Raw genomic sequence first — 72,089 nt, 5'->3', positions numbered from 1 at the left:
GTATAATGTATAATGCACTGTAGAGAGTACAACATAGTCCTGTGCAGTATAATGTAACATAAGTATAATGTATAATGCACTGTAGAGAATACACCATAGTCCTGTTCAGTGTAATGTAACATAAGTATAATGTATAATGCACTGTAGAGAATACACCATAGTCCTGTGCAGTATAATGTAACATAAGTATAATGTATAATGCACTGTAGAGAATACACCATAGTCCTGTGCAGTATAATGTAACATAAGTATAATGTATAATGCACTGTAGAGAGTACACCATAGTCCTGTGCAGTATAATGTAACATAAGTATAATGTATAAAGCACTGTAGAGAGTACAACATAGTCCTGTGCAGTATAATGTAACATAAGTATAATGTATAATGCACTGTAGAGAGTACACCATAGTCCTGTGCAGTATAATGTAACATAAGTATAATGTATAAAGCACTGTAGAGAGTACAACATAGTCCTCTGCAGTATAATGTAACATACGTATAATGTATAATGCACTGTAGAGAGTACAACATAGTCCTGTGCAGTATAATGTAACATAAGTATAAAGTATAATGCACTGTAGAGAGTACAACATAGGCCTGTGCAGTATAATGTAACATATGTATAATGTATAATGCACTGTAGAGAATACACCATAGTCCTGTGCAGTATAATGTAACATATGTATAATGTATAAAGCACTGTAGAGAGTACAACATAGTCCTGTGCAGTATAATGTAACATAAGTATAATGTATAATGCACTGTAGAGAGTACACCATAGTCCTGTGCAGTATAATGTAACATAAGTATAATGTATAAAGCACTGTAGAGAGTACAACATAGTCCTGTGCAGTATAATGTAACATATGTATAATGTATAATGCACTGTAGAGAATACACCATAGTCCTGTGCAGTATAATGTAACATAAGTATAATGTATAATGCACTGTAGAGAATACACCATAGTCCTGTGCAGTATAATGTAACATATGTATAATGTATAATGCACTGTAGAGAGTACACCATAGTCCTGTGCAGTATAATGTAACATATGTATAATGTATAATGCACTGTAGAGAGTACAACATAGTCCTGTGCAGTATAATGTAACATAAGTATAATGTATAATGCACTGTAGAGAACACCATAGGCCTGTGCAGTATAATGTAACATAAGTATAATGTATAATGCACTGTAGAGAGTACACCATAGTCCTGTGCAGTATAATGTAACATAAGTATAATGTATAATGCACTGTAGAGAGTACACCATAGTCCTGTGCAGTATAATGTAACATAAGTATAATGTATAATGCACTGTAAAGAATACACCATAGGCCTGTGCAGTATAATGTAACATAAGTATAATGTATAATGCACTGTAGAGAGTACACCATAGTCCTGTGCAGTATAATGTAACATAAGTATAATGTATAATGCACTGTAGAGAATACACCATAGTCCTGTGCAGTATAATGTAACATAAGTATAATGTATAAAGCACTGTAGAGAGTACAACATAGTCCTGTGCAGTATAATGTAACATAAGTATAAAGTATAATGCACTGTAGAGAGTACAACATAGGCCTGTGCAGTATAATGTAACATACGTATAATGTATAATGCACTGTAGAGAGTACAACATAGTCCTGTGCAGTATAATGTAACATAAGTATAATGTATAATGCACTGTAGAGAATACACCATAGTCCTGTTCAGTGTAATGTAACATAAGTATAATGTATAATGCACTGTAGAGAATACACCATAGTCCTGTGCAGTATAATGTAACATAAGTATAATGTATAATGCACTGTAGAGAGTACAACATAGTCCTGTGCAGTATAATGTAACATAAGTATAATGTATAATGCACTGTAGAGAGTACAACATAGGCCTGTGCAGTATAATGTAACATATGTATAATGTATAATGCACTGTAGAGAGTACACCATAGTCCTGTGCAGTATAATGTAACATAAGTATAATGTATAATGCACTGTAGAGAGTACACCATAGTCCTATGCAGTATAATGTAACATAAGTATAATGTATAATGCACTGTAGAGAGTACAACATAGTCCTGTGCAGTATAATGTAACATAAGTATAATGTATAATGCACTGTAGAGAATACACCATAGTCCCGTTCAGTGTAATGTAACATAAGTATAATGTATAATGCACTATAGAGAATACACCATAGTCCTGTGCAGTATAATGTAACATAAGTATAATGTATAAAGCACTGTAGAGAGTACAACATAGTCCTGTGCAGTATAATGTAACATAAGTATAATTTATAATGCACTGTAGAGAGTACAACATAGTCCTGTGCAGTATAATGTAACATATGTATAATGTATAATGCACTGTAGAGAATACACCATAGTCCTGTGCAGTATAATGTAACATATGTATAATGTATAAAGCACTGTAGAGAGTACAACATAGTCCTGTGCAGTATAATGTAACATAAGTATAATGTATAATGCACTGTAGAGAGTACAACATAGGCCTGTGAAGTTTAAGATAACATATGTATAATATAAGTTCACATTCTGGAACCTGTTCCCTGGAGCAGGAGGTGGGCCCCCATGCATTTGGGGCCCTCCGGGGGTTTCCCCTGTACCCCTATGGGGCCAGTCCAACCCTGATCTGTGGCGTAACTACTGCCCCCGCAGCCCTCGTGGTGGCTTGGGGGCGCAGGGCTGTGGGGGCGCCGCCACTGACTTAGCGCAGATTGACATGCAGACGAGCGTCCGCATGTCAATCTGCTGTCTCCTTTCCCTCCTTCCCTCCGCTGCTGTGATGGAGGGACACGGAGGGCACAGCGCGCGCCTCTCCTGTGTCCCTCCTGGGTCTCCGGCGGGTCTAATAAATTAAGTACCATTCGTGAGCTCTGATTGGCTCACGAACCGGCACTTCCTTTAACAGACCCGCCGGAGACGCAGGAGGAACACAGGAGAGGCGCGCGCTGTGTCCTCCGTGTCCCTCCATCACAAAATAGCGGGGGGAGCGCGCAGGAAGGGGGGGGGGGAATTTAACTGGCACTGGGGGAGCATATTCGGCACAGGGGGAGGGGGAGCACTTCGGGGGCATATGTGGCACTTCGGGGGCATATGTGGCACTGGGGGGGTATATGTGTACCTGGCACATGGGGGGGCTATATTTGACACTGGGGGCATGTGAGTACCTGGCACTGTAGGGGAATATCTGGCACTGGGGGCATATGTGGCACTGGGAGCACAGCCCTAGCAACAAGCACTACCCCCTAGCAACGAGCATCACACCCAGTGCATGAAACCCCTGGCAACGAGCATGACACCCAGTGCATGAAACCCCTGGCAACGAGCATGACACCCTGAGCATGAAAACCCCTGGCACCGTGCATGGAACCAAGAGCATGAAACCCCTGGCAACGAGCATGACACCCAGTGCATGAAACCCCTGGCAACGAGCAGGTAATTTAAAAGTAATTAGAAGCCTTACTGTAGGACTTAATGTGTAATGGGCATTACGGTGTGTGGCATAATGTATCACGGACATTGCGGTGTGTGTCATAATGTGTCACAGGCATTACGGTGTGTGGCATACTATATCACGGGCATTGTGGTATAATGTCTCAGGGGCATTGCAGTGTGTGGCATAGGGTATAACGGGCATTGCGGTATGTGTCACAGGCATTACGGTGTATGGTATACTATATCACGGGCATTGTGATATGTGATATAATGTCTCAGGGTCATTGCAGTGTGAGGCATAATCTATCACGGACATTGCGGTGTGTGTCATAATGTGTCAGGCATTACGGTGTGTTGTATACTATATCACGGGAATTGTGGTATGTGGTATAATGTCTCAGGGTCATTGCGGTGTGTGTCATAATGTGTCACAGACATTGTATGTGCTATAATGTATCAGGGACATTGCAGTGTGTAGCATAATGTATAACGGGCATTGCGATTCCTGTCATAATGTGTCACAGGCATTACGGTGTGTGGCATAATGTGTCGGGGGCATTATGGTGTGTGCATATTGTGTCATGTGCATTATTGTGTGTGGCATAATGTCTAAGGGCCATTGCAGTATGTGGCATAATGTTAATGTATACTGGGCATTACTATAAGGAGGAAAAAATAAGATTTTACTTACCGGTAAATCTATTTCTCGTAGTCCGTAGTGGATGCTGGGGACTCCGTAAGGACCATGGGGAATAGAAGGGGTCCGCAGGAGACATGGGCACTTTAAGAAAGAATTTAGACTCTGGTGTGCTCTGGCTCCTCCCTCTATGTCCCTCCTCCAGACCTCAGTTAGACAAACTGTGCTCGGAAGAGCTGACAGTACAAGGAAAGGATTTTGGAAATCCAGGGCAAGACTCATACCAGCCACACCAATCACACCGTATAACTTGTGATAAACTTACCCAGTCAACAGTATGAACAACAACAGAGCATCAGTTCAACCCTGATGCAACAATAACATAGCCCTTATTGCAGCAATAACTATATACAAGTATTGCAGAAGAAGTCCGCACTTGGGACGGGCGCCCAGCATCCACTACGGACTACGAGAAATAGATTTACCGGTAAGTAAAATCTTATTTTCTCTAACGTCCTAGTGGATGCTGGGGACTCTGTAAGGACCATGGGGATTATACCAAAGCTCCCAAACGGGCGGGAGAGTGCGGATGACTCTGCAGTACCGAATGAGCAAACACAAGGTCCTCCTCAGCCAGGGTATCAAACTTGTAGAACTTTGCAAAAGTGTTTGAACCTGACCAAGTAGCCGCTCGGCACAGCTGTAATGCCGAGACCCCTCGGGCAGCCGCCCAAGAAGAGCCCACTTTCCTAGTGGAATGGGCCTTAACTGATTTTGGCAGTGGCAATCCAGCCACAGAATGAGCCTGCTGAATCGTTTTACAATAGTTTGCTTTGAAGCAGGAGCACCAAGCTTGTTGGAAGCATACAGGATAAACAAAGATTCGACTTAAGAGGCATATGGAAGGCTGAGGATTGTGTGGAGAAGGGTTCTCGGACCTGGTCTCCACAGCTATAGCTGGTAATTCTGATATTTTGCCTTATATTCCTGCACAGCCTAGGAAAGCACGACATTATCAAATGCAGCCTTTCGATCACAAAGAAACAAGAAAGTCCGAGGTGCGTCCTTTCTTGCCAGAGGCAGGGGCAGAGGAAAGAAGCTGCACAACATAGCTAGTTCCCAGGAACAGAAGTCCTCCCCGGCCTCTACAAAATCCACCGCATGTCGCTGGGGCTCCACAGGCGGAGCTAGGCCCGGTGGGGCACGTCTTTGTAGGTTCAGCCACAAGTGGGTTCACTCCCTGTTGGATCCCTGGGCAATAGATATTGTGTCTCAGGGATACAAGCTGGACTTTGAGGAGATGCCCCCTCACCGACGGCCCTGCCGGCTTCCCCCCACGAGAAGGAAATAGTGTTAACTGCAATTCACAAAGTGTATCTTCAACAGGTGGTGGTCAAGGTTCCCCTCCTTCAACAAGGAGGGGGTTATTATTCGACCATGTTGTAGTCCCGAAACCGGACGGTTCGATCAGACCCATATTGAATTTAAAATCCCTGAACATATACCTGAAAAGGTTCAAGTTCAATATGGAATCGCTAAGAGCGGTCATCGCAAGCCTGAAAGGGGGAGATTTTATGGTGTCTCTGGACATAAAGGATGCATACCTTCATGTCCCCATTTATCCACCTCATCAGGCGTACCTCAGATTTGCGGTACAGGATTGTCATTACCAATTTCAGACGTTGCCGTTTGGTCTCTCCACGGCCCCGAGAATCTTCACCAAGGTAGTGGCGGAAATGATGGTGCTCCTGCGGAAGCAAGGTGTCACAATTATCCCGTACTTGGACGATCTCCTCATAAAAGCGAGATCAAGAGAGCAGTTGCTGAACAGCGTATCACTTTCTCTGGAAGTGTAACGGCAACACAGCTGGATTCTATATATTCCAAAGTCGCAGTTGGTTCCTACGGCTCATCTGCCTTTCCTAGGCATGATTCTGGACACAGACCAGAAAATGGTTTATCTCCCGATAGAGAGAGCTCAGGAGCTCATGACACTGGTCAGGAATCTATTAAAACCAAAACAGGTGTCAGTGCATCACTGCACTCGAGTCCTGGGAAGGATGGTGGCATCATACAAGGCCATTCCCTTCGGCAGGTTCCATGCGAGGACCTTCCAATGGGACTTACTGGACAAGTGGTCCGGATCACATCTTCAGATGCATTGGTTAATCACCCTGTCCCCCAGGGCCAGGGTGTCACTCCTGTGGTGGCTGCAGAGTTCTCACCTTCTAGAGGGACGCAGATTCGGAATTCAGGACTGGGTCCTGGTGACCACGGACGCTAGCCTCCGAGGGTGGGGAGCAGTCACACAGGGAAGAAAATTCCAAGGTCTGTGGTCAAGTCAAGAGACTTGCCTTCACATCAACATCCTGGAACTAAGGGCCGTATACAACGTCCTACGTCAAGCGGAGCACTTGCTTCGCGACCAACTGGTTCTGATTCAGTCAGACAACATCACCGCAGTGGCTCAGGTGAACCGCCAAGGCGGCACAAGGAGCAGAGTGGCGATGGCAGAAGCCACCAGAATTCTAGCTGGGCGGAGAATCACGTAAGCGCTCTGTCAGCAGTGTTCATCCCGGGAGTGGACAACTGGGAAGCAGACTTCCTCAGCAGACACGACCTCCACCCGGGAGAGTGGGGACTTCATCAGGAAGTCTTCACACAGATCACATATCGGTGGGAACTGCCACAGGTGGACATGATGGCATCCCGCCTCAACAAAAAACTACAGAGATATTGCGCCAGGTCAAGAGACCCTCAGGCAATAGCGGTAGACGCCCTGGTGACACCGTGGGTGTTCCAGTCGCTCTATGTATTTCCTCCTCTTCCTCTCATTCCCAAAGTGCTGAGGATAATAAGAAAAGGAGGAGTGAGAACAATCCTCATTGTTCCAGATTGGCCACGAAGGACCTGGTATCCAGATCTGCAAGAAATGCTCACAGAGGACCCATGGCCTCTTCCTCTAAGACAGGACCTGTTGCAACAGGGGCCCTGTCTGTTCCAAGTCTTACCGCGGCTGCGTTTGACGGCATGGCGGTTGAACGCCGGATCCTAGCAGAAAAGGGCATTCCGGACGAGGTCATTCCTACGCTGATAAAGGCTAGGAAGGACGTGACAGCTAAACATTATCACCGTATATGGCGAAAATATGTTTCTTGGTGTGAGGCCAGAAATGCTCCTACAGAGGAATTCCAGCTGGGCCGTTTCCTTCACTAGTTGTGTTCCCTAATGCACACTGAGTGAGTAATAATACTACATAATAAATCAGATAATACGGAGATCTTAGTTGCGTATATCTGCAGATATAGGGTTAAGCCCCCAGGCCGATCGACAAGGCTTCTCCGTCACTGGGGGTCCCTAATACTAGGTATGGGTCCGGGGTGCAGGACCCCATCATGCCGGCACAGGTCGGCTACCCCAGGTCAGCACACAGGTGAAAGTTAATAAGGGTTAATAAGAAGCACAGAAGTGCTATATACAGTAAGTGAAGTGTGATTAAAATACAAAAATATATACAAAGTGATAGGGAAAATCATGAGTGTTAATAAAGTGTTAGGGTGTGCCGACCTGAAGCCACCCAGCCATACCGACACAGGGGCCATGGATGGGTCAGCATTAGGAGGGATTGCTGACTCCAGAGTGCCATTGGGGAAGCCAGGGGTGTCTCCAGGTAAGCTGGCTCTCAGATGCTGTAGGAGCCATTATCATGTGGCCTTACACTGGGCATTTAGACCCAGACATATATGTAATTATTTACGGGGTGGGTGTGGGGTGCGGTGGCCCCTGTGTCGGTATGGCTGGGTGGCTTCAGGTCGGCACACCCTAACACTTTATTAACACTCATGATTTTCCCTATCACTTTGTATATATTTTTGTATTTTAATCACACTTCACTTATATAGCATTTCTGTGCTTCTTATTAACCCTTATTAACTTTCACCTGTGTGCTGACCTGGGGTAGCCGACCTGTGCCGGCATGATGGGGTCCTGCACCCCGGACCCCTACCTAGTATTAGGGACCCCCAGTGACAGAGAAGCCTTGTCGATCAGCCTGGGGGCTTAACCCTATATCTGCAGATATACGCAACTAAGATCTCGTATTATCTGATTATTATGTAGTATTATTACTCACTCAGTGAGCATTAGGGAACACAAATTGTTTTTTCCTACACAGAATTACCCCTCCCTTTTAGCACCTGACTGATATTACATCTGATTGAGCAGCTTTCCAATATTTGTGCACCGTTTCCTTCACTTCCTACAGTCAGGAGTTAATTTGGGCCTAAAATTGGGCTCCATTAAGGTCCAGATTTCGGCCCTATCCATTTTCTTTCAAAAAGAGTTGGCTTCTCTACCAGAAGTTCAGACGTTTGTAAAGGGAGTGCTGCATATTCAGCCTCGTGCCTCCAGTGGCACCTTGGGATCTTAACGTGGTGTTAAGTTTACTGAAAACACTGGTTTGAACCACTTAAAACGGTGGAGTTAAAATATCTCACGTGGAAGGTGGTCATGCTATTAGCCTTGGCTTCGGCTAGGCGTGTGTCAGATTTAGCGGCTTTGTCACATAAAAGCCCCTATCTGGTTTTCCATATAGATAGAACAGAATTGCGGACCCGTCCACAATTTCTGCCAAAAGTGGTGTCATCTTTTCATATGAACCAACCTATTGTGGTGCCTGTGGCTACTCGTGACTTGGAGGATTCCGAGTTACTGGATGTGGTCAGGGCTTTGAAGGTTTATGTAGCCAGAACGGCTAGAGTCAGGAAAACGGAGTCGCTGTTTATCCTGTATGCTTCTAACAAGCTTGGTGCTCCTGCTTCAAAGCAAACTATTGCTCGCTGGATCTGTAACACGATTCAGCAGGCTCATTCTGCGGCTGGATTGCCGCTGCCTAAATCAGTTGAAGCCCATTACACACGGAAGGTGGGCTCTCCTTGGGCGGCTGCCCGAGGGGTCTCGGCATTACAACTATGCCGAGTTGCTACTTGGTCAGGTTCAAACACTTTTGCGAAGTTCTACAAGTTTGATACCCTGGCTGATGAGGACCTATTGTTTGCTCAATCGGTGCTGCAGAGTCATCCACACTCTCCCGCCCGTTTGGGAGCTTTGGTATAATCCCCATAGTCCTTACGGAGTCCCCAGCATCCACTAGGACGTTAGAGAAAATAAGATTTTACTTACCGGTAAATCTATTTCTCGTAGTCCGTAGTGGATGCTGGGCGCCCGTCCCAAGTGCGGACTTCTTCTGCAATACTTGTATATAGTTATTGCTGCAATAAGGGCTATGTTATTGTTGCATCAGGGTTGAACTGATGCTCTGTTGTTGTTCATACTGTTGACTGGGTAAGTTTATCACAAGTTATACGGTGTGATTGGTGTGGCTGGTATGAGTCTTGCCCTGGATTTCCAAAATCCTTTCCTTGTACTGTCAGCTCTTCCGGGCACAGTTTCTCTAACTGAGGTCTGGAGGAGGGACATAGAGGGAGGAGCCAGAGCACACCAGAATCTAAATTCTTTCTTAAAGTGCCCATGTCTCCTGCGGAGCCCGTCTATTCCCCATGTTCCTTACGGAGTCCCCAGCATCCACTACGGACTACGAGAAATAGATTTACCGGTAAGTAAAATCTTATTATCTATATATATACATATATATATATATATATATATATATATACATACTAGGGTCTCAATCTCTGCTGATAAGGTACCTGTCCACGCTGCTACAGCGCTATAAACCCATGCCGACACAATCGCCGGTCTGAGTAGTGTACCAGAATGTGCACGCTATCTGCAGGATCCCTGAGAATAGCTGTTACGTCAGGGCTACCTTTTGGGCAAACGTGACACCCTAGGGGAAGATTCCCATCATATCCTGGCCCTAGTGGGGAAAGGATACTGCCTGAGAATTCTTTGTGGGAAACTGCAGTCTCTTGTCTGGAGATTCCCGCTCTTTTTCATCATGAGAGGGAAATTTACCTCAGCTTTCTTCCCCTTAAACATGTGTACCCTCGTGTCAGGGACAGATGAGTCATCAGTGATATGCAAATCATCTTTTATTACAATAATCATATATTGAATACTTTCCTGCCATTTTGGCTGTAACTTTGCATTATCGTAGTCGACACTGGAGTCAGACTCCGTGTCGATATCAGTGTCTATTATTTTGGATAGTGAGCATTGAGAGACTCTGAAGGTCTCTGCGACATAGGGACAGACATGGGTAGATTCCCTGTCTGTTCTCTAATCTTTTGTGCAATAAATTCACCTTAGCACTTAATTTCACATATCCAATCAGGTGTCGGCGTTGTCGACGGAGACACCCCTCACACACACATTTGCTCCATCTCCTCCTTAGGGGAGCCTTTTACCTCAGACATGTCGACACACACGTACCGACACACCACACACTCAGGGAATGCTCATCTGAAGACAATTCCCCCACAAGGCCCTTTGGAGAGACAGAGAGAGAGTATGCCAGCACACACCCCAGCGCTATTAACCCAGGAATAACACAGTAACTTAATGTTAACCCAGTAGCTGCTGTTTATATTGATTTTTGCGCCTAATTATGTGCCCCCCCTCTCTTTTTACCCTCTTCTACCGTGTATCTGCAGGGGAGAGGCTGGGGAGCTTCCTCTCAGCGGTGCTGTGGAGAAAAAACATGGCGCTGGTGAGTGCTGAGGAAGAAGCCCCGCCCCCTCGACGGCGGGCTTCTGTCCCGCTTAAATATACATTTTCTTGGCGGGGGCTCATACATATATATGTGGTAGCCGGGCAGCGGCAGGTCCTTCAGTGATTTTAAAAAGCATTCCACTCCAGGCCGTCTCATCACATAAGCAAGCAGTTTATTCACAGTTCAGACAGGGTTATCACGACAGTAACATTTAACTTCTTTTTCTTCTCTCCAGCACAATATTCATTTGGGTTACATCAGGTTACATCTCCTTTCATTTGCTTCACGGGCAATAACAGCATTACAGTACAGTACATACCAGCGCAGTCTCTGGGAATCAGTAGTGCGGCTTCCGCAAACTGAGATTCATTTCAGTGTGCTCTCCCCCATTCGCTAGGGGCTCTATCTAAACGGGATCTCTCATGGACACGTTACTGGGGGCCTTCCGCCACACGTGATTTCCTATCACTCACCCAGCTCGTCCTGTCCCGCAGACTCACACCTCCCATCCTGCTTCTGGGGTACCCCTGAAGGTGAAGATCCCCTTTATTTCTTCCACTGATTGTTCATGCTGTAACTTCTCTCACACTGCAAATCTGGATATCTCTTGCTCTTCCTAGCAGCACCTACATGCTGTTCCATAATGCCAGGGACTGTGGAGTTATAGATACTTGTTCCACAGTCCCCAGACTGCGTTTCTCCTGGACACTAGCCTGTGCCCTCCATCTCAGTCCTCAGCTCACCCTGATCTGTCTTGTGCTTTGTTCCTTTTTCTAAAATCCCCCTGCCCTTCCTGTCCTAACCCCCTAGATGTGGCAGGGTCTGCCAGAACTGGTTTTGGGGCCATAAAACTCCCCCACTCACTGATAAGAATTAAATGGCTTTTGGAACTTTCCCATATCTCTTGTCTCCTAACATTCCAGTATGCCACATACACCCCTGCTAAAATCTTGCGTGTCCCCATGCAATGTACCTATGAGCTTGCAAAAAGTCTAGCAAGGAACAGTCTCTTACTGTATACTCTACAGCAAGGTCAAAACATAACACACAATAAACAAGCATAATTACAGTATATATCACACACAATATAACAATCACATGAGCAGAAAACATGGCATCCAAACACACAATATAACAATTACATGAGCAGAAAAATATGGCATGCAAACACAAAATATAACAATCACATGAGCAGAAAAACATGGCATGCAAAACATCACATGAAACACAAATCACATATACTGCTGCCTTTTTCCTCTGAATTACAGTCCTGGGTCACAGATGATCATGAATGTTCTAACATCTTCTAGCAATTGTGCCAAACACTTAGAACCTGCCCATGCCGGCCCTTTCTTCCCCAGTTCGCTGGGTCAAAAGAGGTAGGTGGCTTTCATGGGCCCCTCCCAATAAAGTTTTCCCCAAATTGTCAAATAAATCTTCGGTACCGATCCTGTTCGCGGACGCCAAGTTGTGGTAGCCGGGCAGCGGCAGGTCCATCAGTCATTTTTAAAAGCACTGTCACGCCAGGGCGTCTCATCACATAAGCAAGCAGTTTATTCACAGTTCAGACAGGGTTATCACGACAGTAACATTTAACTTCTTTTTCTTCTCTCCAGCACAATATTCATTTGGGTTACATCAGGTTACATCTCCTTTCATTTGTTTCACGGGCAATAACAGCATTACAGTACAGTACATACCAGCGCAGTCTCTGGGAATCAATAGTGCGGCTTCCGCAAACTGAGATTCATTTCAGTGTGCTCTCCCCCATTCGCTAGGGGCTCTATCTAAACGGGATCTCTCATGGACACGTTACTGGGGGCCTTCCGCCAAACGTGATTTCCTATCACTCACCCAGCTCGTCCTCTCCCGCAGACTCACACCTCCTATCTTGCTTCTGGGGTAGCCCTGAAGGGGAAGATCCCCTTTATTTCTTCCACTGATTGTTCATGCTGTAACTTCTCTCACACTGCAAATCTGGATATCTCTTGCTCTTCCTAGCAGCACCTACATGCTGTTCCATAATGCCATGGACTGTGGAGTTAAAGATGCTTGTTCCACAGTCCCCAGACTGCGTTTCTCCTGGACACTAGCCTTTGCCCTCCATCTCAGTCCTCAGCTCACCCTGATCAGTCTTATGCTTTGTTCCTTTTTCTAAAATCCCCCTGCACTTCCTGTCCTAACCCTCTAGATGTGGCAGGGTCTGTCAGAACTGGTTTTGGGGCCATAAAACTCCCCCACTCACTGATAAGAATTAAATGGCTTTTGGAACTTTCCCATATCTCTTGTCTCCTCAGTGCCCAACTGTATATATGTGTACTTTTTCCAAAAGAGGTCCATATGCTGCCCAGGGCGCCCCCCCTGCGCCCTGCACCCTTACAGTGACCGGAGTATGTGAGGTGTGTGTGGGAGCAATGGCGCACAGCTGCAGTGCTGTGCGCTACCTCAGTGAAGACTGGAGTCTTCTGCCGCCGATTTCGAAGTCTTCTTGCTTCTCATGCTCACCCAGCTTCTGTCTTCCGGCTCTGCGAGGGGGACAGCGGCGCGGCTCTGGGATCGGACGACGAGGGTGAGATCCTGTGTACGATCCCTCTGGAGCTAATGATGTCCAGTAGCCTAAGAAGCAGGACCTAGCTTCAGAGAGTAGGGCTGCTTCTCTCCCCTCTGTCCCACGATGTAGGGAGATTGTTGCCAGCAGAGCTCCCTGAAAATAAAAAACCTAACAAAATACTTTCTTACAGCAAGCTCAGGAGAGCTCACTGAACAGCACCCAGCTCATCCGGGCACAGATTCAAACTGGAGGAGGGACATAGAAGGAGGAGCCAGAGCACACCAGAATCTAAATTCGTTCTTAAAGTGCCCATGTCTCCTGCGGAGCCCGTCTATTCCCCATGGTCCTTACGGAGTCCCCAGCATCCACTAGGACGTTAGAGAAATGTCTATTAATGGGTATTCAACAGAATGATCAGACGTGCCCTGGATCTTCTCCAAAGCAATGCCGCTCTCCAGCTGTTCCACAACTACAAGTGTAAGCATGTTCTGCACTAGCATTTGGGCATGCTAGGACTTGTAGTTCCATAGGATCAACAAACTGCTAAAGCATGGTATTTACTATCATCAGAAAGCAATCCCAGCAATTAGAGATAGGGAAGATGAAACATTTACCTGATCCTGTCCAGGACATCTGTTAAAGCTGGACAGCATGGTGCTGACTGACCGGTATAACCTGTGACTGACTGACCGGTATAACCTGTGACTGACTAACCAGTATACCCTACCCCTGACTGACCGGTATACCCTACCCTTGACTGACCGGTATATCCTACTCCTGACTGACCGGTATACCCTACTCCTGACTGACCGGTATACCCTACCCCTGACTGACCGGTATACCCTACCCCTGACTGACCGGTATACCCTACCCCTGACTGACCGGTATACCCTACGCCTGACTGACAGGTATATCCTACCCCTGACTGACCGGTATACCCTACCCCTGACTGACCGGTATACCCTACCCCTGACTGACCGGTATACCCTACCCCTGACTGACCGGTATACCCTACTCCTGACTGACCGGTATACCCTACTCCTGACTGACCGGTATACCCTACTCCTGACTGACCGGTATACCCTACTCCTGACTTAGCGGTATATCCTACTCCTGACTTAGCGGTATAGCCTACTCCTGACTGACCGGTATAACCTATGGCTGACTGACCGGTATATCCCACCCCTGACTGACCGGTATATCCTACGACTGACTGACCGAACCTACTCCTGACTGACCGGTATACCCTACTCCTGACTGACTGGTATATCCTACACCTGACTGATTGACAGGTATAACCTACTCCTGACTGACCGGTATAACCTACTCCTGACTGACCGGTATATAACCTACTCCTGAGTGACCGGTATATAACCTACTCCTGACTGACCGGTATATAACCTACTCCTGACTGACCGGTACATAACCTACTCCTGACTGACCGGTATATAACTTACTCTTGACTGACCGGTATATAACATACTCCTGACTGACCGGTATATCTTACTCCTGACTGACGGGTATACCCTACTCCTGACTGACCGGTATACCCTACCCCTGACTGACCGGTATACACTACCCCTGACTGACCGGTATACCCTACGTCTGACTGACAGGTATATCCTACCCCTGACTGACCGGTATACCCTACCCCTGACTGACCGGTATACCCTACCCCTGACTGACCGGTATACCCTACTCCTGACTGACCGGTATACCCTACTCCTGACTGACCGGTATACCCTACTTCTGACTTAGCGGTATAGCCTACTCCTGACTTAGCGGTATAGCCTACTCCTGACTGACCGGTATAACCTATGGCTGACTGACCGATATATCCCACCCCTGACTGTCCGGTATATCCTACGACTGACTGACCGAACCTACTCCTGACTGACCGGTATACCCTACTCCTGACACCGGTAAATCCTACTCCTGACTGACTGGTATATCCTACACCTCACTGACAGGTATAACCTACTCCTGACTGACCGGTATAACCTACTCCTGACTGACCGGTATATAACCTACTCCTGAGTGACCGGTATATAACCTACTCCTGACTGACCGGTATATAACCTACTCCTGACTGACCGGTATATAACTTACTCCTGACTGACCGGTATATCCTACTCCTGACTGACCGGTATAACCTACTCCAGACTGCCTCACTGAGCGGTATAACCTACTCCTGACTGACCGGTATATAACCTACTCCTGAATGACTGGAGGAAACACTGGACTGCTGTGTATGTGACTAACATAAACATGGCTGACAGGACACACAGGGGCTGCCCCGGAGATTAGGGAGAGATTTATCTCCAGCTCACCCTATATAACATCATTAAAGTATAATATATGTAGCATAGCTACAAGCCTGGACATGTAATGACCGAATTCTAGAGGCAGCACTTAAAGTTATTATGTAAAATACAGGCTTACAATGTCTGCACAAGCGGCGCCATTTTGTTGGAGCTCAGGTATAGTGTACGCAGGGAGGAGAGAGGCGGGGCTAATGGCCCCAGTGACGCCCTCCTACAGCAGATACGTATAACAGCCGCGGCCACATATCCTACTCCTGTTTGACTGGTATATCTTACTCCTGACTGACCGGTATACCCTACTCCTGACTGACCGGTATACCCCACTCCTGACTTACTGGTACAGCCTACTCCTGACTGACTGGTATAACCTATGGCTGACTGACCGGTATATCCCACCCCTGACTGGTATATCTTACTCCTGACTGACCGGTATACCCTACTCCTGACTGACCGGTATACCCTACTCCTGACTGACCGGTAAATCCTACTCCTGACTGACTGGTATATCCTACACCTGACTGACCGGTATATAACCTACTCCTGACTGACCGGTATATAACCTACTCCTGAGTGACCGGTATATAACCTACTCCTGAGTGACCTCTATATATCCTACTCCTGACTGACCGGTATATCCTACCCCTGACTGACCGGTATATACTACCCCTGACTGACCGGTATAACCTACTCCTGACTGACCGGTGTATAACCTACTCCTGAGTGACCGGTATATAACCTACTCCTGACTGACCGGTATATCCTACCCCTGACTGACCGGTATATAACCTACTCCTGAGTGACCGGTATATAACCTACTCCTGAGTGACCGGTATATAACCTACTCCTGAGTGACCGGTATAACCTACTCCTGAGTGACCGGTATATAACCTACTCCTGAGTGACCTGTATATAACCTATATAACCGACTCCTGAATGACTGGAGGAAACACTGGACTGCTGTGTAGGTGACTAACATAAACATGGCTGACAGGACACACAGGGGCTGCTCCGGAGATTAGGGAGAGATTTATCTCCAGCTCACCCTATATAACATCATTATTGTATAATACATGTAGCATAGCTACAAGCCTGGACATGTAATGACTGGATTCTAGAGGCAGCAGAGTGTATATAAAATACAGGCTTACAATGTCTGCACATGCGGCTTCATTTTGTTGGAGCTCAGGTACAGTGTACGCAGGGAGGAGGGAGGCGGGGCTAATGGCCCCAGTGACACCCTCCTACAGCAGAAACGTATAACAGCCGCGCCCACAGGTGACGTCACGCTTTGGCGCGGAATTCGTTTGCTGCGGGTTCGCGCTCATTTTCCAGCTCCTGATACACAGAGACACAGACCCCGGCCCGGCTCATCACCATGCACGTCATCAAGCGAGGTGAGACCCCCTAATACCCCCCCAATATTTCCCCCAATACCCCCCAATATCCCCCCCCCTGACCCGGCTCATCACCATGCACGTAATCAAGCGAGGTGAGACCCCCTAATACCCCCCAATATCCCCCCCTGACCCAGCTTGTCACCATGCACGTCATCAAGCGAGTTGAGACCCCCTAATACTCCCCAATATCCCCCCCCCCTGACCCAGCTCATCACCATGCACGTCATCAAGCGAGGTGATACTCCCCAATATCCCCCCCTGACCCGGCTCATCACCATGCACGTCATCAAGCGAGGTGAAACCCCCTAATACCCCCAATATCCCCCCCCCTGACCCGGTTCATCACCATGCACGTCATCAAGCGAGGTGAAACCCCCTAATACCCCCAATATCCCCCCCCCCTGACCCGGTTCATCACCATGCACGTCATCAAGTGAGGTGAGACCCCCTAATACCCCCAATATCCCCCCCTGACCCGGCTCATCACCATGCACGTCATCAAGCAAGGTGAGACCCCCTAATACCCCCAATATCCCCCCCTGACCCGGCTCATCACCATGCACGTCATCAAGCGAGGTGAGACCCCCAATATCCCCCCCCTGACCCAGCTCATCACCATGCACGTCATCAAGCGAGGTGAGACCCCCTAATACCCCCAATATCCCCCCCTGACCCGGCTCATCACCTTGCACGTCATCAAGTGAGGTGAGACCCCCTAATACCCCCAATATCCCCCCCTGACCCGGCTCATCACCATGCACGTCATCAAGCGAGGTGAGACCCCCTAATACCCCCCAATAACCCCCCCTGACCCAGCTCATCACCATGCACGTCATCAAGCGAGGTGAGACCCCCTAATACCCCCCAATATCCCCCCCCCTGACCCGGCTCATCACCATGCACGTCATCAAGTGAGGTGAGACCCCCTAATACCCCCCAATATCCCCCCCTGACCCAGCTCATCACCATGCACGTTATCAAGCGAGGTGAGACCCCCCAATATCCTCCCCCTGACCCAGCTCATCACCATGCACGTCATCAAGCGAGGTGAGACCCCCTAATACCCCCCAATAACCCCCCCTGACCCAGCTCATCACCATGCACGTCATCAAGCGAGGTGAGACCCCCTAATACCCCCCCTGACCCGGCTCATCACCATGCACGTCATCAAGCGAGGTGAGACCCCCTAATACCCCCCAATATCCCCCCCTGACCCAGCTCATCACCATGCACGTCATCAAGCGAGGTGAGACCCCCTAATACCCCCCCTGACCAGGCTCATCACCATGCACGTCATCAAGTGAGGTGAGACCCCCTAACACCCCCCAATATCCCCCCCCTGACCCAGCTCATCACCATGCACGTCATCAAGCGAGGTGAGACCCCCTAATACCCCCCAATATCCCCCCCTGACCCGGCTCATCACCATGCACGTCATCAAGCGAGGTGAGACCCCCCAATATCCCCCCCTGACCCAGCTCATAACCATGCACGTTATCAAGCGAGGTGAGACCCCCTAACACCCCCTAATATCCCCCCCCTGACCCAGCTCATCACCATGCACGTCATCAAGCGAGGTGAGACCCCCTAATACCGCCAATATCCTCCCCCCTGACCCAGCACATCACCATGCACGTCATCAAGCGAGGTGACACCCCCTAATACCCCCCAATATCCCCCCACCTGACCCAGCTCATCACCATGCACGTCATCAAGCGATGTGAGACCCCCTAATACCCCCCAATATCCCCCCCCTGACCCGGCTCATCACCATGCACGTCATCAAGCGCGGTGAGACCCCCTAATACCCCCCAATATCCCCCCCTGACCCGGCTCATCACCATGCACGTCATCAAGCGAGGTGAGACCCCCTAATGCCCCCCAATATCCCCCCCCTGACCCAGCTCATCACCATGCACGTCATCAAGCGAGGTGAGACCCCCTAATACCCCCCAATATCACCCCCTGACCCGGCTCATCACCATGCACGTCATCAAGCGAGGTGAGACCCCCTAATGCCCCCCAATATCCTCCCCCTGACCCAGCTCATCACCATGCACGTCATCAAGCGAGGTGAGACCCCCTAATACCCCCCAATATCCCCCCCTGACCCAGCTTGTCACCATGCACGTCATCAAGCGAGGTGAGACCCCCTAATACTCCCCAATATCCCCCCCCTGACCCAGCTCATCACCATGCACGTCATCAAGCGAGGTGAAACCCCCTAATACCCCCAATATCCCCCCCCCCTGACCCGGTTCATCACCATGCACGTCATCAAGTGAGGTGAGACCCCCTAATACCCCCAATATCCCCCCCTGACCCGGCTCATCACCATGCACGTCATCAAGCAAGGTGAGACCCCCTAATACCCCCAATATCCCCCCCTGACCCGGCTCATCACCATGCACGTCATCAAGCGAGGTGAGACCCCCAATATCCCCCCCCCTGACCCAGCTCATCACCATGCACGTCATCAAGCGAGGTGAGACCCCCTAATACCCCCAATATCCCCCCCTGACCCGGCTCATCACCTTGCACGTCATCAAGTGAGGTGAGACCCCCTAATACCCCCCAATATCCCTCCCTGACCCAGCTGATCACCATGCACGTCATCAAGTGAGGTGAGACCCCCAATATCCCCCCCTGACCCAGCTCATCACCATGCACGTTATCAAGCGAGGTGAGACCCCCTAATACCCCCCAATATCCCCCCCTGACCCAGCTCATCACCATGCACGTCATCAAGCGAGGTGAGACCCCAAATACCCCCCAATATCCCTCCCTGACCCAGCTCATCACCATGCACGTCATCAAGCGAGGTGAGACCCCCTAATACCCCCCAATATCCCCCCCTGACCCGGCTCATCACCATGCACGTCATCAAGCGAGGTGAGACCCCCTAATACCCCCCAATAACGCCCCCTGACCCAGCTCATCACCATGCACGTCATCAAGCGAGGTGAGACCCCCTAATACCCCCCAATACCCCCCCCCCCTGACCCGGCTCATCACCATGCACGTCATCAAGTGAGGTGATACCCCCCAATATCCCCCCCTGACCCAGCTCATCACCATGCACGTTATCAAGCGAGGTGAGACCCCCCAATATCCTCCCCCTGACCCAGCTCATCACCATGCACGTCATCAAGCGAGGTGAGACCCCCTAATACCCCCCAATAACCCCCCCTGACCCAGCTCATCACCATGCACGTCATCAAGCGAGGTGAGACCCCCTAATACCCCCCAATATCCCCCCATGACCCGGCTCATCACCATGCACGTCATCAAGCGAGGTGAGACCCCCCAATATCCCCCGCTGACCCAGCTCATAACCATGCACGTTATCAAGCGAGGTGAGACCCCCTAACACCCCCAATATCCCCCCCTGACCCGGCTCATCACCATGCACGTCATCAAGCGAGGTGAGACCCCCTAATACCCCCAATATCCCCCCCTGACCCGGCTCATCACCATGCACATCATCAAGCGAGGTGAGACCCCCTAATACCCCCCCCCCCCTGACCCAGCTCATCACCATGCACGTCATCAAGCGAGGTGAGACCCCCTAATACCCCCCAATATCCCCCCCTGACCCGGCTCATCACCATGCACGTCATCAAGCGAGGTGAGATCCCCCAATATCCCCCCCTGACCCAGCTCATCATCATGCACGTTATCAAGCGAGGTGAGACCCCCTAAAACCCCCCAATATCCCCCCCCTGACCCAGCTCATCACCATGCACGTCATCAAGCGAGGTGAGACCCCCTAATACCCCCCAATATCCTCCCCCCTGACCCAGCTCATCACCATGCACGTCATCAAGCGAGGTGAGACCCCCTAATACCCCCCAATATCCTCCCCCCTGACCCAGCTCATCACCATGCACGTCATCAAGCGAGGTGACACCCCCTAATAGCCCCCAATATCCCCCCACCTGACCCAGCTCATCACCATGCACGTCATCAAGCGAGGTGAGACCCCCTAATACTCCCCAATATCCCCCCCCGACCCGGCTCATCACCATGCACATCATCAAGCGAGGTGAGACCCCCTAATACCCCCCAATATCCTCCCCCTGACCCAGCTCATCACCATGCACGTCATCAAGCGAGGTGAGACCCCCTAATATCCCCCCTGACCCAGTGTTACCCCTTCCCTTCCAATGCCCCCTCCCAGCTCGGTGCCTTACTATCCACATTGACATCTTCCGCTTCTCTGTCCTGTCACCCATGGCCTGATGGAGGCTCTTGTGTTCCAGTGTCAGGATCTGCGCTCTCAGGGACACTACGAGCTGTGACGGCCTTCAGCCTTCTGACCCGTCAGTAAATATCAGCCAGACTGAGGATAAGACAGCCGCTTGTGATATTTACTGACCCGTCTGCTAATCATGTCTGCCCTCCCCATCAGTTTCTGTGCATGCCTCATATGGGGGGATAGTGACTGCTGTGTGTTACAGCCCCCGCTCTGCGTCTTGTAGTATGTCACTATTAGACACTGTCCTGGGGGTCTCGTGCGATCGCACTAATGGATGCGCGGTCTTCTCTTACAGATGGAAGGCAGGAACGCGTTATGTTTGATAAGATCACATCTCGGATCCAGAAATTGTGCTATGGACTTAACGGAGACTTTGTGGATCCGGTAAGTGTGTTTGCTGGGGTATGTGTGCAATGTTGTCGCTTCAAAATCTGGGGGAGAGGTATCAAACTTTGGAGAGAGAGAAAATACCAACCAATCGGCTTTTGTCACTTCTGAAACACAACCTGTAACATGACGATGTTATGACCTGTTGGACTGTAGTAAGTTATGTACCATACAGAGCTTCCTGCAGGACCTCGGTACTTCAGAAATACTTTCTGTCCCTACTGCACGGGGATTCTTTCTCTGGAGTGCCCCCAGGGGAGGGTGCATTTCTCAGCTGTAATTATCTTCCTACACGGACAGCAGCACAGACCTAAGAACCGGAACTGCCGGGGTGGCACAGTTCTTGGTGTCGCCTCCTGCTCCAACAATGGCCACGCTTGGATGATTGCAGCACCGCAAAGTGTGCGTGTAAGGTGCAGCCTGGTGAGGCATGTCATCAGGGGTGAGACCCCCTAATATCCCAATAGTCCCCGCACCGCCTTCCATGCCCAGCTCAGCATGGGTTGTTGCGTGTATGGCACTAAGGGGAGGCACAGACCTCATGACAATATAGCATATTCTACTTTACCTCTCTGGAGAGTCCCAGCTACAGGGACGTATTCCCTATATGCTGGGTCCCTGTGTCGTTGCTGTGGTCACCTCTCCAGATTGTGTGCTCTATGGCTGTACAATTTCTCCTGTTACTGGACCAGTGATACTTAATATGTAACTTTATATACATGTTCATAATGCCATTCAGATTGCTCAGTGCACAGTCCAGCATCCAGTGCCTTATGGCAGCGGAGAGAACCCTGACCATTCCAGGCAGAATCCCCGGCAGTGTTTGTCTGAGCTTGTTTAGCGTGGTGTGTCTATGGCAGAAGTATTTGCGTCGGTTCCCTCTTCCTTTGCAATTGATAAATATTCTGGAGATGACTTGTGTGGTCTGTACAGTAGCTGGATGTGATCGTTAGTAGGGCGATGAGTGGGAAGAGCTCCTGTGGGATCTTCACCCGATTTACCTGTTCCCACAGATGGCGATGATTCTCAGCGAGCTAAGTAGACATGGGGTCCAACTGGTGGCATCAGACAGTCTCAGGATGGGGGCCCCTGGTGGTGTCTGCACCCAAAACAGGATCTGTGACTTCTAGGACTATATTCCATCTGTGATTAGCGCATATAGTTTATCAGTGTGTGGCGATTGAAAGCAGATGGGATTCTTAAGAAATACAGGTTCTCCGGTAGAGCCAATGAGCCCCATTTGGAAGTAAAGCAAAAAATAAATAAAAAGCAGTAACTTTGTGCCTGGCGCAAATCTTGCAGCAGGGCAAATGGAGCAAACACATTTATATTGTTTCTGTGCAGGGTAAATACTGGCTGCTTTTGCATGTACCCACACGTTAGACAGCTTTATTCGTACTCTGCAATTTAGATTTCTTTTTCATCCACTAGGGGTCACTGGAGTACTCTTGGGATATGGACGGGCTTCCGTAGGAACACAGCACTGAATATTTAAATTTAGTAACACTCCACCCCTCCATATCCCTGAGCACTTACTCAGTGTTTTTTCTGTGCTGAACGTGGCAACACATGCTTAGCTGAAGTCACGGTTTTGTTGAAGAAACTTTTATTTATTTTTATTTTTATTTTTTCTACTGTTTGACCACATCCCTGTCCCCCTTCCAAAAGGCAGGGTCAGGGATAGTGCAGCTGCTGATTGCAGCACGGGCGTGTCGGGCCTCTCTGAAAGAGCTCCCTCACAGCCCTCACATCCTCCTGCACTGGCTGGCCGGCGCTTACTGAAAAGCCCCGTCGGAGCCTCCGCACGTCTGCAGGAGTGAGGTATGTGAAACGGGGCGGTCAGCTCCCGCTGCCGCCCCGACGTGTGGAGACATAGTGCTGGGTGACGGCAAGGAGCGGCTCTCCCCTCTCAGCCTCCGGCATCTTCCCGCTCAGGCGCCCGCCCATTCCACCCCGCTCAGGCGGCCGCACGTTCGTCCACAGACCTCCGTGCAGGCACCGCGGCTCTCTCCACTCAGGCGCCCGCACGTTCGTCACAGACCTCCGTGCAGGCGCAGCGGCTCTCCCCTCTCAGGCGCCCGCACGTTCGGCCACAGACCTCCGTGCAGGCGCAGCGGCTCTATCCACTCAGGCGCCCACACGTTCGGCCACAGACCTCCGTGCAGGCGCCGCGGCTCTCCCCGCTCAGGTACCCGCCCGTTAGGCCACAGCCTCCGGCCAGGCACCTCGGAACAGCAGCGCTACCTTGGTAGCTGACACGCTATATATAGGAGCCCACCGCTGGGACACACGTAGCGCTCTACGATACCCGCTGGGGGCCCACACGCTGCGCTGCCGCTGTAATAAGATAAACAGCCATTACAGGGGGGACATATCAGTGAAATACTGCAGCAGCAGAGGGATTGTTACAGTATAATCAGTGAATGCACTGTGATTATGTGTATAAGTATAGCAGGGCAGCCATTTTTAACAGCTTCCTGTGTCTTCCTCTGTGATTCCAGAACGTTCCTGTCCTACATCTCTTCTCCACCGGAGGCGCAGGGGTGTTCGTGGGAATTTGGGATCAAATTTCATAGTACTGGCCACGTGTATTGCACTGGGCCAGATATATATACAGAGCCACCTTATTGCTATTTTACTGAGTCGTGCAGGTGTCTGTGTTTTGTGTATTGTATTGTCTGTCGCCATAATGAGTAAGGCACCAGCAAAAACTAAAAAGCATATTTGCAAAGTATGTGGCAGTGTGTTACCGGTTGGATCTACCACATGTAACGTATGTTTTGTGGATTCCGTTCAGAATACCATTTCTGCTCCGGTTTTGCAACCAATTTCATCACCGGACCCTCCGTGGGGTATGTTAGTAAATGTACTGGAGAAATTTCAGACTGAAATGACCGCTGCTCGTCTGGAGCGAGAAACGCTAAGATCTGAGTCTAGGGTGAGACCGCCAGAACTACCGGAGGCGTCTCAGCCTTGCGTAGGGTCCAAATCCATTTTGGGCAAACGGGATAATTTTCATATGTCTTATGATTTTCCAGTGTCTGCTATGTTGCAGTCTGACGATTCCATCCCAGACCTCACGGAACACGATGAGGGGGAGGAGGGCGAAGTGGAGTCAGACGGCGAGGATGTTAACAGTTCCGGCATTGATGATCTCATCAGAGCGGTACGGCAGTCGCTAAGGTTTCCTGAAGCTGAGCAGCCTCTCACCAATGATCAGGTCATATTTACTAAACGACGGAAGACGCCAGTAAGTTTTCCTGTGTCGGATTCTCTAAATCAGATGTTAGTAGAATCCAGACAGAATCCAGATAAACGGTTTTCTATACCTCGCAGATTTAAGTCTAGTTATCCGTTTCCAGAATCGGTAACGGGTACATGGGAGAATCCACCAATAGTTGATTCTTCAGTGTCAAAGCTTACCAAGAAATTAACCATACCAGTGCCATCAGCTACTACGCTTAAAGATCCGTCAGATCGTAAGATAGAAACTATGCTTAAATCCATGTATGTAGCAGCAGGTGTGATGCTAAGACCTGGATTGGTTGGCATTTGGGTCACTAAGGCGCTCATAATATGGCTTACAGAACTCAAATCGGCTTTACATGACGAAAACCTGATAATTCAGGTGAATCAAATGATTGAGGCTGTAGAGTATCTCTGTACAGCGTCTACTGACGTCTGTCAGCTCACTTCTCGTATTTCATCTTCGCTAGTTACGGCACGAAGAGCACTCTACCTGCGTACTTATCAAGCGGAGGCAGAGGTCAAACGAAGTATAGAGGCGTTGCCTTACGATGGCAAGAAGTTGTTTGGTCCAGAATTGGACGCATGGATTAAGGAGGCTACGGGAGGTAAGTCTGTGTTCTTACCATTGCCTCCACCTGCACCAAGAAGAAGGTACGCTGGACCTTCGTTCAAATCCTTTAGACCTCAGCCCTTTCGAGGACGTGGCAGAGGATCAGCCACGCCTGCTAGACGTGGTCGAGGACGTGGTTTCCATCAAACCAACACAACTCGCCAAGACGCTAAGGTTACCGACAAGCCAGTGGCATGACGGGTTACCAGCCCATCTCGGTTCTCCAATTGTGGGAGCACGCCTTCAGACGTTCCATGGGGCGTGGTTCCACACATCCGCGGAGGGCTGGATTCGCAATTTAGTGTTAAAAGGTTACAAAATAGAGTTCGACTGTCTGCCGCCTCTGCGGTTTTTCAAGACAGGATTGCCTCTGTCGGACGACAAGAGGAGAGTTTTGCAAATTGCCATTCAGTCCTTACTGGATTCGGCAGTGTTGATTCCGGTCCCTGTACACCAACAGGGTCAGGGTTATTATTCAAGCCTGTTTGTGGTCCCGAAGCCGGATGGCTCAGTCAGACCAATATTGAACTTAAAGGGCCTCAATCAGTACGTAACTTACTACAGATTCAAAATGGAGTCTCTACGGTCGGTGATTGCGGGGTTAGAGACCAAGGAATTTATGATTGCGCTAGACCTCAAGGATGCGTACTTACACATTCCAATTTGGCAGCCTCATCAGAAATTCTTACGATTTGCAATACGCCAGAACCATTACCAGTTTCAGGCTCTGCCGTTTGGCCTGTCATCAGCGCCTCGGGTATTCACCAAAGTAATGTCTGTGATGATAGCTCACCTCAGATCCCTGGGAGTGACGATAGTTCCGTATTTAGACGATCTGCTCATCAAAGCTCCGTCTCAACAGATACTTACCCAACATGCGCTGCTAACTTACAATGTATTGGTTCACCACGGTTGGATTGTCAATTTCAAGAAATCACATCTGATTCCGTCTCAACGCCTTCAGTTCCTAGGTATGATTCTCGATACGGTCAATCAAAGGATTTACCTACCACAACAGAAAGTACAAATGCTACGCCATCTAGTACAATTAGTACTCAAACCACGCACAGTGTCGGTACACTTGTGCATTCGCCTGTTAGGCACAATGGTGGCAGCTTTCGAGGCGCTTCAGTTCGGGAGATTTCACTCTCGTCCATTTCAGCTGAACGTGCTTGCCCAGTGGTCGGGCTCGCATCTGCAGATTCACCACAGAGTGAGGTTGTCACCAATAGCAAGAGTTTCTCTGCTATGGTGGCTCAAGGAACACAATTTAACCGCAGGAAGACGGTTCGGAGTTTGCAATTGGATAATTCTAACTACGGACGCCAGTCTCAGAGGTTGGGGAGCGGTAATTCAAAATTGTCAGCTCCAGGGTCTCTGGGCGGATCACGAAAAATTGCTGTCAATAAATGTTCTAGAACTCCGCGCGATTTTCAATGCGCTACGACAAGCGGTGCACATGGTTCGCTCTCAGCCTGTCCAAGTGCAGTCGGACAATGCGACAGCGGTCGCATACATCAACAAACAAGGAGGAACGAGAAGCCGCATGGCAATGCGGGAAGTAGCTCGAATCCTCAATTGGGCAGAATACCACCAGGTGATATTGTCGGCCGTGTTCATTCCGGGAGTGGACAACTGGGAAGCGGATTATCTCAGTCGTCGGGATCTTCACCCAGGCGAATGGTCATTAAATCCAGAAGTGTTTCACATGTTGGTTCAGCGATGGGGTTATCCTCAGGTGGACCTGATGCATCTCGACACAATCATCAACGCCCCAGTATGTGTCCAGAACAAGAGATCCAAAGGCAGTCGCGGTGGATGCTCTCACTGTCGCGTGGCCGTACAGTCTGGTGTATCTGTTTCCACCGTTTCCGCTGCTCCCTCTGGTGCTAAAACGGATCAAAGGAGAGTCGCTCACAGTCATACTAGTGGCGCCTCATTGGCCTCGGAGAGCTTGGTTCTCGGATCTTCGAGGATTACTCGCAGACGATCCGTGGCCGCTCCCGATACGTCCAGACCTGTTACAACAGGGTCCTTTTCTTTACCCGATTTAGCGCGGCTGCGTTTGACGGGGTGGCTGTTGAGACCGCCCTCTTAAAAGAGAGGGCATTCCAGATTCAGTTATACCACCATGTTACGAGCTAGGAAGCCGGTTACGGCAGCTCATTATTACAGAATATGGCGTGCCTATATAGGTTGGTGTGAAGCTCGGAAATTTCCGACATCAGCTTTCAAGTTATGCCGCCTTTGTTGTTTCTACAATCAGGCTTAGATGGAGGTTTGCGTTTATCTACACTAAAGGTGCAGGTATCTGCTTTGTCAATTTACTTTCAAAGACGATTGGCTCTATTGCCGTCTATACGCACCTTTCTCCAAGGTGTAATCAGGGTACAGCCTCCTTTCATTCCACCTACAGCGCCATGGGACTTGAATCTGGTTTGGAGTTCTTACAGTCTTCATATTTTGAACCCTTACAACAAGTGGATATAAAGTTTCTCACTTGGAAAACAATTTTTCTCTTAGCCTTAGCTTCGGCAAGGCGTGTTTCGGATTTGGGTGCCTTGTCATGCAAGCCACCGTATTTGGTGTTTCATGATGACAGAGCGGAACTTCGGACGAATCCCGCCTTCTTACCAAAGGTAGTGTCATCTTTTCACATCAATCAACCAATAGTAGTTCCTGTGTTGACAGCACAGTCTGGAACTCTGGATGTGGTTCGTGCGTTACGCGTTTATGTAACCCGAACGTCTTCAGTTCGTAAGACGGATACGTTATTTGTTCTCTATGATGCTGCCAAGATGGGTTGGCCAGCATCTAAACAAACTTTATCCAGATGGATAAAACTGACCATACGCCAGGCTTACCTTCATGCTAGGTTACAACCGCCTACGTCAGTAACCGCTCATTCCACACGTTCTGTGGGAACTTCATGGGCAGCTGGTCGTGGGGCTTCTGCGACGCAGCTTTGCCGGGCGGCTACATGGTCTTCAGTGCACACGTTTGTGCGCTTTTACAAGTTTGATACTTTTGCGGCATCAGCATCTAGCTTTGGCCGCCTAGTGTTACAAGTGCCAAACTGCTCTCCCGCCCACGGGGGAAGCTTTGGTACGTCCCAAGAGTACTCCAGTGACCCCTAGTGGATGAAAAAGAAAATAGGATTTTGGTACTTACCAGGTAAATCCTTTTCTTTGAATCCATAGGGGTCACTGGACGCCCACCCAGAGCAGTTTACTTACTTGGGGTTAGTTCTGAGGATCTTATGGTAACACATTTTCACCGACTGGTTCAAGTTACAAGTGCTGGTTAGGGTGTCAACTGTTAGTTGTCAGTAACGTTATGGGTTAACTTCGTTATTGTCAGTTATGTTATATGTAATACTCCATTATTAACCTCTCTTAATTCCTGTTCGGCTCAGTAAAAAACACTGAGTAAGTGCTCAGGGATATGGAGGGGTGGAGTGTTACTAAATTTAAATATTCAGTGCTGTGTTCCTACGGAAGCCCGTCCATATACCAAGAGTACTCCAGTGACCCCTATGGATTCAAAGAAAAGGATTTACCTGGTAAGTACCAAAATCCTATTTTTAGTTTGAAGTTGCCCAAATCTAACTCTGTCTGCACGTGTCACATCTGCCCCACTTGCAGTGCAGCTGGGTGTTACCCAGGTGCACAGGTACTTTTTTTAGTTTTTTTATGCTTGTTTTTTGCTTTACTTTAAAATCCAAATCAGGCCTTAGACTGTTCTCAGATCTGGAAAACCAGTTTCGGCAGCGATCAGAGGACTTCCATGGTGTAAGAGTTGTTTCCTGCTACTTTCTGGTACATTCCTGTTTGTGCTGGATGGTCTGTGTGTTAATGGGAATACAATGGAGTTCCTTAAGGTTTAACTCTCAAGACTTAAGCTTGGCATACACTATACAATTATCTGCCAAATCTGGCTGCAATAAAAATCTGGTAAAGGATGAGAGTAAATGCCCTCAACCATTTCCTCCCAATCACTGGAAAACGGACACAAACTATCGTTCAGTCTAATTGGTTAAATCCGTGAACAAGAGTTTGGGGCCTCCCTATGGTCCATTGTGTCTGGTTGTGTGGAAGATGGGCTTTATATACTTGCGTTGAATCCTTTTCCTCTGATGTCATTGGTGGACACTGAGTGCCGTCCATCTATTCTTGGTTCTGCTAAACGTTTTCCAAAGTTGAATGTGTTTTATATGCGAGTGATATTTCTCGATGGTTCTGTCCGGAAGAACAGTATTGAATGTATAAGTACCATAGGGTTCATGTATCAAGCAGTGAGAAGCTCCCATAGCAGCCAATCCGCTCTGAGATGGCATTTATCAAACATGTTCTGTAAGGTAGAAGCTGGTCTACTTCTCCCCTCTTTTCACTGCTTGATACATCAACCCCCAAGTTCCTAAAGGATGATCTCTGGTCTGGTGTCTTCATCTGGGTGAGGAGGAAAGGATATCCTGTACAGCTCTGTTCCGCACGCTGAGGGCCATGCCGGGCTGCGGTTACGGCTCTGTTCCGCACGCTGAGGGCCATGCCGGGTTACGGTTCTGTTCCGCACGCGGAGGGCCATGCCAGGCTGCGGTGATGGCTCTGTCCTGCGCGCTGAGGGCCGGGGCTGCGGTGATGGCTCTGTCCCGCGCGCTGAGGACCGGGGCTGCGGTGACGGCTGTGTCCCGCGCGCTGAGGGCCGGGGCTGCGGTGACGGCTGTGTCCCGCGCGCTGAGGGCCGGGGCTGCGGTGACGGCTGTGTCCGCGCGCTGAGGGCCGGGGCTGCGGTGACGGCTGTGTCCCGCGCGCTGAGGGCCGGGGCTGCGGTGACGGCTGTGTCCCGCGCGCTGAGGGCCGGGGCTGCGGTGACGGCTGTGTCCCGCGCGCTGAGGGCCGGGGCTGCGGTGACGGCTGTGTCCCGCGCGCTGAGGGCCGTGGCTGCGGTGACGGCTGTGTCCCGCGCGCTGAGGGCCGGGGCTGCGGTGACGGCTGTGTCCCGCGCGCTGAGGGCCGGGCTGTGGTTAGTCACGCTGGGATATTTGTGCGGTGTCACAGGTCAGCGGTTTCCTTATAAAACAAACCTTCGTTATAGCCGTTATCTTGCGTCTCAGTGATGCTTTTTACGTTGTGTTTTAATATTTGATTTCAATGTACCATTCATGTTAAGGGTGCACTTTGTATTAAACCATTTGCAGGCTCAGATCACAATGAAGGTCATCCAGGGACTGTACAGCGGCGTCACCACAGTGGAACTGGACACTCTGGCAGCGGAAACTGCAGCTACCCTGACCACCAAACACCCGGATTACGCCATCCTGGCTGCGCGGATCGCGGTCTCCAATCTCCACAAGGAAACCAAGAAAATATTCAGTGGTGTGTATAGTAATGTTGTGTTCTGGGCACGTGGCAGGTGATGGGGACTCTGCACGTGTTACTGCTCTCGGTAAGCAGGAGAGCCCACTGTCGCAGGAGTCTCCCACACGCCCTGCTGTCTCCAGCTCACACGTGGCTGCTACATGTAACCTGTACAGTGCTGACATGAGATCTCTCCTACAGATGTCATGGAAGATCTCTATAACTACATCAACCCTCTGAACAGACGTCACTCCCCTATGGTCTCCAAAGAAACGCTGGACATCGTGCTGGCCAACAAAGACGTAAGCCGCCTATACCTTAGAGCAGGCATGTCCAAACCGCGGCCCTCCAGCTGTTGTGAAACTACATATCCCAGCATGCCCTGACACAGTTTTGCTGTCAGAGAATGCTAAAGCTGTGTCAGGGCATGCTGGGATATGTAGTTTCTCAACAGCTTGAGGGACGAAGTTTGGACATGCCTGCCTTAGAGAGTAGTATAATGTGTTGTCAGTCTGCTGTGGCGCTCTGTGCAGTGTGACGGGTGAGTGGGAAGTTACTGGCTGCAGAAAATAGCCTCAGTCTGGGAGTGTAATTATAAGGTCACTGTGGGGCGTCATCACATGTGACCACAGTGCGTGAGGGGGGGTGGCAGATGGTCCTACAGAATGCTGCATGGGGATAGGTGGATTGTTACATTGGGGGAGTGGGCAGTTCTGTCACATGACTGGGTGCGGCTTATTTACCTGTATGAGATCCCATCAGGGCACTGTCCTGTAGATGTGGGCGGGGCTTCAACTGTGCCGCAATGGGGTCGGAGTTAACTTATTGCAATAGAAGTGCAGGGTAGCCCTAAACAGCGTCATGTCGGCTTTATGTCGTCGGTCTGGTAGTGTCCCTTGCGGTTTTAGTGACTGTATAAAGTGCACCTTCTGCAGAGAGGAGTATATATCTGTCAGTGACTCAGTTCTCTGTCCTGGAGACTAAGTGTTATAGTGCACCTGTCCCGTCATCTCCATTACCGTCCTGGATACTGGGGGGGGACTAGCCTGGTGTGCAGGTCTCAGCCATTTATCAGTGTTCTGTCTTCCTCAGCGCCTCAACTCCTCCATCATCTACGACAGAGACTTCTCCTACAACTTCTTTGGGTTTAAGGTAAGAACGCACTTGCTGAATATGTAACCACATTACAGTATATTACCTGTACAGCTGACCCACGTTATTCTGCTTCTCTTGCAGACCCTGGAACGCTCCTATTTGCTGAAAATTAACGGAAAAGGTAATTGTGTAAAGTTCTGTCTGTGTGTTGTACTTTGCGGCGTCCTGCTTCTCACTGCGTAGGCGGCTGGCGTTTGCGGTGGAGGTGGTGATAGGCTTCCTCTGTACGATCGGAGGCAGTCAGACGGGATTTCCCATACTGACCTGTGCCCCTGAATCACAGCAGTGTCACTTATACACACACGTGTTACAGTCCTGTCTCCACATATCCTGGTGCTGTCAGTAAATGTGCCTGACACGTAGCAGCTCCGCTAATCCCTGCAAATAATACACCTTGTGCTCTAACGTGTGTGTAAAATAGTTATATATATATATATATATATATATATATAATGTCCCTATGTTTTATCCAGCTTACTAGAAGTGGGGAGCACTGGTGGCCAGTTCCACCTCTTTAGAAAACCAGCTTGATTGACAGGCCAGAGCTGGGGTGTTACGTACAGGCGTGTCCTCATACACAATTGCTGCAGTCGCACCAAACATCCCTCCTGTGCTCCTGGTACCGTGTGAGTCTGAGGGTAGATGTAGGAGGACACATCTGTAGGTATACAGTTAGTATAATGCACCTGTGCGAAGGGTATACAGAATCTAGAAAAGATTAATCGGTACCCATCCCTCCAATCACACCAAACTATCTGACTTCTGGGATTTCGGTTACGTTTGTCCGTCCCGCGTTCAGAAGAAAGCAAATGGTAAACGATGAAGCTTAAAAAAACATCAAAGCTTTTATGGCTGTAATTTACTTCTGTACAATGGGCAGTGCGGAGCCGGAGGGATGTTTAATGCCATTACCCCGGTCTTATCCCCTTCTCCAGATTTCACTACTCCACAATCTTCACCTTTCAGTTGGAATTGTCCGTCAGGCTTCATATAGCATCTTTGTGTCCTTTATCAGCATTCATTGTAAAGGTTGCTTCCACGTTGTAGGGCTATGTTGGTCTTGGGGTAAGAGGGTTGTTTTGAGTATAGAAAGAACACACTGAAGTTTTGTGTGAACTGTGTCAAGGGAGGTAATTGAATAGGAAAGAATGGAGGAGTTAAGGTGGGTAGGGTAATTGCTCTTGACACTTTGGAGGCCAGGGAAAGCTTTTGTGTGGAGGAGAGGTTTCCACGGATGGGCTGCCACCTGATAAATGTCCTGTAATGAAGACTGGAAGCCAGCGATAAGTGTAGAGGAGTCGCAGATCTTGTACAGCGGAGGGGTCACGGTGGAAGATATTTTGAGACCAGGGAAGAGCCGCGTGTTTGCAGTTTTGTCTTGATCTCTGTAAATTACGGTCAGACAATTTAGGGATTGGCTGTGGAGAAGATGAGCTGGCAATGAGAGAGAAAGCAGACTAAACACTATAGTAATTCCTTCTATCAGTACTAAGTACAGCTGCTAATATAACAATAGATTACATTGGATATAGTTACATAGACTATGCGGAACGCGTCATGTAGATATGATAAGCAGCTGCTCCTATCAGCAGGAGTGGTAATGAAGACAATTAGCGTACCAAATTCCAGGACTTTCATCTATGAACCAGGCTGACTTCTGCTTTTAAGAGGATCAATCATGCAAAGAAATCAATCAAGACATTTTAATAGCGGTTGCACCCTATGTATCAAGTGGTAATGTAATGGCAGCTGTACGTACGCAGCGGTGATAAAGGGAGGAATCATTTTACAATTTGTCAGCAACGTTGTGTAGTACTGCCCGCTAATTAATGCAATCAATAGCCTGTTATTTATTGCTGTTACATTGTTGTACTTCACACCATATAACCCCCAGGCCCCCCAGTGAATAATGGGCTATGTGTGACCACCTTGAGGAGCACAGGTCACACCTGAGACACCCCTGGACAGTACTGATGATGGTGGTGGCTGTTATATAACTGGGGAGGAGAGAGATAAAATGTGGTCTGTCCTAAATAAATGGAAGAGGATTGTTTATGCGTAAAACCCAGGATTTCCCTTCAGTGCGGTCTCTGTTACACCTGCAGGTCTGCGCTCTGTGGGGTAGGAGAAACATTAGGGTAAGGTAGTGACTGAAGGGCTTTCCTTTGCTCTGGAGGCACCTCCTGGCCATTGCTATGAATTGATTCCCCCCTGTAGGGAGGGAGACTGCCCGCGCCACGGCTCCTGTTAGGGAGGGAGAGGGCCTGTGCCTTGGCCCCTTAGACTGAATGATACTATTGTAATTTAACTTTTACTTTGTGAAGAGAATTGTGTTTTGAGTCGCCATACCAGTCAGGTTGTGGGTCACTCTATGTCCAGGTTTTGTAGACTAGTCCTGTGACCAGTGGTTCAATACGTGATCTGTCCTTGCAGTGTCCGAGCGTCCCCAGCACATGCTCATGAGGGTGTCCGTTGGGATTCATCAGACGGACATTGATGCCGCTATAGAAACGTACAACCTGCTGTCTGAGAGGTGGTTCACACACGCGTCACCCACGCTCTTCAACGCTGGCACGAACAGGCCTCAGCTCTCCAGGTAGGTGTCCCTAGCCTTTCTCCGGGTAGGTGTCCCTAGCCTTTCTCCGGGTAGGTGTCCCTAGCCAGGCACCCCTTGCTCTCTAGATGCATTGGTATGTACGTAATAGACCCCAGGCTGTCTGGCTGTGTCTCACTGGCAGGCCGCGGACTCTCCGGATACGGGTCCCTGGCAATGTCAGTAGCTGGTTTAGTTACATCGCCACCCATATAGATATACAGAAAGGAGGGAAGAGGACCTTTCCCGTTCTGAAATCGAGAGCAGGCATCTCCTTTTCTATGGGACAATACAACCTCCAATACTTGTTACCAGAGACTCCCGTCTCTGTGCTAGGGAGCCCTCTAGTGGTCAGATCCACGTATCGCTCACCGTTAGAATACTCAGCTGTGAAATGAGAGGTCAGATTCTGGAGTGTCACATGCAGTGGGTTTTGCGTTAGCATGGCACATACGTTGGGGTAGCAATGCCAGCTGTAATTGTTTATAGCATTCAGTGTATGGCGATAACCCTTTGTGTATGCGGGTGACACTATTAACCACCAGCGTCCTCTCCCCCAGCTGCTTCCTGCTCTGTATGAAAGATGACAGCATCGAAGGCATTTATGACACATTGAAGCAATGTGCCCTGATATCCAAGTCTGCCGGCGGGATTGGTGTCGCCGTCAGCTGTATACGAGCCACTGGGAGTTACATTGCTGGGGTGAGTGTTACTTTGTCTTCTGTGTTCTCCAGTTGGGTTGCGCTGTCCAGCGTGTTGCAGGTAGGTAACAGGATCTCTGTGCATGTTGGCCTTTAACTGGTGAGCCACGCCCACAGCTGGCTATGCCTGTATACCCCCTGCGTCACGTCTCCTCTAGGTGGTCAGGCTGACGCAGGAGGAGCATCAGCAGAACCCTACCCCCCTCCCTCCTCCATACCCAGATTCAGCTTTACACCTGTCTGCATGCAGAGTGCTCTGATTCTACGGGGATAGCTGTGTGTGGGTTAATTCCTACCTACAGGCCCCTCGAACACCATTGTCCTCAGTGCATTGAATGGAGCAGGTAGCGCTGGGAAAGCTACAAGTCTCCTGTGCAAGAATAGGCTCATCTGTGTGTGGCGGGGTATTACAGTAGGCAGTGGGTTCTGTCCTGCAGACTTGATTATGTTGGTCAGCGCTGGAAATACTGGTACACTGCAAACATTTACATAAGATTTTATAAAAGCCTGAAGAGACGGGTAAAGTCCTCCTGTGAGCAAGGAAGGGAAGATCTGTCATGGTCTATACAGGGGTTCAGTATGATTTCCAGATGGACGGGATGCCGGCGGTTAGAATACCGACAGAGGCATCCCGTCCATCAGAATCCCGACAGCCCTCCAGTAAGCCTACTAACACTCCCCGCTTGGTCCCTAAGCCTCCCTTCCCCGCTGCCTAAACCTAACACTCCCCGCTTGGTCCCTAACCCTCCCTTCCCCGCTGCCTAAACCTAACCCTCCCCGGTGGTGCCTAACCCTCCCTTACCCTTTGCCTAAACCCTAACCCTTCCCGCTTGGTCCCTAACCCTCCCTTCCCAGCTGCCTAAACCTAACCCTTCCTGCTTGGTCCCTAACCCTCCCTTCCCAGCTGCCTAAACCTAACCCTTCCTGCTTGGTCCCTAACCATCCCTTCCCCGCTGCCTAAACCTAACCCTCCTTCCCCCGGTCCCTAATCCTCCCTTCCCCTCTGCCTAAACCTAACCCTCCTTCCCCCGGTCCCTAACCCTCCCTTTCCCTCTGCCTAAACCTAACCCTACCCGCTTGGTCCCTAACCCTCCCTTCCCCCGCTACCTAAACCTAACCCTTCCCGCTTGGTCCCTAACCCTCCCTTCCCCTCTGCCTAAACCTAACCCTCCCCGCTTGGTCCCTAACCCTCCCTTCCCCTCTGCCTAAACCTAACCCTCCCCGCTTGGTCCCTAACCCTCCCTTCCCCGCTGCCTAAACCTAACCCTCCCCGCTTGGTTCCCCGCTGCCTAAACCTAACCCTCCCCGCTTGGTCACTAACCAACCCTTCCCAGCTGCCTAACCCTTCCTGCTTGGTCCCTAACCCTCCCCGCTTGGTCCCTAACCCTCCCTTCCCCGCTGCCTAAGCCTACAAACCCTCCCCGCTTGGTCACTAACCTTCCCTTCCCCGCTGCCTAAACCTAACCCTCCCCGCTTGGTCCCTAACCCTCCCCCGCTGCCTAAACCTAACTCCTCCCCGCTTGGTCCCTAACCCTCCCTTCCCCGCTGCCTAAACCTAACCCTTCCCGATTGGTCCCTAACCCTCCCTTCCCCGCTGCCTAAACCTAACCCTCCCCGATTGGTCCCTAAGCCTCCCTTCCCCGCTGCCTAAACCTAACCCTCCCTTCCCTGCTGCCTAAACCTAACCCTCCCTTCCCCGATGCCTAAACCTAACCCTCCCCGCTTGGTACCTAACCCTCCCTTCCCCGCTGCCTAAGCCTACTAACCCTCCCCGCTTGGTCCCTAACCCTCCCTTCCCCGCTGCCTAAACCTAACCCTCCCCGCTTGGTCCCTAACCCTCCCCGCTTGGTCCCTAACCCTCCCTTCCCCGCTGCCTAAACCTAACCCTCCCCGCTTGGTCACTAACCCTCCCTTCCCCGCTGCCTAAACCTAACCCTCCCCGCTTGGTCACTAACCCTCCCTTCCCAGCTGCCTAAACCTAACCCTTCCCGCTTGGTCCCTAACCCTCCCTTCCCCGCTGTCTAAACCTAACCCTCCTTCCCCCGGTCCCTAATCTTCTTGGCCCTGCAGCCTAACCCCCATTCTTCTGCCTAAACCCTGCATACCCCGCGGCAGGATGGCAGCGTGTCAGGACGATCTGGATGCCAGCTGTCTGTATTGTGACGCCGGCATCCTGAGTGGCGTCGGTATGTAGACGACAGTATTGCATCCTTCGGGATCCCTGCGTCTGTATATCGACCGCCGGGATCCTGTTTGTCGGGAAGCTAACTGCTTCCCCTACACAGGATGTCTGTGTGCACTGTATTCTTCATAGAATAGTTTTTCTCTATCGTCCTAAGTGGATGCTGGGGTTCCTGAAAGGACCATGGGGAATAGCGGCTCCGCAGGAGACAGGGCACAAAAAAGTAAAGCTTTACTAGGTCAGGTGGTGTGCACTGGCTCCTCCCCCTATGACCCTCCTCCAGACTCCAGTTAGATTTTGTGCCCGAACGAGAAGGGTGCAATCTAGGTGGCTCTCCTAAAGAGCTGCTTAGAGAAAGTTTAGTTTAGGTTTTTTTCTTTACAGTGAGTCCTGCTGGCAACAGGATCACTGCAACGTGGGACTTAGGGGGAAAGTAGTAAACTCACCTGCATGCAGAGTGGATTTGCTGCTTGGCTACTGGACACCATTAGCTCCAGAGGGATCGAACACAGGCCCAGCCGTGGAGTCCGGTCCCGGAGCCGCGCCGCCGACCCCCTTGCAGATGCTGAAGCGTGAAGAGGTCCGGAAACCGGCGGCTGAAGACTCCTCAGTCTTCATAAGGTAGCGCACAGCACTGCAGCTGTGCGCCATTTTCCTCTCAGCACACTTCACTGGGCAGTCACTGAGGGTGCAGAGCGCTGGGGGGGGGCGCTCTGAGAGGCAAATATAAACCTTATACAAGGCTAAAAATACCTCACATATAGCCCATAGGGGCTATATGGAGATATTTAACCCCTGCCTGACTGGAAAAATAGCGGGAGAAGAACCCGCCGAAAAAGGGGCGGGGCCTATCTCCTCAGCACACGGCGCCATTTTCTGTCACAGCTCCGCTGGTCAGAACGGCTCCCAGGTCTCTCCCCTGCACTGCACTACAGAAACAGGGTAAAACAGAGAGGGGGGGCACATTAATGGCTATATATATATATATATTAAAGCAGCTATAAGGGAGCACTTAATATAAGGATATCCCTTGTATATATAGCGCTTTGTGGTGTGTGCTGGCAGACTCTCCCTCTGTCTCCCCAAAAGGGCTAGTGGGTCCTGTCTTCATTAGAGCATTCCCTGTGAGTTTGCGGTGTGTGTCGGTACGTGGTGTCGACATGTATGAGGACGATATTGGTGTGGAGGCGGAGCAATTGCCAAATATGCAGATGTCACCCCCCAGGGGGTCGACACCAGAATGGATGCCTTTATTTGTGGAATTACGTGATGGTTTATCTTCCCTTAAACAGTCAGTTGAGGACATGAGGCGGCCGGACAATCAATTAATGCCTGTCCAGGCGCCTCAAACACCGTCAGGGGCTGTAAAACGCCCTTTGCCTCAGTCGGTCGACACAGACCCAGACACGGGCACTGATTCCAGTGACGACGGTAGAAATTCAAACGTATTTTCCAGTAGGGCCACACGTTATATGATTTTGGCAATGAAGGAGACGTTACATTTAGCTGATACTACAGATACCGTAAAACAGGGTATTATGTATGGTGTGAAAAAACTACAAACAGTTTTTCCTGAATCAGAAGAATTAAATGACGTGTGTGATGAAGCGTGGGTTGCTCCTGATAAAAAGTTGATAATTTCAAAAAAGTTATTGGCATTATACCCTTTCCCGCCAGAGGTTAGGGCGCGCTGGGAAACACCCCCTAAGGTGGACAAGGCGCTCACACGCTTATCCAAACAAGTGGCGTTACCCTCTCCTGAGACGGCCGCACTTAAGGATCCATCAGATAGAAAGATGGAAGTTATTCAAAAGAATATATACACACATGCAGGTGTTATACTACGACCAGCTATAGCAACTGCCTGGATGTGCAGTGCTGGAGTAGTTTGGTCAGAATCCCTGATTGAAAATATTGATACCCTAGATAGGGACAATGTTTTACTGTCGTTAGAACAAATAAAGGATGCATTTATCTATATGCGTGATGCACAGAGGGATATTTGCACACTGGCATCTCGGGTGAGTGCTATGTCCATTTCAGCCAGAAGAGCCTTATGGACACGACAGTGGACAGGCGATGCGGATTCAAAACGTCACATGGAGGTTTTGCCGTATAAAGGGGAGGAGTTATTTGGAGTTGGTCTATCAGACTTGGTGGCCACGGCTACTGCCGGGAAATCCACTTTTTTACCTCAAGTCACTCCCCAACAGAGAAAGGCACCGACCTTTCAACCGCAGCCTTTTCGCTCCTACAAAAATAAGAGAGCAAAGGGCTTGTCGTACCTGCCACGAGGCAGAGGAAGAGGGAAGAGACACCAACAGGCAGCTCCTTCCCAGGAACAGAAGCCCTCCCCGGCTCCTGCAAAAACCTCAGCATGACGCTGGGGCCTCTCAAGCGGACTCGGGGACAGTGGGGGGCCGTCTCAAAAATTACAGCGCGCAGTGGGCTCACTCGCAGGTAGACCCCTGGATCCTGCAGATAATATCTCAGGGGTACAGGTTGGAATTAGAGACGGATCCTCCTCATCGTTTCCTGAAGTCTGCCTTACCAACCGTCTCTTCCGAAAGGGAGAGGGTGTTGGAAGCCATTCACAAGCTGTACGCTCAGCAGGTGATAGTCAAAGTACCCCTATTACAACAAGGAAAGGGGTATTATTCCACTCTATTTGTGGTACCGAAGCCGGATGGCTCGGTAAGGCCTATTCTAAATCTGAAGTCCTTGAACCTCTACATAAAAAAGTTCAAGTTCAAGATGGAGTCACTCAGAGCAGTGATAGCGAACCTGGAAGAAGGGGACTTTATGGTATCCTTGGACATCAAGGATGCGTATCTACACGTTCCGATTTACCCCGCACACCAGGGGTACCTCAGGTTCATTGTTCAAAACTGTCACTATCAGTTTCAGACGCTGCCGTTCGGATTGTCCACGGCGCCTCGGGTCTTTACCAAGGTAATGGCCGAGATGATGATTCTTCTTCGAAGAAAAGGCGTATTAGTTATCCCATACTTGGACGATCTCCTAATAAGGGCAAGGTCCAGAGAACAGCTGGAGACAGCTTTAGCACTATCTCAAGAGGTGCTAAGACAACACGGGTGGATTCTGAATATTCCAAAATCCCATTTAATCCCGACAACTCGTCTGCTGTTCCTAGGAATGATTCTGGACACGGTTCAGAAAAAGGTTTTCCTTCCAGAGGAAAAAGCCAAGGAGTTATCCGATCTGGTCAGGAACCTCCTAAAACCAGGAAAAGTGTCAGTACATCAATGCACAAGAGTCCTGGGAAAAATGGTGGCTTCTTACGAAGCAATTCCATTCGGCAGATTCCATGCAAGAATATTCCAAAGGGATCTGTTGGACAAATGGTCAGGGTCGCATCTGCAGATGCACCTGCGAATAACCCTGTCACCAAAGACAAGGGTGTCACTTCTGTGGTGGTTGCAGAAGGCTCACCTATTAGAAGGCCGCAGATTCGGCATTCAGGATTGGATCCTGGTGACCACGGACGCCAGCCTGAGAGGCTGGGGAGCAGTCACACAAGTAAGAAACTTCCAGGGAGTATGGACGAGTCTGGAAAAGTCTCTTCACATAAACATTCTGGAACTAAGAGCAATCTACAATGCTCTAAGCCAGGCGGAACTTCTCCTGCAAGGAAAGCCGGTGTTGATTCAGTCGGACAACATCACGGCGGTCGCCCATGTAAACAGGCAGGGCGGCACAAGAAGCAGGAGTGCAATGGCAGAAGCTGCCAAGATTCTTCGCTGGGCGGAGAATCACGTGATAGCACTGTCAGCAGTGTTCATCCCGGGCGTGGACAACTGGGAAGCAGACTTCCTCAGCAGACACGATCTTCATCCGGGAGAGTGGGGTCTACATCCAGAAGTCTTCAACATGTTAATAGACCGTTGGGAAAGACCAATTGTAGACATGATGGCGTCTCGCCTCAACAAGAAACTGGACAAATATTGCGCCAGGTCAAGAGATCCACAGGCAATAGCTGTGGACGCACTGGTAACTCCTTGGGTGTACCAGTCAGTGTATGTGTTTCCTCCTCTGCCGCTCATACCAAAGGTATTGAAGATCATACGGCAAAGAAGAGTAAGAACAATACTAGTGGTTCCGGATTGGCCGAGAAGGACTTGGTATCCGGAACTTCAAGAGATGCTCACGGACGAACCGTGGCCTCTACCTCTGAGAAGGGACCTGCTACAGCAGGGTCCCTGTCTTTTTCAAGACTTACCGCGGCTGCGTTTGACGGCATGGCGGTTGAACGCCAGATCCTAAAAGGGAAAGGCATTCCAGAAGAAGTCATTCCTACCTTGATTAAGGCACGGAAGGAAGTCACCGTGAAACATTATCACCGCATTTGGCGAAAATATGTAGCGTGGTGCGAGGATCGGAGGGTTCCGACGGAGGAATTCCAACTGGGTCGTTTCCTACATTTCCTGCAATCAGGATTATCTATGGGTCTCAAATTGGGATCCATTAAGGTTCAAATTTCGGCCCTGTCAATATTCTTCCAAAAAGAATTGGCCTCTGTCCCTGAGGTCCAGACTTTTGTCAAGGGAGTACTGCATATACAGCCTCCTGTGGTGCCTCCGGTGGCACCGTGGGATCTAAATGTAGTTTTAGATTTCCTCAAATCCCATTGGTTTGAACCATTGAAAAAGGTGGATTTGAAATATCTCACATTGAAAGTGACTATGTTACTAGCCCTGGCCTCTGCCAGGAGAGTATCTGAATTGGCGGCTTTATCTTATAAAAGTCCTTATCTAATCTTCCATTCGGATAGGGCAGAACTGCGGACTCGTCCGCATTTTCTCCCTAAAGTGGTATCAGCATTTCATCTGAACCAACCTATTGTGGTGCCTGCGGCCACTAGCGACTTGGAGGACTCCAAGTTGTTGGACGTTGTCAGAGCCTTAAAAATATACATTGCAAGGACGGCTGGAGTCAGAAAATCTGACTCGCTGTTTATATTGTATGCACCCAACAAGTTGGGCGCACCTGCTTCTAAGCAGTCGATTGCTCGTTGGATTTGTAACACAATTCAACTTGCACATTCTGTGGCAGGCCTGCCACAGCCTAAAACTGTAAAAGCCCACTCCACAAGGAAGGTGGGCTCATCTTGGGCGGCTGCCCGAGGGGTCTCGGCATTACAACTCTGCCGAGCAGCTACGTGGTCGGGGGAGAACACGTTTGTAAAATTTTACAAATTTGATACCCTGGCAAAGGAGGACCTGGAGTTCTCTCATTCGGTGCTGCAGAGTCATCCGCACTCTCCCGCCCGTTTGGGAGCTTTGGTATAATCCCCATGGTCCTTTCAGGAACCCCAGCATCCACTTAGGACGATAGAGAAAATAAGAATTTACTTACCGATAATTCTATTTCTCGGAGTCCGTAGTGGATGCTGGGCGCCCATCCCAAGTGCGGATTATCTGCAATACTTGTACATAGTTATTGTTAACTAATTCGGGTTATTGTTAAGGAGCCATCTTTAAGAGGCCCTTTCTGTTGTCATACTGTTAACTGGGTTTAGATCACAAGTTGTACGGTGTGATTGGTGTGGCTGGTATGAGTCTTACCCGGGATTCAAAATGCCTCCCTTATTGTGTATGCTCGTCCGGGCACAGTACCTAACTGGAGTCTGGAGGAGGGTCATAGGGGGAGGAGCCAGTGCACACCACCTGACCTAGTAAAGCTTTACTTTTTTGTGCCCTGTCTCCTGCGGAGCCGCTATTCCCCATGGTCCTTTCAGGAACCCCAGCATCCACTACGGACTCCGAGAAATAGAATTATCGGTAAGTAAATTCTTATTTTTAAAGCTCTCTAATATGGGCTTCTCTGGTAGCAATTCAATGTGGTAGTTCCCAAACTGGGCGCCACGGGTGGTGGTCCAGGACCAAAGCAAGTTATTTATGATCAATATGAACCACTGCTGGTGGCTGCCAATCATACAGTATGACGCGGGTCCCTGTCCACCACCATATAACAGACCCTGATGATAGAAGAGCACAATTTACTTTGATAATTTGTCCTGAATTTCTCAGTAATACCCTTTCTAGACAGAAAAGCCTGAAAGTCCCGGCAATTTCAGTGCCGGGTCGTTTTGCCGGGACCTGCCTTACCCCCCCAGCCCCTTTTACACAGACATGCAAATTACCAGGTCGAAAATTTTGACCCAGTAATTTGCAGATCAACACGGGTATTTTGTCTGTGTGAAAGGATCAACCCGTGTTGTCATAATTCCCGTGTCTCCGGCCCTGGTAAATTCCATGGTCGAAGTCCCGGGAATTACAACACGGGTCCGACCCTTTCACACAGAAAAAGGACCCGCGTGTTTCATGAAATTACTTCACCCGGTAATTTCATGTTCTGTCTGAAAGGGGTATAAGAAACTTTTTGCCTATGGGTGCCGTGACAAAAATGCTGATACTCTAGGGCAGAGCTGGCCAAACCAGTCCTCGAGATCTACCAACAGGTCACATTTTCCAGATTACCTATCTGGTGCACAGGTGTAGTCATTACTAATTAAGATGTGCTGCATTCATTCCTAACTGACCATTCTACAGATCTCCAGGAGGACTGGAAAACATGAACTGTTGGTAGATCTCGAGGACCGGTTTGGCCAGCCCTGCTCTAGGGGGACGTGATTCAGGAACGTTTGGGAAACACTGAATTAGATGCTAATGGAAGCGTGTGTATTTTTCTCTGGATACTACTAATCATTTGGTCTTGATCTCTAGACAAACGGAAATTCCAATGGCCTTGTCCCAATGTTACGCGTCTACAACAACACTGCTCGCTACGTGGATCAGGGAGGAAATAAGGTTTGTAGTGCGGCCGGCTGACACCGCTGTGTATTATAACCGCAGAATCCACAGAACGTAAATCACCATTTATATCTTTAGTCTCTGTAAGAATGTTTGTGCGGTAGTGTTGGGTATCTCTGGGTAGGTGAATGTTTCCGCTGTTGGTCTCTGATCTGATGGCACGATGGTGTAACGTGGGTCTATCTGTCTATCTCCCACCTTCCTCATTGTGTATGTCAGTCTGTCACTTCATGAGGCGAGTTAAATGCTCCTGTTCGTATATTGCGTGACGTGATTGGGATTTTGCCGGACTCGTTACAGAGACCCGGGGCATTCGCCATCTACTTGGAGCCATGGCACTACGACGTGTTTGACTTCCTGGACCTGAAGAAGAACACTGGGAAAGAGGAACAACGAGCAAGAGATCTCTTCTATGCCCTGTGGATCCCAGATCTCTTCATGAAACGTGTGGAATCTAATCAGGTGCGGAACACTGGACTCTCTGTACTATAGGAAAACTAATTGCCCTTGTATGCCGTTCTGCCCTCTGATCATACACTGACATGTTCATTAGTCTCACATTTACGTACTGAGCAGACTCTGGGTCCAGTGAGCCGAATCTGGGTGTAGTGGCGCTTGCACAGTGAGCCTCACCTGGGTATGATGCTGCTTGCTCGGTGAGCCGGGTCTGGGTATGATGCTGCTTGCTCGGTGAGCCGGGTCTGGGTATGATGCTGCTTGCTCGGTGTGCCGGATCTGGGTGTAAGCCCAGTGACATGGTGAGCCGGATCTGGGTGTGTTGGCGCTTGCACGGTGAGCCGGGTCTGGGTGTGTTGGCGCTTGCACGGTGAGCCGGGTCTGGGTGTGTGGGCGCTTGCGCGGTGAGCCGGGTCTGGGTGTGTGGGCGCTTGCGCGGAAGCCGGGTCTGGGTGTGTGGGCGCTTGCGCGGTGAGCCGGGTCTGGGGGTGTGGGCGCTTGCGCGGTGAGCCGGGTCTGGGGGTGTGGGCGCTTGCGCGGTGAGCCGGGTCTGGGGGTGTGGGCGCTTGCGCGGTGAGCCGGGTCTGGGGGTGTGGGCGCTTGCGCGGTGAGCCGGGTCTGGGGGTGTGGGCGCTTGCGCGGTGAGCCGGGTCTGGGGGTGTGGGCGCTTGCGCTGTGAGCCGGGTCTGGTGTGATGGCGCTTGCTCGGTGAGCCGGGTCTGGGTGTGATGGCGCTTGCTTGGTGAGCCGGGTCTGGGGTTTGTTGGCGCTTGCTCGGTGAGCCGAGTCTGGGTGTGATGGCGCTTGCTCGGTGAGCCGAGTGGGTGTGATGGCGCTTGCTCGGTGAGCCGGGTCAGGGGTGTGTTGGCGCTTGCGCGGTGAGCCGGGTCTGGGTGCGATCCCAGTGACATGGTGAGCCGGGTCTGGGTGTGATGGTGCTTGCGCGGTGAGCCGGGTCTGGGTGTGTTGGCGCTTACTCGGTATACCGGGTCTGGGTGCGATCCCAGTGACATGGTGAGCCGGGTCTGGGTGTGTGGGCGCTTGCGCGGTGAGCCGGGTCTGGGTGTGATCCTAGTGACATGGTGAGCCGGGTCTGGGTGTGATCCTAGTGACATGGTGAGCCGGGTCTGGGTGTGATCCTAGTGACATGGTGAGCCGGGTCTGGGTGTGATCCTAGTGACATGGTGAGCCGGGTCTGGGTGTGATCCTAGTGACATGGTGAGCCGGGTCTGGGTGTGATCCTAGTGACATGGTGAGCCGGGTCTGGGTGTGATCCTAGTGACATGGTGAGCCGGGTCTGGGTGTGATCCTAGTGACATGGTGAGCCGGGTCTGGGTGTGATCCTAGTGACATGGTGAGCCGGGTCTGGGTGTGATCCTAGTGACATGGTGAGCCGGGTCTGGGTGTGATCCTAGTGACATGGTGAGCCGGGTCTGGGTGTGATCCTAGTGACATGGTGAGCCGGGTCTGGGTGTGATCCTAGTGACATGGTGAGCCGGGTCTGGGTGTGATCCTAGTGACATGGTGAGCCGGGTCTGGGTGTGATCCTAGTGACATGGTGAGCCGGGTCTGGGTGTGATCCTAGTGACATGGTGAGCTGGGTCTGGGTGTGTGGGCGCTTGCGCGGTGAGCCGGGTCTGGGTGTGATCCTAGTGACGTGGTGAGCCGGGTCTGGGTGTGATCCTAGTGACGTGGTGAGCCGGGTCTGGGTGTGATCCTAGTGACGTGGTGAGCCGGGTCTGGGTGTGATCCTAGTGACGTGGTGAGCCGGGTCTGGGTGTGATCCTAGTGACACGGCGAGACTACTGGGCATTTGGTAAAAGTTATGGCGCTCACCTACAGATTGTTGTTTTATTGTGGGGCTCTGATTTTGCAGCTCTTTGCTCAGTACAACACCCATTGTGGCAGAATCTGAGGCATATAGCAGGGGACACCCCTAATACCTACCCAGAGTCCTTGTGTTTTCTCTCCTAACATCCTCTCTCCTACAGGACTGGTCTCTGATGTGTCCTCACGAGTGTCCGGGCCTGGAGGAAGTTTGGGGAGAGAAGTTTGAAGAGTTATATGGAAGGTAGGTGATTGTTCCTATATCGTGCAGTCACTGTAACCTGTCCATAGATATACTGTGGTGGTTGCGTATTGCGGAGCATGTGCTAGTAACTACGTGTGCCGCAGGTATGAGAAAGAGGGGCGGGCACGCAAGGTGGTGAAAGCCCAGCAGCTATGGTACGCCATCATCGAGTCTCAGACAGAAACTGGCACGCCGTACATGCTCTACAAGGACTCGTGTAACCGCAAGAGCAACCAGCAGAACCTGGGCACCATTAAGTGCAGTAACCTGTGTACGGAGATCGTGGAGTACTCCAGCGACGATGAGGTGGGTGCCATATGTTACACACCTGTCGGATGTAACAGCCGCTGCTGTATGTGCCGTTATTAATGTCTCGTCTCGTGTGGCCACCTTGCAGGGCTCTGTTATCAATGTCTCTTCTCGTGTGGCCTCCTCGCAGGGCTCTGTTATTAATGTCTTGTCTAGTGTGGCCCCCTTGCAGGGCTCTATGTGCCGTTATTAATGTCTTGTCTCGTATCGCCCCCTCGCAGGGCTCTCTGTTATTAATGTCTCATCTTGTGTGCCCCCCCCCTCCCCGCAGGGCTCTGTGCCGTTATTAATGCGTCTCGTGTGGCCCCCTCGAAGGGCTCTGTGTTATTAATGTCATGTCTCGTGTGGCCCCCTCGAAGGGCTCTGTGTTATTAATGTCATGTCTCGTGTGGCCTCCTCGCAGGGCTCTATGTGCCGTTATTAATGCGTCTTGTGTGGCCCCCTTGCAGGGCTCTGTGCCGTTATTAATGTGTCTTGTCTCGTGTGGCCCCCCAATGCAGGTTGCCGTCTGTAACTTGGCCTCCCTCGCCCTGAACATGTACGTGACTCCTGAACGCACCTTTGACTTCAAGAAGCTGGCAGATGTCACCAGGGTCGTTGTCCGGAACCTGAACAAAATAATAGAAATCAACTTCTACCCTGTTCCCGAGGTGAGTCCTTGGGAAACCCTGTACCCAGTCGCCCGTCTTGCAGTCATGCCCAGGATTTGCAGCCAGTGGTCACTTGGACTCCACTATTGCATCATTTTCCATTTGACCTCCTCCTTCTCTCTGCCCACAGGCCGAATACTCAAACAAGAAGCACCGTCCGATAGGAATCGGAGTGCAGGGTCTGGCCGACGCCTTTATCCTCATGCGATACCCGTTTGAGAGCCCCGAGGCCCAGTTACTGAACAAGCAGATCTTTGAGACCATTTATTACGCCGCGCTGGAGTCCAGCTGTGAGCTGGCTAAAGAGCTCGGAGCCTACGACACCTATGAGGGGTCTCCTGTTAGCAAAGGGGTAAGGAGCGATGGTTCTCATTGCCGGAATATAGTAATAGAGGCTCATACACTCTTCTACCAATGACTGTGGCTAACATTCGTGTTGTCTCTCCCACCAGATCCTGCAGCACGACATGTGGAACGTCACGCCCACCGCGCTGTGGGACTGGACGCCGCTGAAAGAGAAGATTGCCAAGTGAGTCAGTGTCTGCGACTGAGAACATGTGTCAGGAGTGTTATACCCAGGCGTAACACAACCTTCTGTCTGTGTCCGTCACAATTGGTGTCCGTACAATGAATGCAGTTTGTGCCCCCATGGTAGATTGTACCGAGTGTTTATTACTGATCCATCTTGCAGATACGGTATTAGGAACAGCCTCCTCCTAGCGCCAATGCCCACTGCCTCCACCGCACAGATACTGGGCAACAATGAGTCCATTGAGCCCTACACCAGCAACATCTATACCCGCAGGGTCCTGTCCGGGGAGTTCCAGGTAAGGTCGGCTGACCCTGTGGCAGGTGTTGCGTTGCCCGCGGCAGAATCCCACCTGTAAACACTGTCCTGTTTCTCCGCTTAGATTGTGAACCCGCACTTGATGAAAGATCTGACGGAGCGAGGTCTGTGGGATGAAGAAATGAAGAATCGGATAATTGGCTGCAACGGCTCCGTTCAGGTACCGCCGTCCCCTTTGTTACCATAACGCATTAATCGCAGTATTAGGATTCTTATGTTTTTGGTTAATAAACTTCTATGACTTCCTTTGTTGCGGATTTGAATGTAAGTTGCGTTGACACCATTTCCTGTCCATCTGTCTGTGTGAGAATCTTACTACATCTATTTTAATTTCTGCTCTCACCATCGTGTCCCCCCAGACTATTGACGAGATCCCCGATGACCTGAAAGAGCTCTACAAGACGGTCTGGGAAATTTCCCAGAAAACCATCATTCAGATGGCCGCCGACAGAGGAGCCTTCATTGACCAGAGCCAGTCTCTAAACATCCACGTGGCGGAGCCCAACTACGGCAAGCTGACCAGTATGCACTTCTACGGCTGGAAGCTGGTAGGTCATGCATGGAGGGGGATGGGGTTACACATTCAGTGCTTCATTTGCTGCGCTTCCTGCAGCTGCCTTGTAGGAACAAGTTGTGGGAAGATCGGGCGATCTAAGACATGAAACATTCAGCGGTTCCTCCACTAGGAGTCCAGTAGGATCACAGCAGTCAAGTCACTATGAGGGTGAAGGGTGAAGGCTGCTCCCAGGTGTCACCCGCCGAGGGGTAACACCAAAATGCCAGCTTCTCCTCCGTGACGTGCAGCACTCTACTCACACTGCAGTCAACCAGTCACCAGGGGGCAGCTAACCGTGACAAAAACAAGGGACAGGTTGAGATGTCGCGCCCCCCTCCTTCCTGAGGAGTCGCGCCCCCCTCCTTCCTGAGGAGTCGCGCCCCCCTCAGCAGCTCATGCATGAACTCGTTCACCTGCACCAGGTATTGCCATGGTTCGTAGCACCATGAGGAACGAGTTCTGCGCTTTGGATTGCAAAGCTTCCGTTCGAGTGGAAGATGAGCAAACCATTTAATGTTGCCATGTTATGCAGGGTCTGTGGTCCTGTTCACGTGTTTGTAGCCATTGGACAGGCAATGACACGTGCCACAGATTGGTGTTAGCCTGAGCATGAAGCCAACGTGCCAAATATCTGGAGCTGGCTGCGATAAAGCCTGCAGATTGGACAGATTAGGGTGGTGGGTAGATCTGGGAGGTGATGGGATGTGTAAATGACTGTGGAGCGTTCTCATGGCACAGTGCCTGGATAACGTGCAGAATATAGACTGTGCTAATTTGCGAGCACCCCCTGGGTGGCTGCGATACGCCAGAGTCAGGTGCGGCCTGCATCTGTTCATTCACATGAAACATTTGGTGTGATGTATCCTGGTTACTCGTAGCATAGTGAGACCCCCCCCCCAGTCTGAGTTCTAGGTGCGGGCATCTATCATTAGGCTGGGCTTCCCTCCGTAATCATTATTCTGGTGTAACTATTGCACGGATATCATTAGTGTTAGCCAGGACACATGGCTCCTTTCTCACACGTCTTCTCTTTTTGGCAGGGATTGAAGACCGGCATGTACTATCTCCGAACCCGGCCTGCCGCCAACCCCATCCAGTTTACACTAAACAAGGAGAAGCTAAAAGAGAGCTCCAAAGAGGAGACTGAAAAGGAGGAGCGTAACAAGGCCGCCATGGTGTGTTCTCTGGAAAACCGCGACGAATGTCTAATGTGCGGCTCGTAGCGGAGCTGAAACCATCTGATGGGAGCGGCCGCTCCGAGGAACACAAACTGGATCAAAGACTGGGAACTGGGCTGGGCTGTCCGTGTGTGGTGTCCTTCTACCTTCCTGTAGTCTCTGCGTTTGGGCTTGCAGTCTCTACATGTATCTGCAGGTCAGGAGTGCTGTTACTACTCCACCATTCTTCACTGTGCTAGAAATTAATTAATTGTTTTCTACAAAGCAATGATTTCCGTGCCGAATCCTTTCATTGTGTTTTGGGGGACGGGGTAATCCTCCCGGGCGCTGGTGCTGGTGAATGCTGCACATTGATGCACAGCACTTGTGTATAAATGATTGTATCCTGGCAGGGTGCGTGAACAGGTTTGTGTTGGGGGTGTGGTTACGGAAAGTAAAATGCGTGAGTCACATTTCATGGTACGCTCAACGTTTAGCTGTTTGAGGGACGTCTGCTTATACTACAGATTTTATGGCTGCTGCCTTCAGATTCCCGCACAGGTCTACTGTGTCCCCCTCACTGATCCCACCTCTGCAAGTGACCCGACCTTACTTACGTATTTGAGTCTTACCTCTTGTGCGGAACATCAGCTGGAATTCCATAGAAGCCTTTGTCCCTGGGGCTTATTTTGAGTGTGGATGTCTGTGTGTTCCTGCCGCATAGAACACTTGAGTTGGCGTCCTGTGTGCGGTGCATACGTGCTATTTAGGGAAGGAAGCTCTAATGATCCTCTCGCTGGACCCACCTGAATGCAAGGAAGGATATTGGGGCTTTCTGTGCTGTTCAGGGTAACCCTATATAGCGGTTTTACCTTGGTTGTCACTGTCTGCACCATTTATTCTAGCTTCTTGTGTCTCTAGGACCTCTAGTCCTCAAGGCACTCTTAACAGTCCAGGTTTTAAGGATATCCAGTTTTGTGCACAGATGGTATAATCAAATTGAGGTACTAATTAAGCATTTGTGCTTAAGCATGGATATCCTTAAAACCTGTACTGTTAGGGTGCCTTGAGGACGGAGTTTAGGAACTATTGCTCTAGGGTGTACATGAGTCTAGCTGTATGTTTGGGGTGTAGTAGAAAAATACAACCAGTTTTAGTATTGGACTTTATTGAGCGGATTCGGTTTTACTCGGTTCTCAAAACAGAATCTTATTGACCCACTGATGTCACGTGTTTTGGATAGCCAATAAGATTCTGTTTTGAGAACAGAGTAAAACCGAATCCGCTCATCACTAGGAAATATATCCATATAATGGAGGAAGAAGTGTCAAGCCTTGGCGAGAGAGAAAGTGGAGAAGTTGCGCCAAGCATCAGCATCCGACACCTTTATCTAGCACAGTATATGATATCACAGAAACAGATTTGGGCAGAGTCTGCACTTTATCACTCTCCAAGGCTTGATGCATCGCTCCCTTAAGCAGATGTGGGGCAGTGATGGGGTCTGGGAGCTGAACATAAGGTGGCGTAGGCCATGGTAATCGGATGTGTTGTATGTTCTATTTCTGTAGTACCGTATAGAAATGAAAGCGGACGCCTGGTCAGGCCTCCAGTAGATCCTTCACGTCTGACCAATGATAAGTGAAGGACTATTTCCCAATACCTGCCCTCACCATGCCGCAGCTTGGCGTATATGTATATGGTGCTGCCATGCACACACACACCCTCTTACGGTCTGGCTGGGGAGACAGTCATGTGACACGTTACGGGGCGCTATGTCCCTATACCCGCAATGCTTCCTGTGTGAGGTTATCGGCATCAGAGCAATAGACTTAGCCCAGAGGTTCTCAAGGCACCCCAACAGTCCAAGTTTTACGTATATCCATGCTTGGATACAGATGACTTCATCAGTACCACAGTCAATTTGATTAAAAAATCTATTCTGAGCCATGGGTATATGTAAAACCTGGACTGTTGGTGTGTGGTGAGGACCGCGTTTGGGGACCTCTGGTGTTAGTGACTCTGGATGGACCGGCAGAGTTTAATGTGTTGCACAAAAGGCTGAAACAGCTCCCAGTTGTAACTCTGCATCGCGCCTGCCCTGTAGCAGAAGGTGCCCACAGTATAGCTACAGCCTGCGGACTCTTCCTGTGACCTAGGACAGAAGGGATAGGCACCGCACATGGGGAGACTTACTGCTGGAATAGGAACATTGCAAAGGACTTTTATTTGGCTTTCAAACACCTATAAATATGAAAGGATGGGAATTACTTTCCACTAACTGCAGCGCCGGTCCCCATAACCATGCAGCCTGAGATGTGTTGCTGCCAGTGCCACCGTAACACGGTTCAGTCACATTCCCATAGAATCATGCCTTTCCCTGTAACCTAAACTCCTGCCCGTATACAACGGCAGACTCCCCGCTATCCTACCGCACCCGCGCTGTCCAGAATATTTTAGTTTGATTCATTAAACAGTTAAATGCAGATTATGAAATGTGTACAAATGGTTGTGGCCGGCTCGCTGCTCTTGTCTGTGGTATTGGAGGTCCATAGTCTGCAAGACACCTAAATCCGTGGCTGGGTCAATAACTAAAGTAACAAGACCTCACGTGTGTGATGTTCTCTAACTCACTCTAATTCCCCACCAGGCCAGAGCAGACAAGTTATATCAGGTTAATTTATTTTTATTTGTAAATGGTAATTATGAAAAGCATTTTATCCTACTGCTTATGTCTCCAGATCCTACTAGTGTGTCACCCCTCTGGCCAGGGATCTCCTCCACTGGTCCCCAAACCTCCTTTTGAGGCAGCAGCAATTGTTCTTATCTGGTTGGTGAAGGGACTTCTGTGGCCTAATGTTCTCAGTATCTTGCACCTTATCTCATTGGTCCTCAGGCCGTATATTAGTGGGTTGATCAGGGCAGGGATGAGTAGGTAGATGGCACTGAGAAGATTGTGGGTGTCGGGGGTGACTGAGCCAGACACCCTGTAGACGATGGATGAGGACAGACTGAAGAAGTAGACGATGAGAATGACCAGAGCGTGGGTCCCACAGGTGTGCAGGGCTTTGTGCCTCAGCGTCCCGGTGGAGATCCTTAGTGCAGCTCTGATGATGCTCCCGTACGAGGTGGAGAGGAATGACATGTCAAATATGATGGAGATCACCCTCAGGCTCAGCCCTGCCAACTTGTTCCTGGAGATGTTCCCGCACGCCAGATGCAGCAGGGCCATGTGCTCACAAGCGAAGTGGCGGATGGTGTTGGAGCTGCAGAAATGCACGATGGACGCCAGGTAGATGACCGGGCTGACGAAGGAGACGCTGCGTATGACGGCCGCGATGGTCAGCTGAAGCAGCCTGTGATTGCTCATGATGTGGGAATAGCGCAGCGGCTTGCAGACGGCGATGTACCTGTCCAGCGCCATCATCAGCAGTACGTTGCAGTCCATCATGATGATGAAGTAGATGAAGAACATTTGCACCAAGCAGCCAGTCAGAGAGATGCGGTTGAGTCCGAAGAGGAACCCGAGGAGCATCTTGGGCATGATGGTGGTGGTGCCGCAGATGTTGATGGCGGACAGCATGGAGATCAGGACGTACATTGGGGCGTGCAGAGAGCTCTCCATCCTCACTGTGTGGATGATTAGACCGTTGGTGACCAGGATCACCATGTAGATGAGGAAGAACGGGATGAACAGAAGACGCCTGATCTTGTGGAAGCTTGGGAAGCCATCCAAGGTGAATTCCTGGTGAGAACAAAGCGTGGCGTTCATGGCGGCCGCTGGTCAAGTCATGGCCAGACACCTGGGGGGAGATGACACATGACATGGATTCTAGTTCGTAACACAAGCAGGGTTGGTTTAAGCCTTGGGGGTACTCGGGGCACTGAAGACAGGGGGGCCCCTGGTGGAATGGAAGGGGGTGTTCTATAATTTATTTTGTCACATGCAAGAATAGCAGCATCCTATGTACTACTTACAGACTGGGACATCCTCCGTAATCAGGCTATGAACACAAGTCACTTGTATGGGGGGGGGGGGGGGGGGGACCAGAATCGCTTAATTCTCTGTATAATGTAAATGACTCCAAAGTACAAGTGCGGTCATGTAGATGGAGGAGACTGATTGTCATGTTACCCAGGTGAGAATGGTGGGAGGACACCACACTCCTGCTGCTGCAATCTGGTGGGTGACTATGACTACAAGGTACAGAAGTGTCGGAGGGGGCTGCATTCTGTGTCCTGTATTACTAGGTTACCCTAATTACGTAGGGGCCAGGGACATCGATCTATGACTGTTATTATGCTGGGACCTGGTACACTGTAATCTATGACTGTTATTACGCTGGGGACCGGGGCACTGTAATCTATGACTGTTATTACGCTGGGACCTGGTACACTGTAATCTATGGCTGTTATTACGCTGGGGACCGGGGCACTGTAATCTATGACTGTTATTACGCTGGGGACCGGGGCACTGTGATGATCTATGACTGTTATTACGCTGGGGACCGGGGCACTGTAATCTATGACTGTTATTACGCTGGGGACCAGGGCTCTGTTATCTATGACTGTTATTACGCTGAGGACCGGGGCACTGTAATCTATGGCTGTTATTATGCTGGGACCTGGTACACCGTAATCTATGGCTTTTATTACGCTGGGTACTGGTACACTGTAATCTATGGCTGTTGTTACGCTGGGGACCGGGGCACTGTAATCTATGGCTGTTAGTACGCTGGGACCTGGTACACTGTAATCTATGACTGTTATTACGCTGGGGACCGGGGCACTGTGATCTATGGCTGTTAGTACGCTGGGACCTGGTACACTGTAATCTATGACTGTTATTACGCTGGGGACTGGGGCACTGTGATCTAAGACTGTTATTACGCTGGGGACCAGGGCTCTGTAATCTATGACTGTTATTACGCTGGGACCTGGTACACTGTAATCTATGACTGTTATTACGCTGGGGACCGGGGCACTGTGATCTATGACTGTTATTACGCTGGGCCCAGTGCTCTGTAATCTATGGCTGTTTTTTTTACGCTGGGGACCGGGGCTCTGTAATCTATGGCTGTTACTACGCTGGGGACTAGGGCACTGTGATGATCTATGACTGTTATTACGCTGGGGACTAGGGCACTGTGATGATCTATGGCTGTTATTACGCTGGGGACTAGGGCACTGTGATGATCTATGACTGTTATTACGCTGGGGACTAGGGCACTGATGATCTATGACTGTTATTACGCTGGGGACTAGGGCACTGTGATGATCTATGACTGTTATTACGCTGGGGACTAGGGCACTGTGATGATCTATGACTGTTATTACGCTGGGGACTAGGGCACTGTGATGATCTATGACTGTTATTACGCTGGGGACTAGGGCACTGTGATGATCCATGACTGTTATTACGCTGGGGACTAGGGCACTGTGATGATCCATGACTGTTATTACGCTGGGGACTAGGGCACTGTGATGATCTATGACTGTTATTACGCTGGGGACTAGGGCACTGTGATGATCTGACTGTTATTACGCTGGGGACCGGGGCACTGTGATGATCTAGGACTGTTATTACGCTGGGGACTGGGGCACTGTAATCTATGACTGTTATTACGCTGGGGACCGGGGCACTGTAAGCTGGCTGTTATTACGCTGGGGACCAGGGCTCTGTAATCTATGACTGTTATTACGCTGGGGACCGGGGCACTGTGATCTATGACTGTTATTACGCTGGGGACTGGGGCACTGTGATGATCTATGACTGTAATTACGCTGGGGACCGGGGCACTGTAAGCTGGCTGTTATTACGCTGGGGACTAGGGCACTGTGATCTATGACTGTTATTACGCTGGGGACCGGGGCACTGTAAACTGGCTGTTATTACGCTGGGTACTGGGGCACTGTAATCTATAGCTGTTATTACGCTGGGGACTAGGGCACTGTGATCTATGACTGTTATTACGCTGGGGACCGGGGCACTGTAAACTGGCTGTTATTACGCTGGGTACTGGGGCACTGTTATCTATGACTGTTATTACGCTGGTTACTGGGGCACTGTTATCTATGACTGTTATTACGCTGGGTACTGGGGCACTGTTATCTATGACTGTTATTACGCTGGGTACTGGGGCACTGTTATCTATGACTGTTATTACGCTGGGTACTGGGGCACTGTTATCTATGACTGTTATTACGCTGGGTACTGGGGCACTGTTATCTATGACTGTTATTACGCTGGGTACTGGGGCACTGTTATCTATGACTGTTATTACGCTGGGGACCGGGGCACTGTAAGCTGGCTGTTATTACGCTGGGGATCGGGGTACTGTAATTTATGACTTTTATTAATGAGGGGTTGGAAAAGCTGCATGTCATGGTGAGCTAATTTATAGCAGACAATGTAGCCATTGAATTTGGAACTTTAGGTGGGTTTAGTATGAAATACCTACAATTAAAATCCCGACGGTCAAAATACCAACATTTAAAATATAAAAAATTAAATAAACAAATTGTCGTCAGTTCAAAAAGTCGATATATGTTTTTCATTGTTTTTGTGTGTATACTGTATGTTGATATATGGTGTCCATGTCAACCTATAAGTGTATCGCGTCACTTCGGATGGCTCGCTGCGCTCGGCACACTGTTATATTCCCCCTCCATGTCCACTGGGATGGTTAAGTATGAACATGTCTGTTTCAGTGAAAAAAATAATGAAAAACTCATGTTGACTTTTTGACCTGTCGACATTTCTGTATATTTACCGTTGGGATTTTGACCGTCGGTCAATGGCTGTCAGTATTTTGATTGTAGGTAAGTTGACCGCATCCGCTTTTAGGGGGTCATTCCGACCCGCTCGCTCGCTGCAGTTTATCGCAGCGATCGGGTCGGAACTGCGCTTGTGTTGGTGTAATGATCTATGACTGTTATTACGCTGGGGACTGTGATCTATGGCTGTTACGCTGGGGACTGGGGCACTGTAATCTGTCTGTTATTACGCTGGGGACCGATGCTCTGTAATCTATGGTTGTTATTACGCTGGGTATTGGGGCACTGTAATCTATGACTGTTATTATGCTGGGGACCGGGGCACTGTAAGCTGGCTGTTATTACGCTGGGGACTGGTGTTCTGTGATCTATGGCTGTTATTACGCTGGGGACTGGGGCACTGTGATGATCTATGACTGTAATTACGCTGGGGACCGGGGCACTGTGATCTATGGCTGTTATTACGCTGGGGACCGATGCTCTGTAATCTATGGCTGTTATTACGCTGGGTACTGGGGCACTGTAATCTATGACTGATATTACGCTGGGGCCTGGGACACTGTGATCTAAGACTGTTATTACGCTGGGGACCAGGGCTCTGTAAGATGGCTGTTATTATGCTGGGGACCGGGGCACTGTAATCCATGACTGTTATTACGCTGGGGACCGGGGCACTGTAATCTATGGCTGTTATTACGCTGGGGACCGGGGCACTGTGATCTATGGCTGTTATTACGCTGGGGACCGGGGCACTGTAAGCTGGCTGTTATTACGCTGGGTACTGGGGCACTGTAATCTATGACTGTTATTACGCTGGGTACTGGGGCACTGTGATCTAAGACTGTTATTACGCTGGGGACCAGGGCTCTGTAAGATGACTGTTATTACGCTGGGGACCGGGGCACTGTGATCTATGGCTGTTATTACGCTGGGGACCGGGGCACTGTGATCTATAGCTGTTATTACGCTGGGTACCGGGGCACTGTAATCTATGACTGTTATTACGCTGGGGACCGGGGCACTGTAATCTATGACTGTTATTACGCTGGGGACTAGGGCACTGTAATCTATGACTGTTATTAAGCTGGGGACCGGGGCACTGTTATCTATGACTGTTATTACGCTGGTTACTGGGGCACTGTAATCTATGACTGTTATTACGCTGGGTACCGGGGCACTGTAATCTATGACTGTTATTATGCTGGGGACCGGGGCACTGTAAACTGGCTGTTATTACGCTGGGTACTGGGGCACTGTAATCTATGACTGTTATTACGCTGGGGGCCGATGCTCTGTAATCTATGACTGTTATTACGCTGGGGACCGGGGCACTGTAATCTATGACTGTTATTACGCTGGGGACCGGGGCACTGTAATCTATGACTGTTATTACGCTGGGGACCGGGGCACTGTAATCTATGACTGTTATTACGCTGGGGACTAGGGCACTGTAATTTATGACTTTTATTAATGAGGGGTTGGAAAAGCTGCATGTCATGGTGAGCTAATTTATAGCAGACAATGTAGCCATTGAATTTGGAACTTTAGTGGGGTTTAGTATGAAATACCTACAATTAAAATCCCGACGGTCAAAATACCAACATTTAAAATATAAAAAATTAAATAAACAAAATGTCGTCCGGTCAAAAAGTCGATATGTTTTTCATTTGTTTTTGTGTGTATACTGTATGTCGACAGGTTGAGATGGACACCATATAAGTGTATCGCGTCACCTCGGATGGCTCGCTGCGCTCGGCACACTGTTATATTCCCCCTCCAGGTGCAATCGGATGGGAAAGTAGGAACTAGTCTGTTTCAGTGAAAAAAATAATGAAAAACTCATGTTGACTTTTTGACCTGTCGACATTTCTGTATTTTTTCCGTTGGGATTTTGACCGTCGGTCAATGGCTGTCAGTATTTTGATTGTAGGTAAGTTGACCGCATCCGCTTTTAGGGGGTCATTCCGACCCGATCGCTCGCTCGCTGCAGTTTATCGCAACGATCGGGTCGGAACTGCGCTTGCGTTGGTGTATGCCAGTCGTTGCCTATCGATCGCCTCTGCCTGATTGACAGGCAGAGGCGGTCGCTGGGGGCGGGAGGGGGTGTGGTCCGGCCAATGCAGGTATGGCCGGACCATTGGGGGGGGGGGGGGGGGGCGGGGCGGCTGCGTGATGTCACACACCCCTGCTGCGACCCGGGCAGCAAAAGCGGTTCTCCCGGCCAGCCGCAGGAGCTGCACTGGGCGGGAGTTACTCCTCAAATGCAAACGCATCGCCGCCGGGCGATGCTTTTTGCATTTCTGCGGGGGGGGCAGGGCACTGACATTCGGGGCGGACTATCCTCGCATGTCTGAGTGCCTGATCATAGCGCTGCTAAATTTAGCACAGCTACGATCAACTCTGAATGACCCCCCCTAGTGTTAGAGGAGTGATGTTGCTTTGGAAAGGAAATAATTCAGGGTGATTGCCCAAGTTTGTTACAGTAAGGACCTGTGGCTTGTGTAAAATTCCATTATAAGACGCCACGTACCTGTCTGTGACATATTTGTCGGTGTCCCTGCAGCAGAGACGTCCTATGACCGGTTGGCTGGGTGACTGGTGAGTTTGGGAGCTGAAGTCTGCAATACGTTTATATCTGTGTTCCTCTCTGCGGAGCGGTGTACAGGCGGATCCTGGGGGACATGTGCTACCTCCCGGAGAATCGGCTCCACCTGTGTATAATCTGTCCTGTCTGATGGTACGCCGGCCAGGGAGCATTGCTGATGTCACACAGGAGATAGCTGAGACTTCTGTGTCACAGCTGAGAACCTGGAGGGGCTGAAATAGATGTATTATTATATTACAGCAGAGATCCAGGTCCATGGTGTCTGATCTTGGTACCTGGACAGTTATTTGTCTATCTCCTAAATAATATACAGTTGAGGCCTTTACTGTATGCGGCGGCGCTATAAATATTGCGCAGGCCAGGGGGCCTTGCTCACCCCCTGATGCTTTCCAAACTCTAATGAAAGGCCACGTACTGTACATGACAAAGGAGGGTTAAAGTGCCCTTGTTTCCTACACAGAGCCGCTCATTAACCTGATCACCAGAAAAGACATCGGTGCAGTGAGGGAGCCTATGTTCTGCGGATAACAGTTCGCCATTGTCGTGTATACAATTACAGAGACTGCGCACAGCAGGATCATAGTCTCCGTGCATTAATGTGAGGTACGAGGCATAATGGGCACCGCTGCGGAGCAATGGACTGCAAACTGAGACCTGCGGAGCGGGCCGCCTGCATCACAGAAAACACCAGAACGCAGCAATGTTGTCCGAGTTTGAAATATGGGGGGATTTCAGACCTGATCGCTAGGCTGTGTTTTCACACACCAGGCGATCAGGACCAAACTGCGCACGTGTATGCACCGTGATGCACAGGTGCGACGCATGGGTACAAAGCAGATCGCCGCTCAGCGATGGGTTTGTGCGACGGATCCGTTTACACGGGTGATCGCAAGGAGATTGACAGGAAGAAGGCGTTTGTGGGTGGTAACTGACCGTTTTTAGGGAGTGGTTGGAAAAATGCAGACGTTTGCAGGGAGGGTTCCTGGCGTCAATTCTGGTCCCGGACAGGGTGATGTGATCGCAGCGGCTGAGTAAGTCCTGGGCTGCGCAGAGACTGCACAAGATCTGTTTGTACAGCTCTGCTACACATGCGTTCGCACACTTGCACAGATAAAATACACTCCCCCTGAAGGCGGCAGATCAGGTCGGAATTACGCCCTATGTGTGGTCAGCGGTGTGCAAGGCTCATTAAATTAACACGGGAGACAGACGCCGTTAATAAATTATAAACTTAAGTCACTCAGACGGCTGTTTCCATGTGATTATCTGTGCTGGCTGCTTTGATAAATAGGCCCCTATTAATGACCAGTCAGAAGGCTGAGCTAGACCTCCTGCCCCGCTCATAGATTTGGTGGAAGTATACAGCCGCTCCTGACGAGTAGTCCGTCTATATCCGGGGGCAGGCTTGCTGAAGGCTGACTCATTTAGGTCGGGAATTGTAGCTTTCAGTCCGGTTAACTCTTAATTATTATTTGTTTAAATCCAAAAAGACGACTGAAATGTATTGTAGCCAAATACACTACAGATACTATGGGGGCCACATCATTATTATAACACCCCCAGATAGTCATTCTAAAAACGAAGCCAGCACATATTTTGTTACAAATATAATAAAGGGAGCACAGTTAATATGCATTACACCATAGACGTCACATTTCCTATATTTCTCTGACGTCCTAGTGGATGCTGGGAACTCCGTAAGGACCATGGGGATTAGCGGCTCCGCAGGAGACTGGGCACAAAAGTAAAGCTTTAGGACTACCTGGTGTGCACTGGCTCCTCCCCCTATGACCCTCCTCCAAGCCTAAGTTAGATTTTTGTGCCCGACCGAAAAGGGTGCACACTAGGGGCTCTCCTGAGCTCTTAGTGAAAGTTTAGTTTTAGGTTTTTTATTTTCAGTGAGACCTGCTGGCAACAGGCTCACTGCATCGAGGGACTAAGGGGAGAAGAAGTGAACTCACCTGCGTGCAGAGTGGATTGGGCTTCTTAGGCTACTGGACACCATTAGCTCCAGAGGGACCGAACACAGGCCCAGCCTCGGAGTCCGGTCCCAGAGCCGCGCCGCCGGCCCCCTTACAGAGCCAGAAGCAAGAAGAGGTCCGGAAAATCGGCGGCAGAAGACATCCTGTCTTCACCAAGGTAGCGCACAGCACTGCAGCTGTGCGCCATTGCTTCTCAGCACACTTCGGTCACTGAGGGTGCAGGGCGCTAGGGGGGGCGCCCTGAGCAGCAATAAAAAAAACACCTTGGCTGGCGAAAATACATCACATATAACCCCCAGGGCTATATGGATGAATTTTAACCCCTGCCAGATTTCACAGAAAAACGGGAGAAAAGGCCGCCGAGAAGGGGGCGGAGCCTATCTCCTCAGCACACTGGCGCCATTTTACCCTCAGCTCCGTTGGAGGGAAGCTCTCTGGCTCTCCCCTGCAGTCACTACACTACAGAAAGGGTTAAAAAAGAGAGGGGGGCACTAATTAGGCGCAGTATTAATAAAACAGCAGCTATAAGGGGAAAAACACTTATATAAGGTTATCCCTGTGTGTGTGTGTGTGTGTGTGTATATATGTATATATATATATATATATATATATATATATAGCGCTCTGGTGTGTGCTGGCATACTCTTCCTCTGTCTCCCCAAAGGGCTAGTGGGGTCCTGTCCTCTATCAGAGCATTCCCTGTGTGTGTGCTGTGTGTCTGTACGTGGTGTCGACATGTATGAGGAGGAAAATGGTGTGGAGGCGGAGCAATTGCCTGTAATGGAGATGTCACCCCCTAGGGAGTCGACACCTGAGTGGCTGAGCTTATGGAAGGAATTACGTGACAGTGTCCGCTCTTTACAAAAGATTGACGACATGAGACAGCCAGCTACTCAGCCTGTGCCTGTCCAGGCGTCTCAAAAACCATCAGGGGCTCTAAAACGCCCGTTACCTCAGATGGCAGATACAGACGCCGACACGGATACTGACTCCAGTGTCGACGATAAAGAGACGAATGTGACTTCCAGTAGGGCCACACGTTACATGATTGAGGCTATGGAAAATGTTTTACATATTTCTGATAATACAAGTACCACTAAAAAGGGTATTATGTTTGGTGAGAAAAAACTACCTATAGTTTTTCCTGCATCTGAGGAATTAAATGAAGTGTGTGATGAGGCGTGGGTTTCCCCCGATAAAAACTGTTAATTCCCCCAAAAAAGTTATTAGCCTCATATCCCTTCCCGCCAGAGGATAGGGCACGTTGGGAAACACCCCCTAGGGTGGATAAAGCGCTCACACGCTTGTCTAAACAGGTGGCACTACCGTCCCCGGATACGGCCGCCCTTAAGGAACCTGCTGACAGAAAGCAGAAAACTATCCTAAAATGTATATACACTCACACGGGTGTGATACTGCGACCAGCAATAGCCTCAGCCTGGATGTGCAGTGCTGGGGTGGCTTGGTCGGATTCCCTGACTGAAAATATTGATACCCTGGATAGGGACAGTATATTACTGACTATAGAGCATTTAAAAGATGCATTTATATATATGCGTGATGCACAGAGGGATATTTGCCGACTGGCATCAAGAGTGAGTGCGCTGTCCATTGCTGCCAGAAGAGGGTTATAGACGAGGCAGTGGTCAGGTGATGCTGATTCCAAAAGGCATATGGAAGTATCTCCTTATAAAAGGGAGGAGTTATTTGGGGTAGGTCTAACAGACCTGGTGGCCACGGCAACGGCTGGGAAATCCACATTTTTACCCCAGGTAGTCTCTCAACATAAGAAGACGCCGTATTATCAGGCGCAGTCCTTTCGGCCCCATAAGGGCAAGCGGGCAAAAGGCTCCTCATTTCTGCCCCGTGGCAGAGGGTGAGGAAAAAGGCTGCAGCAGACAGCCAGTTCCCAGGAACAGAAGCCTCTCCCGTTTCTGCCAAGTCCTCAGCATGACGCTGGGACTTTACAAGCGGACTCAGGCACGGTGGGGGCCCGTCTCAAAAATGTCAGCGTGCAGTGGGCTCACTCACAGGTGGACCCCTGGATCCTTCACCCAGCAGGTGATAATCAAGGTACCCCTCCTACAACAAGGAAAGGGGTATTATTCCACGCTGTTTGTGGTACCGAAGCCGGACGGCTCGGTGAGACCTATTTTAAATCTGAAATCCTTGAACACTTACATACAAAGGTTCAAATTCAAGATGGAGTCACTCAGAGTGGTGATTGCGAACCTGGAAGAAGGGGATTATATGGTGTCTCTGGACATCAAGGAGGCTTACCTCCATGTCCCAATTTACCCTTCTCACCAAGGGTACCTCAGGTTTGTGGTACAGAACTGTCAATATCAGTTTCAGACGCTGCCGTTTGTATTGTCCACGGCACCCCGGGTCTTTACCAAGGTAATGGCCGAAATGATGATACTCCTTTACTTGGACGATCTCCTGATAAGGGCAAGATCCAGGGAACAGTTGGAAGTCGGGGTAGCACTATCTCAGGTAGTGTTGCGGCAGCATGGTTGGATTCTCAATATTCCAAAATCGCAGCTGATCCCGACGACACGTCTTCTAGGGATGATCCTGGACGCAGTCCAGAAAAAGGTGTTTCTCCCGGAGGAGAAAGCCAGGGGGTTATCCGAACTAGTCAGAAACCTCCTAAAACCAGGCCAAGTGTCATTGCATCAGTGCACAAGGGTCCTGGGAAAAATGGTGGCTTCCTACGAAGCAATTCCATTCGGCAGATTCCATGCAAGAACTTTCCAGTGGGACCTGCTGGACAAATGGTCCGGATCGCATCTTCAGATGCATCAGCGGATAACCCTGTCACCAAAGACAAGGGTGTCTCTCCTGTGGTGGTTGCAGAGTGCTCATCTTCTAGAGGGCCGCAGATTCGGCATTCAGGACTGGGTCCTGGTGACCACGGATGCCAGCCTGCGAGGCTGGGGAGCAGTCACACAGGGAAGAAATTTCCAGGGCTTGTGGTCAAGCCTGGAGACATCACTTCGCTTAAATATCCTGGAGCTAAGGGCCATTTACAATGCCCTAAGCCAAGCAAGACCTCTGCTTCAAGGTCAGCCGGTGCTGATCCAGTCGGACAACATCACGACAGTCGCCCACGTAAACAGACAGGGCGGCACAAGAAGCAGGAGAGCAATGGCAGAAGCTGCAAGGATTTTTCGCTGGGCGGAAAATCATGTGATAGCATTGTCAGCAGTATTCATTCCGGGAGTGGACAACTGGGAAGCAGACTTCCTCAGCAGGCACGACCTCCACCCAGGAAAGTGGGGACTTCACCCAGAAGTCTTCCACATGATTATAAACCGTTGGAGAAACCAAAGGTGGACATGATGGCGTCCCGCCTAAACAAAAAATTGGACAGTTATTGCGCCAGGTCAAGGGACCCTCAGGCAATAGCTGGGGACGCTCTGGTAACACCGTGGGTGTACCTGTCAGTGTATGTGTTCCCTCCTTTTCCTCTTATATCAAAAGTACTGAGAATTATAAGACGGAGGGGAGTAAGAATTATACTCGTGGCTCCGGATTGACCAAGAAGGACTTGGTACCCGGAACTTCAAGAGATGCTCACGGAGGACCCGTGGCCTCTACCTCTAAGAAGGGACCTGCTCCAGCAAGGACCCTATCTATTCCAAGACTTACCGCGGCTGCGTTTGACGGCAGGGCGGTTTGAACGCCGGATCCTGAAGGAAAAGGGCATTCCGGAAGAAGTCATCCCTACCCTGATCAAAGCCAGGAAGGATGTAACCGCAAAGCATTATCACCGCATTTGGCGAAAATATGTTGCAGGGTGCGAGGCCAGTAAGGCCCGACGGAGGAATTTCAACTAGGTCGATTCCTGCATTTCCTGCAAACAGGAGTGTCTATGGGCCTAAAATTGGGGTCCATTAAGGTTCAAATTTCGTCCCTGTCGATTTTCTTCCAGAAAGAACTAGCTTCAGTTTCTGAAGTTCAGACGTTTGTAAAAGGGGTACTGCATCTACAGCCTCCTTTTGTGCCTCCAGTGGCACCTTGGGATCTCAATGTAGTTTTGGGGTTCCTAAAGTCACATTGGTTTGAACCACTTGAATCTGTGGAGTTAAAATGTCTCACATGGAAAGTGGTCATGCTGTTGGCCCTGGCCTCGGCCAGGCGCGTGTCAGAATTGGCGGCTTTATCCTGTAAAAGCCCTTATCTGATCTTCCATTCAGACAGGGTCGAATTGAGGACTTGTCCTCATTTTCTCCCTAAGGTGGTTTCAGCGTTTCATCTGAACCAACCTATTGTGGGACCTGCGGCTACTAGTGACTTGGAGGACTCCAAGTTGTTGGACGTAGTCAGGGCCCTGAAAATATATGTTTCCAGGACGGCTGGAGTCAGAAAATCTGACTCGCTGTTTATCCTGTATGCACCCAACAAGCTGGGTGCTCCTGCTTCTAAGCAGACTATTGCTCGTTGGATTTGTAGTACAATTCAGCTTGCACATTCTGTGGCAGGCCTGCCACAGCCAAAATCTGTAAATGCCCACTCCACAAGGAAGGTGGGCTCATATTGGGCGGCTGCCCGAGGGGTCTCGGCTTTACAACTTTGCCGAGCAGCTACTTGGTCAGGGGCAAACACGTTTGCTAAATTCTACAAATTTGATACCCTGGCTGAGGAGGACCTGGAGTTCTCTCATTCGGTGCTGCAGAGTCATCCGCACTCTCCCGCCCGTTTGGGAGCTTTGGTATAATCCCCATGGTCCTTACGGAGTTCCCAGCATCCACTAGGACGTCAGAGAAAATAAGAATTTACTTACCGATAATTCTATTTCTCGTAGTCCGTAGTGGATGCTGGGCGCCCATCCCAAGTGCGTATTGTCTGCAATACTTGTACATAGTTATTGTTAACTAAATCGGGTTATTGTTGTGAGCCATCTATCCAGAGGCTCCTCTGTTATCATGCTGTTAACTGGGTTCAGATCACAAGTTGTACGGTGTGATTGGTGTGGCTGGTATGAGTCTTACCCGGGATTCATAAATCCTTCCTTATTGTGTCAGCTCTTTCGGGCACAGTATCCTAACTGAGGCTTGGAGGAGGGTCATAGGGGGAGGAGCCAGTGCACACCAGGTAGTCCTAAAGCTTTACTTTTGTGCCCAGTCTCCTGTGGAGCCGCTAATCCCCATGGTCCTTACGGAGTTCCCAGCATCCACTACGGACTACGAGAAATAGAATTATCGGTAAGTAAATTCTTATTTATTATTTGTAACTGATAACCAGTTGGTAATAACGATACATTTTTGGATTATACTGGGAACATTGGCCCTGATTCAATAAGGTTTGCTTATGCGATTGCTACTGCAGTTTCCCCATGACCAGGAAACTGCGCAGGTCCTGCGATCGTATTGCAGGGATGCAAATGCCTCTTCATAATTGAAAGGCAGAGGCGTTCGGGGTGGAGAGAAGGGGGCATACTGAGCCAAGGACTGCGTCACAAGAGCTTTTCAGTTGCAATCCTTACTGAATTAGGCCCATTGTCTCTTGGTTTAATCCGGTTCTATTTCTCACTGAGGAAAACACTTTACCATACGGTGTACTTACCTTGGATTCTGGGAGATCCTTGAAAGAAACCTTTATGTGATTGCACACACCGTTTTGACGTAAGTATACGGGTGAGCGTCCTTGCACACTTTCTTCATCACATATTGGTGGTGTTTAGTGGATTGTGGGGCTCTAAGGGTGTATTTACTAAAGTATGTGTTTTTAGAAGTGGAGATGTTACCAATAGCAACCAATCAGATTCTAGCTATTCTCTTCTAGGAAGGTGCTAGATGAACAAAAAATTGAATCTTATTGGTTGCTATGAGCAACATCCCCACTTCTAAAAACCTGCACTTCAGTAAATATATCCCTAAGCTTGAGAGAAGGGTTCAGCCACCACTTCTCCCATCGTTTTGACATGTGTGGGGTGTTTAACTTCTTATCAGAATTACACTGTTACAGTAATTTTTATTTCTTTTTATATACGAGTCGGTACGATGTCAGCGGAGGGTATTCTTATCTTCCTTAGCTACCACTGTATGAATGTGGTGGTTTCCTAGTGTCCCATCGGCCTCCGGAGGACGCCTTCTGTCTGCGTATTAGAGGCACAAGCTCCACAATGTCTCCTGCCGTAGATCTTCTTCAGGCTGTTCCTGATTTCCCTCATTTTCAGTCCATAGATGATGGGGTCAGCACTGGACGGAATCACAAAATTAATTAGGCTAACGAGGTTCTGAACATCGTATGAAACGAGAGAGCTGAGTCTGTACACGATGGAGGTACACATGCCACTCACAGTCATTAGCACACCCACCAGCAGTTGGGTGCTACATGTTTGCCAGGCCTTATCGGAGGCTCTTCCATCCAGGACCATTCTCACTGCAGAGAGAACCTTCACGTAGGAGACCAGGATAATGGTCCCATCAATCACTGTGATCAGGACCCTTGGCCACAGACCTACAACTTGTACTTTGGTGGTGTCTCCACAAGCCAGGTTCAAGAGACTCATGTACTCACAAGCGAAGCTGAAAATGATGTTGGATCTACAAAACTGCACCTCCGAAGCAACAAGAATTATCGGGGAAATCAAGAGGAGACTCCGGGTCCAGCCAATAAGGACCAGCAACACCAGCGCTCGCTTAGTGACAATGCGGTGGTAGCGGAGCGGCATTATTACCGCCACATACCTGTCTAGTGCCATTAATACGAGGAGGCTAGACTGACATGCGCCGGTTAAGTAGACAACGAACATTTGTAGTAAGCAGCCGGTCAGGGTTATCTGGTTCAGGTCAAATGTTAGCTCCAGAAGGAACCTTGGCATGATGGCGGTAGTGTAGGAGAGGTTGCCGGCAAAGAGCAGAGCAATGAGCGTATACATTGGTGAATGCAGAGTCTTCTCCAGCCAGATTGTGTAGATCATCACACCATTACTGATCACCAAGATCATATACATGGAGAAGAATGGTAGGAAGAGGGCCCGCCGGGACTGCACGATCCCAGGAAAGCCGCAGAGGGTGAAATACGTGTGTGAGAAGCTGGTATTCGGGGCAGGAGGCTCCATTGTGGGTGGCAAAGTGTGGCAGATGCCTGCAGAGACTGAAAGCAAGAACACAGATTAAGAAGAATCTCTTCTACATGTGCAAACATCGATTTATCATGCACTTACCCTATCCCGGCAACATTACCCTACCCCAGTAACACTTTACATTACCCTACCCCAGTAACAATTTACGTCATCCTACCCCAGTAACACTTTACATTACCCTACCCCAGTAACAATTTACGTCACCCTACCCCAGTAACACTTTACATTACCCTACCCCAGTAACACTTTACGTTGCCCTACCCCAGTAACTCTTTGTTTCCCTACCCCAGTAGTACTTTATTTCATCCTACCCCAGAAACACTTTACATCATCCTACCGCTGTAACACTTTAAATCATTCTACCCCAGTAACACTTCACATTAACCTACCCCTGTAACACTTTACGTCATTCTACCCTAGTAACACTTTACATAATTCTACCCCTGTAACGCTTCACATTACCCTACCCCTGTAACACTTTACGTCATTCTACCCCAGTAACACTTTACATCATTCTACCCCTGTACCACTTTACATCACTCTACCCCTGTAACACTTTACATAATTCTACCCCAGTAACATTTCACATTACCCTACCCCTGTAACACTTTACGTCATCCTACCCCAGTAACAATTTACATTACCCTACCCCAGTAACAATTGACATTACCCTACCCCAGTAACAATTTGCGTCATCCTACTCCAGTAACACTTTACGTTACCCTACCCCAGTAACACTTCACATTACCCTACCCCAGTAACACTTTACCCTACCCCAGTAACACTTTACATTACCCTACCCCAGTAACAATTTACTTCATCCTACCCCAGTAAAAATTTACGTCATCCTACCCTAGTAACACTTTACATAATTCTACCCCAGTAACAATTTACATTACCCTACCTCAGTAATAATTTACGTCATCCTACTCCAGTAACACTTTACGTTGCCCTACTCCAGAAACCCTTCACGTTACCCTAACCCAGTAGCACCTTATGTCACCCTACCGCAGTAGCACTTTACGTCATCCTACCCCAGTAACACTTTACGTCATCCTACCCCAGAAACACTTTACATAATTCTACCCCAGTGACGCTTCACATTACCCTACCCCTGTAACACTTTACGTAATCCTACCCTTGTAACACTTTACATCATTCTACCCCTGTAACACTTTACATCATTCTACCCCTGTAACACTTTACATCATTCTACCCCTGTAACACTTTACATCATTCTACCCCTGTAACACTTTACATCACTCTACCCCTGTAACACTTTACATCATTCTACCCCAGTAACATTTCACATTACCTTACCCCCTGTAACACTTTACGTCATCCTACCCCAGTAACAATTTACATTACCCTACCCCAGTAACAATTTACTTCATCCTACCCCAGTAACACTTTTCATTACCCTACCCCAGTAACAATTTGCGTCATCCTACCCCAGTAACACTTTACGTCATCCTACCCCAGTAACACTTTACGTCATCCTACCCCACTAACACTTTACATTACCCTACCCCAGTAACAATTTACGTCATCCTACCCCAGTAACACTTTACATTACCCTACCCCAGTAACAATTGACGTCATCCTACCCCAGTAACACTTTACATTACCCTACCCCAGTAACACTTTACATTACCCTACCCCAGTAACACTTTACCCTACCCCAGTAACAATTTACGTCATCCCACCCCAGTAACACTTTACGTCACCCTACCCCAGTAACAATTTACGTCATCCCACCCCAGTAACACTTTACATTACCCTACCCCAGTAACACTTTACGTTACCCTACACCAGTAACAGTTTACGTCATTCTACCCCAGTAACACTTTACGTTCCCCTACCCCAGTAACACTTTACGTTACCCTACACCAGTAACAGTTTACGTCATCCTACCCCAGTAACACTTTACGTCATCTTACCCCAGTAACACTTTACGTCATCCTACCCCTGTAACACTTCACATTACCCTACCCCAGTAACACTTTACGTCATCCTACCCCAGTAACACTTTACATAATTCTACCCCAGTAACACTTTACATCATTCTACCCCAGTAACATTTTACATCATTCTACCCCAGTAACACTTCACATTACCCTACCCCATTAACACTTCACATTACCCTACCCCATTAACACTTCACATTACCCTACCCCATTAACACTTTATGTTCCCCTACACCAGTAACACTTTCCGTTACCCTACACCAGTAACAGTTTACATCATCCTACCCCAGTAACACTTTACGTTACCCTAACCCGGTAACACTTTACGTTGCCCTACTCCAGTAACCCTTTTACGTTACCCTACCCCAGTAGCACTTTACGTTACCCTACCCCAGTAGCACTTTAAGTTACCCTACCCCAGTAACACTTTCTGTTACACTACACCAGTAACAGTTTACATCATCCTACCCCGGTAACACTTTACGTTACCCTACCCCAGTAACAATTTACGTTGCCCTACTCCAGTAACCCTATACGTTACCCTACCTCAGTAGCACTTTACGTTACCCTACCTCAGTAGCACTTTACGTTACCCTACACCAGTAACACTTTACGTTACCCTACCCCAGTAACACTTTACGTTACCCTACCCCTGTAACACTTTACGTCATTCTACCCCAGTAACACTTCACATTAACACTTTACGTTACCCTACCCCATTAACACTTTACATCATCCTACCCCAGTAACACTTTACATCATCCTACCCCAGTAAAACTTTACATTACCCTACCCCAGTAACAGTTTACGTCATCCTACTCCAGTATCCCTTTACGTTACCCTACCCCAGTAGCACTTAACGTTACCCTACCCCAGTAACACTTTACGTTGCCCTACCTCCGTAACAATTTACGTTAGCCTACCCCAGTAACACTTTACGTTACCCTACCCAAGTAACACTTTACGTTACCCTACCCCATTAACACTTTACGTTACCCTACACCAGTAACAGTTTACGTCATCCTACCACAGTAACAATTTACGTCATCCTACCCCAGTAACACTTTACGTTACCCTACCCCAGTAACACTTTACGTCATCCTACCCCAGTAACACTTTACGTCATCCTACCCCAGTAACACTTTACGTCATCCTACCCCAGTAACACTTTACATCATTCTACCCCAGTAACACTTTACATTACCCTATCCCTGGCAACACCTTACGACATTCTTCCCCAGTAACACCT

At 49.6% G+C, this 72,089-nt stretch overlaps 3 protein-coding genes across 5 annotated transcripts; 1 reads left to right on the top strand and 2 right to left on the bottom strand.

Moving 5' to 3' along the window:
- Positions 1-16,922: 16,922 nt before the first annotated feature.
- Positions 16,923-50,705, top strand: RRM1 (ribonucleotide reductase catalytic subunit M1). Of its 3 annotated transcripts, none has more exons than XM_063950829.1 (19): positions 16,923-17,042; positions 21,599-21,687; positions 30,747-30,924; positions 31,108-31,208; positions 31,999-32,058; positions 32,143-32,182; positions 34,495-34,657; positions 35,215-35,356; positions 44,284-44,367; positions 44,671-44,832; positions 46,818-46,897; positions 47,002-47,203; positions 47,707-47,856; positions 47,987-48,208; positions 48,309-48,385; positions 48,548-48,683; positions 48,768-48,863; positions 49,063-49,251; positions 50,300-50,705. In XM_063950829.1, exons 1-19 carry the CDS (start codon positions 17,024-17,026, stop codon positions 50,480-50,482), a joined length of 2,373 nt encoding a protein of 790 aa, XP_063806899.1. In that variant the 5' UTR covers positions 16,923-17,023; the 3' UTR covers positions 50,483-50,705. The 3 variants fall into 3 exon arrangements, with proteins under 3 accessions (XP_063806899.1, XP_063806905.1, XP_063806900.1); XM_063950835.1 differs by lacking the exon at positions 16,923-17,042 and adding an exon at positions 20,654-20,673; XM_063950830.1 differs by lacking the exon at positions 16,923-17,042 and adding an exon at positions 21,138-21,161.
- A 2,413-nt stretch (positions 50,706-53,118) lies between these two features.
- Positions 53,119-54,213, bottom strand: LOC134993051 (olfactory receptor 52K2-like). The gene has a single exon (XM_063950839.1). The coding sequence runs from the start codon at positions 54,183-54,185 to the stop codon at positions 53,169-53,171; it is 1,017 nt and encodes a 338-aa protein (XP_063806909.1). The 5' UTR covers positions 54,186-54,213; the 3' UTR covers positions 53,119-53,168.
- Positions 54,214-67,844: 13,631 nt separating this feature from the next.
- LOC134989080 (olfactory receptor 52E8-like) lies at positions 67,845-68,849 on the bottom strand. Its single transcript, XM_063950588.1, has one exon. It carries the CDS (start codon positions 68,847-68,849, stop codon positions 67,845-67,847), a length of 1,005 nt encoding a protein of 334 aa, XP_063806658.1.
- Positions 68,850-72,089: the final 3,240 nt, after the last annotated feature.

Source organism: Pseudophryne corroboree, chromosome 2 (genome assembly GCF_028390025.1).
Source record: "Pseudophryne corroboree isolate aPseCor3 chromosome 2, aPseCor3.hap2, whole genome shotgun sequence".
Classification (NCBI taxonomy): domain Eukaryota; kingdom Metazoa; phylum Chordata; class Amphibia; order Anura; family Myobatrachidae; genus Pseudophryne; species Pseudophryne corroboree.
The sequence above is the reverse complement of the archived record's forward strand: the minus strand, read 5'-3'. Positions and strand labels throughout refer to the sequence as shown.

Excerpts from the sequence above, each read along its gene's own strand:
- RRM1 (XM_063950829.1), top strand. Across the intron at positions 32,183-34,494 it reads GCTGAAAATTAACGGAAAAG|TGTCCGAGCGTCCCCAGCAC; the intron begins GTAATTGTGTAA and ends CTGTCCTTGCAG. Across the intron at positions 48,209-48,308 it reads GGTCTCCTGTTAGCAAAGGG|ATCCTGCAGCACGACATGTG; the intron begins GTAAGGAGCGAT and ends CTCTCCCACCAG.
- LOC134993051 (XM_063950839.1), bottom strand. The coding sequence starts at position 54,185 with ATGAACGCCACGCTTTGTTCTCACCAGGAATTCACCTTGGATGGCTTC.
- LOC134989080 (XM_063950588.1), bottom strand. The coding sequence starts at position 68,849 with ATGGAGCCTCCTGCCCCGAATACCAGCTTCTCACACACGTATTTCACC.